This window comes from Setaria italica, chromosome II, assembly GCF_000263155.2.
Source record: "Setaria italica strain Yugu1 chromosome II, Setaria_italica_v2.0, whole genome shotgun sequence".
Lineage (NCBI taxonomy): Eukaryota > Viridiplantae > Streptophyta > Magnoliopsida > Poales > Poaceae > Setaria > Setaria italica.
The window spans coordinates 480,225-551,628 of record NC_028451.1 but is presented as its reverse complement, the minus strand read 5'-3'; the positions used below and the strand labels follow the sequence as shown (position 1 = coordinate 551,628).

General features: G+C 45.8%; 6 protein-coding genes across 6 annotated transcripts; 1 reads left to right on the top strand and 5 right to left on the bottom strand.

Moving 5' to 3' along the window:
• Window positions 1–1,652: 1,652 nt before the first annotated feature.
• LOC101777386 lies at window positions 1,653–2,789 on the bottom strand. Its single transcript, XM_004958796.1, has one exon. The coding sequence runs from the start codon at window positions 2,787–2,789 to the stop codon at window positions 1,653–1,655; it is 1,137 nt and encodes a 378-aa protein (XP_004958853.1).
• Window positions 2,790–13,901: 11,112 nt separating this feature from the next.
• LOC101776556 lies at window positions 13,902–14,576 on the bottom strand. Its single transcript, XM_012843507.1, has one exon. The coding sequence runs from the start codon at window positions 14,574–14,576 to the stop codon at window positions 13,902–13,904; it is 675 nt and encodes a 224-aa protein (XP_012698961.1).
• Window positions 14,577–19,761: 5,185 nt separating this feature from the next.
• On the top strand, window positions 19,762–23,687 carry LOC101783287 (disease resistance protein RPP13-like). Its single transcript, XM_022823859.1, has 3 exons — window positions 19,762–20,704; window positions 21,321–23,273; window positions 23,395–23,687. Exons 1-2 carry the CDS (start codon window positions 19,875–19,877, stop codon window positions 21,952–21,954), a joined length of 1,464 nt encoding a protein of 487 aa, XP_022679594.1. The 5' UTR covers window positions 19,762–19,874; the 3' UTR covers window positions 21,955–23,273; window positions 23,395–23,687.
• Window positions 23,688–36,544: 12,857 nt separating this feature from the next.
• Window positions 36,545–36,919, bottom strand: LOC101775344. The gene has a single exon (XM_012843505.1). It carries the CDS (start codon window positions 36,917–36,919, stop codon window positions 36,545–36,547), a length of 375 nt encoding a protein of 124 aa, XP_012698959.1.
• An 8,997-nt stretch (window positions 36,920–45,916) lies between these two features.
• Window positions 45,917–46,276, bottom strand: LOC105913698. Its single transcript, XM_012843504.1, has one exon. It carries the CDS (start codon window positions 46,274–46,276, stop codon window positions 45,917–45,919), a length of 360 nt encoding a protein of 119 aa, XP_012698958.1.
• A 4,421-nt stretch (window positions 46,277–50,697) lies between these two features.
• LOC111256213 (dirigent protein 11-like) lies at window positions 50,698–53,534 on the bottom strand. Its single transcript, XM_022823800.1, has 2 exons — window positions 53,189–53,534; window positions 50,698–51,157 (listed from the first exon to the last, which is right to left on the bottom strand). The coding sequence occupies exons 1-2, from the start codon at window positions 53,491–53,493 to the stop codon at window positions 50,935–50,937; spliced, it is 528 nt and encodes a 175-aa protein (XP_022679535.1). The 5' UTR covers window positions 53,494–53,534; the 3' UTR covers window positions 50,698–50,934.
• Window positions 53,535–71,404: the final 17,870 nt, after the last annotated feature.

Genomic DNA, 71,404 nt, shown 5'->3' with positions numbered 1-71,404 from the left:
GATTGTTCGGAAAAAATAGTTGCTAATTTGCTATGTCTATTTCTGGTGAGCACCCTAAGTTTGTCAAGGACTTGAAGAACCCACACTTGATTCCTCGCCTGAAGTGACCAGTGCCGCTCTTAGCACTGCAGAACAGAAAAAATAAAAATTTCAAAAACAATATATTTGTTTCTAACTAAACACAAGGAACCAACAATTTGATGCTAAAGTGCTAACTGCTTGCACAGGACAGGAAAACAGCAATCTCTTATTATCGTCAGTTCCACAAGTTAACAAACACACTAGATCGTATGAACAAAAGATGGACCCAGAAACTGCTGAACAACACGTATCCTTTTTCTTTACGACAAATCATCATCCATGCTTCTATGCTATTAAGTAGCATACCATAGCTAGCTAAGCTCGATCATACAGGTAGGTAATGGCCTTTTATGGTTACATTCCTGCAAGTTATTACCTTACTGGGAGCAGGGTTAAAGATATGCCACTAAATCAATACCTACGCGCGGTAGCCAATTGCAGCAGTGGCTATAATAAAAAGGAAATATAGGCCTATCACACTTGACAGTTCTACATGACATTAGGATAATAACAACTTTATTATAAAACAAATCACACAGTCTATTCCGAGACAGCAACCAATACATTCCCTAAATAGCAGGCTAAGAGAATTTAGTGGCTAGGCTCTAAACAACTAATAGCAGGCTAAATGAGGCTACAACGAGCTATATCGGCTAAATTGTACACTACTAGGGAATGGATCTTTCGTCCACTCCCTTAGTACCGGTCACATTTGGACCTAGTATTAATATTAGCATTAGTACCAGGTCCAAATTTGGGATCCACTGGAGGCCCTTTAGTACGGGTGGGAGCTTCACCAAGTACTAAAGGTCACCCATTAGTACTGGGTGGAGGCTCCACCCGGTACTAATGTGTCTGAAGGCCTTTAGTGCCGGGTGGAGACTCCACCCGGTACTAAAGCCATCCCCCGCGCGGTACCCGCTCCCACATGCATCCCTATCTTTCCTATCTCTCTCTCCCCCTCTCTCAGCAGAGCGCAACAGCAACAGCAGATAGCACGCGCCCGCTGCTCTCTCTCTCTCTCTCGCTCGCTCTCGCTCCTCTCCTTTCTTAACGCGGGCGGCGGGAGCAGCGGGGCGGAGACGGGCGGGCGGAGGGGCGGAGGCGAGGCGGAGGGCGGGGGCGGAGGTGGCGGGCGAGCGGAGGGGTGGTGGAGGCGGAGGGTGAGGCCAGGCGACGGGCGGGTGGAGGGGCGGCGGAGGCGGAGGGCGGGCAGTGGGAGGGGTTGGGCGGCCGGCGGGGGGAGGGGGGGAGGGAGGGAGGGCAGGGGCCGGCGGGGTTAGGGGTGTGGGGCGGGGATTCATTTTTTTTAATTTTTCAATACTCTTTAGCACCGGTTATCTCAAATCGGTACTCTAAAGGCTCCCTTTTAGTACCGAATTTCTAGTACCGGTTGCGAAACCGGTACTAAGGGGGTTCCGAACCGGTACTAATAACGTTTTCTCTAGTAGTGGGGCTATAGCCGGCTATTTAAAACCAACTGCGAATACAAGTGTACGTGCCTATAAATCCACCCTTTACAAAGGAATCACAACTGAGCAAACCTGAAGAAGAATAAGCAGGATCGGAGGTCAAGTGGTGTTACCTGGTATGTAGAAGCTGACAAAGGGAACGATGTCGTAGAAGCCACTGGCCATGGAAATCTTGGTTGCCCGCGCAGACTTGAGATCAAGACCGTAGAGCCCATCAATCATCTTCAGGAAGATGATGCCGGCGCCGTCCGCAAACGCAACCACACATGGCATGCTCCCGGGGAGGAAGGCATCAGCAGGAAGGTGCTTGTTGAGCTCGATGGATCTGCCCAACACCCATGCTCCATCCAACCCGTTAGGAGAAAGCTCCAGTGACCAGAGCCTGAGCACAGTATACTGCAGCCACAGCTCCGCGAACCCTAGCTTGCCGTCCTCCATGGCCATGAGCACGATGCGAGAGCCGTAGGCGAGCATGCGCGGCAGGCGAAGATGGTACATCTTGCGCGTGCCCAGATCGTACTTGAGGACCCTGGTCCCCCTGAGGAACACGAAGTGGATCGCGTTCCCGGCGAGAGCACCGGGAGAGGCGATGTCGAGGTCGTCGCCGGGGTGGTCGGCGCTGGTCGCGTCGCTCCACGCGCCGAACTCCGAGGAGTAGACGCTGGCGAAGATCCTCTCGGAGTCGATGCCGACGAAGACGACGCGGAAGGGACCAGCGTGGCAGTCGAGGTGGTCGCAGGCGGCGCCGGCGTCCGCGCCGCAGAGCACGGCGGCGTTCCAGTTGAGCACCTGGTGGGGCCGCTTCAGGAGGGGGAGCTGACGGAGCTGGTCGGTGGTGGGGTCCCAGACGGCGAGGGCGGACTCCTGGTCGCGGTGGGGCGCGGGGGTCCCCGGCAGCCTGTTGAGGAGGACGCGGCCGTGGCGGGCGTCGTGCGCGCGGTAGCCGCGGAGGTCGTCGCGGGCCGGGCGGAAGCCGCAGGTGGGGTTGGGGATGAATCGGGCGACGCCGCCGGTGAGGGTGAGGTTGGCGAGGACCCCCAGCACGGGGGGCGCGCCGCGGTAGCGCTCGCGGTAGCGGCGGCGGAAGCCGCGGTTGGCCATGAGGCGCGCCCAGCGCTTGCAGGTGAGCGCCGAGCGGAGGAGGCGCGCGGGGTCGTCGGCGGGGACGCGGACGAGGATGTCCTCGACGACCTCGTCGGGCAGGTGCGGCGGCACGCGGAGCGGCGGCGGCGGCATGGGAGCGTCCATGGCTTGCTTCGTTCGGGGGAAGTGAAACTGAAGTGTGGAGAGAGAGAGGAAAGCCGGGGGCGGCGAGGGAGTGGTTTAAGCCGAGTTGCCGACTGTGGACTGCAAGAAGCCAGCGGAAGTGGTCCGGGAGGATTCGCTTGAATTGAAAATCTGATGCCAAGGCAGCCGGGAGGATTCCACAAGTTTGATTGATTTTTTCCCAGAGGAATTTTGATTGTATTGGATAATCTCCTATCATAAAAGAAGGAATTATGCTACTTGTCCAACTTTGTCGATGGCTTCTTCTCCGGCGCCGGTGATGTTAGGGCGGGTGAGAGTGGTGGGTAGTGAGTGGGAAGACGATGGTAGCAGCGGCGTCATTCGCTATAGGTGGAGAGAGACGAGTGGATTGGCGGGAGCGGTACATTTTAAAAGGGTTAACGTGGAAGCGACAAGTGGTGGCAAATACGCCAACTTTTCGCTTTTGCGCGGGAAACGAGCGAAAAAGGTGGCGGTGAGGTATCTTGCCAAAGAAGAAAAATAATTTCAAAGGAAAAAAAGGTAGGTATGCCTTGTGTGGCTGCGGAGGAGGAAGGGGAAAGGCATTTGCAGGCCATGCTGGTGTTAGGCAGGGTTTTAAAATTCATTTTCGGTATTTTTTCAGTCCTATCGAAATGACCGAAATTCACAGATAAAATTTGAGTTAAAAAGGTAGATCTTTCAGTGAATAGAGCGATATTTCGGATGAACATGATTATAACATAGGATATTCATTTCAGTTCTAGATCGATCATCTAATAACTAGTCAGACCCAAAGAAAAAAAAGGAAAGAATAAAACATTTTGGTTCAATCCAAGGCAACATATAATTTGATAAAACTCCAAACATTATGGTCTAGGTAGAGTAACAAGTTGATTTCTAGTACCGTACCTCCTATCCAGTTCATAGACAGATCGAGGGTCACACTTTACACTTGTGTCGCCTGCCTGTCCTTCTCGGTTTAATTGAATATCGGATTAATCCAACCATTCACAAATTGTTGGTATATTTTTTGTACTATAGCTTGTACACATATTTTATATCAAGCCACCTATGTTAAAAAGCATAAATCTACTAATTTTCGAAATAGCAATACATTAACTATTGAGTACTCAGTTGGATTTTATGGTGGTGATTTGCTTTTTATGATTGACAAAAGTTCACATTTCATCCTTCAACTTTTCTTTTTGTCCAATTTTGACGAGCAACTCTAATATATATGGTTTAGTTTTAGTTTGGTTACTCTAACTTTCAATTTCATCTAGTTTTGACCCCTGAGCCCAAACATAGCGGTTCATGCTGATGTGGCAACAATTTGTTAAGTAGAAATGAGGGAAAATATTCAAACGAAGGGGGAAACAATTCTAAAGATATCTTTTGATACTAGAAATCCTATAAAAGTAACTAGAGCTTGTGAAACAAGTTCTACTAGATTCCAGTAAAGATTTAATAAATTCAAAATAGGAAAGGTTTAATAAAATTTCAAATAAATCCATATAGATCTTGTCAATCATTGACAAGAAATCTCTTCATCCTCATTAATGATTATGGCCATGGGATATCTGCTCTGAAAATTTCAATCAAAGACTATACTTTAAGTAAAAAAGAATCTTATGGACTTGGTTTTTGATGAGCATGAAGAGATTTCTTGCCATTGATATCATGGTCTATATGGATTTATTTAAAATTTTATAAATCCTCTTTTATTTTTTTGGATTTATTGAATATTTTATTCAAATCTCGGAGAACTTGTTTCATGAACTCTTGTTATTTGTGTGAGATTCCATGCGCCCCAAAATATGTCCAGGACTTTTCTGAATATTTTTTGGAGGTGTTTAAAATATCCTAAACCGCTTTGACTGGGCTGAGGGGTCAAAACTAGATGGAACTGAACGTTAGGGTGCCCACGGTATTGTAGCTAGAGGTCAAAATTAGTTGAAACTGAAGAGGTGATGAGTGAAATATGGACTTATTCCTTTGTGATTTGTGCTCCGATCCGCCTGTCTAAATTTCCCTCCCCCATGGCTTTCGCTAGCCAATTTCCTTTCCGCTTGGCTTTCGCTAGCCAATAAATGTTGTTGCTCTCTGGTTTGTTTGGCAGATTGTAAGCCCTGTGGCGTTTTTCTGAAATTCTGCTTGGCCAGTTGGTTGGAGTTAATCTGCCAGCTTGTATAGAGCGGTTTGTAGCAGGCAGGTGAGTGGCATGTCGAGGGAAAGAAGCGCGAGTTCACCCAACCCAAGGTCATTTCCGACGCATCATCCCTGCATGCCGTGTTGACACTTTCATTGAGATGCCCTCGCCTCCTCCTCCTCCTGCGCCGCCGCCTACTACTGCGCCTCAGTCCCTGGAGACAGCCCTGCTGCTCCCTGTCAGGGTCCAGGAGTACTCAAATCTGAAATCACTGCCATTCTCTCCCGGCAGGACTTGAACTCTGTTTGGCGAAGTCTTTCAGAGGTGCCCCGGAGTACGTGCATTTCACTTGGTGCCAAATCTTTTCGCAGTCCACACTTTCACTGCAAGCTGGTGTTCAGGAGTACAGGTACAGTAGGCTAATGCAGGGGCTCATCTCTCAGATGTTGCTCGTTCTTTTCTAATTCCTGTGCAAGGCGCTATTGTTCAAGAACAGGTATACAAGCTAACGCACCGAACTATTGAACACCATATTAACCATTACTCTCTCTCTTTTCCTATCTTCTTTTTTCAATTAAACCTTTAAAAAAGAGAGAAAAGCTCTTCACGTACAAATGTTCCGATCCTAATGTGGTGCAGGTGGCAACTGACCGAGTACAGTAAAACAAGTACTGGTGGCAACTGACCGAGTACAGTAAAACAAGTACTGCATAAGTAGCATTCCTAGCTATAAGCAAACAGAGAGTAATCAAACAGATGAAATGCGAAGAAACTAACAGATGAATTAGTTATAAGATTTCTATGCTTGGTCAGCAACTAAGCATCACACTCCTGCACAATAACCAAGCAGCAAAACATCAATGTAACCGTCGAAATGAAATGCACGCAAGAAGGGTAGCTTTGACAGTTCTGGCTGCCGCAACAAAGCTTGATATGAAGTCTGCTACATCTCATGATCCGAAATCAAAGATGGTACTAGTTCATATGTCCTGCTATTCCTGATTATTGATACATCTAATAAGGATTTCTATCCCACCCTAAAACTCATACTGCTTATCATTTGCATTTCTATCACCACCAAATCTCCCATTGCCAAATGCCAAGAAACTTCTCTGGTGGTGAGCACCCTGATGAGTTTGTCAAGAACTTGTCGAAGCACTCGCACCTGATCCCTCGCCTGTAGTGGCCAGTGCCTGCCTCAGTACTGCAGAACACAAAAACACAAGTTTCACTAGTATCAGCAGGTTGAGAAATCATTTCCTCACATCGTAAATTTGTTTCCAACCAAGCACAAATAACCAATAAGTTGCTGCAGAAGTGCTAATGATGGTCAACAAAGTACAGGCAGACAACAACAGGTTATTTTCGACAGCTCCAACAGTTAAAAACCACAGCTGATCATATTAACTCAAGCCAATTCCAGCTGATCATACTCATGACATTGGGAGAACAAATCTTATAAAATCATTATTCCCCATACCGAACATTGGCGCAACGTAACTGCATGTGTGCCTACAAATTCAGTCCTTATAGAGAAAATTGCACAACTGAGCAAAACCGTACAAGGCTAATAGTAACCAAGGGTTCAAGTGTGTGGTAGTACCTGGAGTGTAGAAGCTTGTATAAGGAACAACGTCGTAGAAGCGGTGGCCCATAACCTTGGTGCCCTTCCTGAACTTGAGATCAAAACTGTAGAGCCCATCAGTGGTCTCCAGGAAGACGACATCCACGGCGTCCGCAAAGGCAACCACATCAGGTGAGTTCCTGAGGGCACGAGGAGGGAGGCGTGTGCTGAGCTCAATGACTCTCCTTCTTGCCCATCCTCCTACATTTCCATCAGGACCAAGCTCCATTGCCCAGAGTGTGAGAGTATTCAGATTGTCCACCTCGGCGAATCCCAGCCGTCCACCGTCGTCCATGGCCATGAGCACCATGCACCAGCTGTAGAGTCTGTGTGGCAGTGGAATCACAGAGAGGCTCTCCGTCGCCAGATCGAACTTGAGTATGTGGGTGTCCTGAAGGAACACGAAGTGGAGCGCGTTGCCGGCTAGAACGCCGGGCACCGCCTCGTCGATGGGGTCGTCTTCTTGAGGTTCGCCGGGGATCAGGAGCTCACCGGACGCTGGCTGGCTCCACGCACCGGACTCGGAGGAGTAGACGTGGGCGAAGATCTCCTTGGCGTTCATGCCGATGAAGACGACGCGGAAGGGCCCGGCGCCGCAGTCGAGGTGGTCGCAGGCGTCGTCGCCGCCGCCGGCGGTGCCGGCGCAGAGCACCGCGGCGTTCCAGTTGCGCACCTCCCGGCGCCGGAGCTGGAGGAGGGGGAGGTGACGCTGCTCGTCGGTGATGGGGTCCCAGACGATGAGGGCGGAGGCGGAATCCTGGTGGCCCGTTGGTAGATCCGTCCCCGGCACCCGGTTGAGGAGGACGCGGCCATGGCGTGCGTCGTGCGCGCGGTAGCCGTCGCGGTCGGCGCGGGGCGTGCGGAAGCCGGCCGTGGGGAAGAACCGGGCGACGCCGTCGGTGCGGACGAGGTTGGCGAGGAAGCCAAGCATGGGCGCCGGCCGGTGGCGCTCGCGGTACCGGCGGCGGAAGCCGCGGTCGGCCATGAGGCGCGCCCAGCGCTTGCAGGTGAGCGCCGAGCGGAGGAGGCCCGCGGGTTCGTCGGCCGGGACGCGGAGGAGGATGTCCTCGACGATCCCGTCCGGCAGGTGCGGCAGCGCGCGCGGCGACGGCGGCGTGGGACGACACGGAGGAGCGTCCATGGCTTTGGGCTTTTGGTCGGGGAGAGCTGAAACTGAAATGTTGGAGGGAGGAACCCGTGGGGCTTTTGTGCCGGCTGGGGGGTCTGCAAGAAGCCACCGGAAGTGGTCTGGAAGGATTCACTTGAATTCAATCTCCAATCAGCTGGGAGGATTCACTTTGATTGAATTTTTGCCCCCGAGGAACTGTGGTTGAATTGAATCTACGATCAAAAGGATGAGGAATTGTGCGCATGTCAAATTTAAGCAGCGGGTTCTTCTTCGACGACGGTGACATTAGGGTGGGGTGGCGGGGGGCGGTTGGTAGTTGGCGGGAAGATGAGGTAGCAGCGGTGTCGTTTGTCTTGGGTGGCAAGATCAGACCATCGTGGGAGTAGCATATTTGAAGGGGTACGACAAGTGGCGGGAGATTCACCAACTTGCAGTTTTGCACGGGAAACGAGGGAGGATGGCGGTGGCTAGGCTGTCTTTCCAAAGAAGGAAAATAAATCAAGAGGAAACGGTAGGTGTACATCCACAAAAGAGGAAGGAGTAGATGGTAACGTCAAGCCAAATAAATCCAGAGGAAACGGTAGGTGTACATCCACAAAAGAGGAAGGAGAAGATGGTAATGTCAAGAAGATTGGCAAGAGGTGGTGCTCATAATCGAGAGGCACTTGAGGGGTTGTGGCAGTTGGCGGGAATGAGGTGAGCTTAAGGAGCTGTGGTGGTGTCATCCACCATGGTGTTGAGAGACTAGCAGATGGATGTTGTTGGCGGCACCAGCACCTTTAAACGGGATAACATGGAAGCGACAAGTGGCGATAGATCGGCCAACTTTCCAATTTGCGCGGGAAATGAGGGAGAAGGATGGCGGTGATTGGTGAGGGCATTGTGTCAAAGAAGGAAAATAAATCCAAAGGTAAAAGGTAAGTGGATGACTCTAGATGAGGAAGATACGGATGGTAGGCCATGCCGGAGATAGGCACAACAATGAGGAGGTAGCGCTGGAGACACTGCGCGGGATTGGGAGGAGCTTGAGGGGTTGCGGTGGTTGGTGGGAATGAGGTGAGCTCGAGGAGCTAAGGCAGTTGGTGGGAGTGAAAGAGAGGTCTTTGTAGTTACTCCCTCCGTCCCAAAATATAGCTACGTTTAGCTTTCAAAAGTAATATCTCTAAAAATAATTTATTTCAAATAAAAAAGGTTATATAATAGTTGGTTTCATGATAAATCTACTAGCATTATTTAGCATTATTTTTATGCTACTAGGCTCTATGATTATTTCTCTATTCGTAGTGAAAGTTGAAAATGTTTGATTTCGAAAAAATCTAAACGTATCTATATTTTGGGATAGAGGGTGAATAACTAAAATGAAAGATCCAAAATTTGATATATTTAAACCCTTCTTAATCTATCATGTAATAATTAGGTGGACCAAAAGAAAAGGACCAAAAGGAAAAAGCCTTTTACGTATTATAATAGCTGGAGTTTGTATATCTTTTCTATCTCTTGTCAGTGTTAGAAAACAAAAAAGGACCAAATTAATAATAGGCTAACTATTGATTTCTCTTAAGCCAAAATTTATGGTGCTTATAGGTGAGCATTTTGCGGACTAGGCGAACCTCGATTTTTGTTGGGCCTAAAATCAGCGCCCAAGCCTTCATAATCCCATTAACCTCGCCAGGCTGGCAAAGTCAGGCCCAAGTAAGGTTTAGCTGGGCCGCTAACTATTTTTAGTAGAAAATTAATTCATTTAATGTTTTGGGCTGGAATCCGGGTGGCCCATTTTTTTCTAGCATGGAAAACTAGCGCCAAGCCTAGCCCTAGATCTAGCTTCGGGCTGAGCCGGGCTTGTTTTGCTCAGGTCTAACTACGGTGATATGCTATTATGATTGATAAAAAAACCATATTTGATCATTCAACTTTTCAATTTGTCAAAATTTGACGCTAAACTTTCATACTATGAGTTTAGTTACCCATCTTTTCATTGCGTCTAGTTTATTCTTGAGCCCAGTTAAAACGATTTAGGATCGACGTGGCAGGAACTTTTAAATTTGATGATGAAAATAATATTTAATAATTGTAAGAAAAAAACTCAAACACCCCCAATTTTTTAAAAAAAGACCCTGAAAATATTTTGTGATACAAGGGATCCCGTAAAAGTAACTAAAGCTCGTGAAACAAGTTTCACAAGATTCACGTAAAATATGCAATAAATCTTATCGATAAAAAAGGTTTAACAAAATTCAAAATAAATACATATAGACCTTGTCATCAATGAAAAGAAATATCCTCATCCCGTGTGATGACTATGGATATATAGATACTTGTGATGAAGACGAAGAGATTTCTTGTCATTGGGTCCTTGAAGAATTATTCAAATGTTACAAATCGCTTTTATTTTTAGATTTGATATTTTATTTTAAGATTGGAGAACTTGTTCCAAGTGCTCTTTTTTTTTTGGATTCCTTGTGTCTCAGAATATCTTCAGGGTTTTCTTGAAATTCTTGGAAGTGTTTGGGTAGTTTCTCTCATTTATATATTTTTTCTCTCATCTAAATTCAAAAGCCACCTTCACGTTAGCCTTAAACCGCTTTGACTCTGCGCAGGTGCTAATCTAGATGGAATTGAAACCTCTAATATCATACTTGGGAGTAAAAATTAGACAAGCCGAAGTGTCGATGGATCAAATGTGGACTTCATCCTCTGTGATTTGTGCGTTACCTGTCTAATTTCCTTTTGGCTTGGTGTTCGTGTGGTACATTAAACCCAGTTTAAATTTCTGAAATTCCGCTCTGCTCTGCTTTACCATCTTGTAGAGCCGTGCAAGCGAACTGCCGCATTCATGATCGATACCGTGCACAACACTAATTCAGGACGCATGATGCCGTAAGCAACACCAATCTCACTGACGGCAAACGGTTGTCGCAGGAAGCACGAGAAACAAACAAGCTCTGAATCACGATCTTCATCCCTAACAAGAACATACAAGCTCTGAATTCTGAACAACGATGAGACTGAAACTGAACATTGGCAGTAGTTTGGTGTTGGTGACAAAATCTTTTTACAGTCCACACTTTCCGCTTCATTGCAAGCTATTGTTCAGAAGTATAGGCAGACTAGGCTAATGCAGGGGCTCCTCACTCTGATGTTACTCACTCCTTTCCAATTCCAGTGCAATTGATCAGAAACAGGTAAAAAGCTGACACGTCAAACCATTCAACACAATGTATTAGCTAACCCACCCATTCAACTACGTCATAGATGACAATCCGATAACCAAACAGAGTGATCAAATATATGAAATGTGGGGAAGTAACAAATGAATTACTCAAGATTTCTATTGTCAGCAACGAAGCATCAGAATAAGCATCGGAAACAGTAGCTTCACCGTGTGCTCTGGGCACACGACAAAGCCTAAAAATCACTCGGCAAAGCTTTTGCCAAGTGTACGGCACTCGGCAAAGCTGTCTTTGCCGAGTACTTTTGATTGAGCACTCGGCAAAGACTTTGCTGAGTGCTAAAACCAACACTCGGCAAAGACTTTTTGAAAAATATAAAAAAACCCACCGCCACCCGCCCGTGGCTCCCCCCGCCGCCACCACCACCAGGCCGCTACCACGCCCGCCGCTGCCACCACCACCTGTGCAAAAAAAAAAGAGGGAGAGGGAGGGAGATGCGGGGAGAGGGAGGGAGGGGAGGGAGCGGCGGCGCCGTGGGAGGGAGGGGGAGGCGGCCGGGCGTGTTTGTAAGGTTGCGAGTTTGCCGAGTGCCAGATCGGGACACTTAGCAAAGCCACATCTTTGCTGAGTGCCAGATCGGGGGCACTCGGCAAAACCTTTTTTTTTCTTTTCCTTCTTTTCCATAACGTATTTTTCTAAATTTGTTCTGATGTACTTTTAAATTCACTCAACAAGATATATTTGATTTTTCGATGAATATTATTCCAGTAATTTATGCTGTTACAACTCAAATTTAATTTATATCAATTAAGATTTTATAATTGCACTTAATAAATTAAAATTATCAAATGGATCCAAAAAATTACCAAAAATTCACATGAAACAATCTATGCTCTATATTGCCTATATAAAAAGTTTTGAAGTCAAACCACAATTCGACCGTCACTTTGACTCCAAATCTTACGAATCCTTCTCAACGCTATAATTATTCTTCTGAGATGCTTCGGTTTCTAAACATCGTACGTGACAAATTGTGCGAAATCTTCTTAATTTTTTACCACAGTCTCCACGTATGATATCATCACATCATGACAAATCTCATGATTTTCAGACTTTGTTTGCTTTATCTAGAATTTAAAAACTATTCGACCACGCGTTCGTGGTCGTGTTTCCTGAACAAAATGTTCGAAATTTCTTTTTATTTTCCAGATAAGGCCTCACACTAGACTCAATAACATGAATATCACTTTTCTACTTATCTTATTCTATTATTTGAATCACTTGCAGTTCAAATTTGACTTATACCAGAAAAATTCTTTGAAATGCAATAAATTAATTAAATATAGCAAATATATCCTCAAATATCCCAAATTTTAACATGGAATACCACATGTTGTATGTGGAGAGTAGAAAAAGTTTCAAGGTCAGAAGAGAAAAAAATGAAATTATTTGCCGAGTGCCAAATAATTACACTCGGCAAACATATTTCTTCGCCGAGTGCTAGACAATTACACTCGGCAAACATATTTCTTTGCCGAGTGTCTAGTTTTGCTGAGTGTTTTTTCTAGTTTGTCGGGTGTCGAACTTTGCCGAGTGTTTTTTTTTGCCTTGTTTGCCGAGTGCAATTATTTTACTGAGTGTTTTTTTCAGCACTCGGCAAAGTGCTTGTTTGCCGAGTGCCCGATGGATTGCACTCGGCAAACCCTCTTGCACTCGGCTTACCTACTGTTTCCGGTAGTGATGCCACACAATAACTAAGAAAAAAAATTCAATGTAACTGTAAAAATGAAATGCATACAGACAAGGTCCATTAGGCAAAGCAGTAGAGCACTTTGCCAGCATATGAATTCTGAAGCATCAGAAAGAGCAAACAGGGTAGGTTGACAAGAAAACTTTGAGTGTTCTGGATGATTAAAACTGCAACAAAGTTTAACACGCAGTCTGCTGCGTCTCATGAGCTGAAATCAAAATGATAGTTGTGCCTTGGAGCAAAAAACTCAGGTACTACTATTTCTGACTCTGTCACGATGTCTATATCTAGTTTGTCTGTAGGCAAAGTCCACAGACTAAGACCGGCGCCAACCTCGCTAATGCTAAAGAGCTAGCTGTTGCCAAGAAATCCTCTGATGAGCACCCTGAGTTTGTCAAGCACTTGTTGAAGCACCAGCACTTGTTCCCTCTCCTGAAGCGGCCAGTGCCGCTCTTAGTACTGCACAACAGAAAAAAATATCAGCATTTTGAGAAATCAATTTCCCCTCATTCAGTATCTGTTTATAACCAGCACAAATAACAAATAAGTTGCTGCTAAAGTTCTACTGGTCAGCAGGACAGGCAAACAATAATAGGAAATTATCAGCAGCTCCATCTGTTAACAACTATAATTCCTCATATTAAGAGAATTAAAGATGGATTGAGAAACTGCAGAAAAAAGCACCTAACCCTTTTTAGGATAACTGGCCATAGCTTCTATGTGCTGTCACGTAACATACTGCATACCATAGCTAAGGAATGCACAGGGTTAAAGATATGTGTGAAGCTGATAAGTGGCATGTAGAAGCTACATCATACAGGTACTACGCAGTGGCCTTTTATGGTTTCAATTGGTGCCAGTTACCTTCCTGGCCCAGACTAAACCAAGATAATTTTCAAATGTCCATAACAGGTTCAGGTGTAACGGATGAATCAATTCCGACCGCATAGCTAGCAAATTGCAACAACAGCAGCCATACAAGGAAACATGAATGTATGTGTATCACAGATTTATATGACATAGGGAAATACAACTATATAAAACCAAGCGCATATACTATTTGCGGCCGCCAACCAAAATATTTTCCGTACTGAAAATTGTTGCAACTCCCCACTCTTTATAGAGAAAAATAACGACCGAGCAAAGCTGTACAAGGATAACAAGCAGGATGCAATACCTGGTGTATAGAAGCTGACGTATGGAACGACGTCGTAGAATCCACCACTGGTCATGGGAATCTTTGCCCCTTGAGGAGCACGAAATGGAGGGCGTTCCAGGCTAGCACGCCGGGCAGGGTGGCGTCGAGCACTCGAGCTGGTCGTCTTGGAGCGGAGCGGTGGTCGCCTTCTCGCTCAACGCGCCGGAATCGGAGCAGTAGACGTGGGAGAAGATCTGCTTGGCGTCGATGCCGACGAAGACGACGCGGAACGGCCCGCGGTGGCAGTCGACGTGGTCGCAGGCGCCGGCGGCGGCGCCGCAGAGCACGGCGGCGTTCCAGCTGTGCACCTGCCGGCGTCGCTTCAGGAGAGGAAGCTGGTGCTGCTCGCCGGTGATGGGGTTCCACACGGCGAGGGCAGACGGCTCCTGGCCCTGGCCCTGGGGTGCATCGCTCGCCTCCGTCAGCCTGTTGAGGAGGACGCGGCCGTGGCGGGCGTCGTGCGCGCGGTAGCCGTGGCGTTCGTCGCGGGCCGGGCAGAAGCCGTGCGTGGGGATGAACCTGGCGACGCCGCCGGTGATGGTGAGGTTGGCGATGATCCCCAGGATGGGTGCCTTCCCGTGGCTCTGGCTGTACCGGCGGCGGAAGCCACGGTCGGCAAAGAGGCGAGCCCAGCGCTTGCAGGTGAGCGCCGAGCGGAGGAGGAGGGCGCTGTTGTCCGGCGGGACGCAGACGAAGATGTCCTCGACAATCTCGTTCGGCACATGCATTGTCGCGCGGAGCGACGGCGGCGCCATGGGAGGGGTCGGAGGAGCGTCCATGGCTTGCTTCGGTCGGGGGAAGTGAAACTGAAGTGTCGAGAGTGGAAACCCGGGGGCGGTCAAGGGAGTGGTTTTATACTTTTATGGTGACCGAGGTCTGCAAGAAGGCAGTGGAAGTGGTTGTGGCCGTGTGGGAAGATTCACTTGAATTGAATCTCCAATCAAGCCAGCCGGGAGGATTGCGTAACTTTGATTGATTTTTCTCCTACAAGACCTTTGAATGAATTGAATGTCGTAGCAGAAAAGAAGAAATTATGCTACTTGTTCGAACTTTGTCGACGTCTTCTTCTCCGGCACCGGTGATGTTACGGCGACCGGCAGTGGTGGTAGGGGACTAGGGTGTGGGCGTTGATGATGGAGGCAGCGGCACATTAGAAAGGGTTATATTAGAATGGAAAGCGATGAGTGGTAGTAGATTTGCCAACTTTTCGCTTTGCACGGGAAACGATGAAGAAGGGTGGTGTCAAGAGTGCCTTGTGAAAGAAGAAAAATTAAATCATGTAAAAAGGTAGGTGTGCGACCGTGGAGGAGGAAGGATGAATGGCACGGCATGCCGATTGATGACGCTAGGCACAATGAGGAGGAGGCCATGTGGGAGGCCATGCACATGAAGGGGGGAGGAGCTCGAGGCCGCCATAGCTATGAAAAAGACCAGCAGAGATGAGGCCGGTGGTGGTAGTGGAACCATCACATTTGAAAGGGTTAGCGCGGAAACAATAAGTGGGCAAAGGTCGATCCGCCAACTTTCCGCTTTTGTGTGGGAAATTTGGAAGAAGGGTGGCTTGCCAAATAAAAAAGATAAATCTAAAGAAAACGGTAGGTGTGCGACAACCATGGTGGTAAGAGATTAGTGATGGATGCTGATGGTGTTGTTGGGAATAAAACAGTTGAAGGGTTTGTGCGGAGACGAGTTGGCTTTCAATATGGAGATGAGGGAGGAGGGTGGCACGGGAGGGCGACTTGCCAAATAAGGGGGATAAAATCAAGACAAAAAAAGGTAGGTGTGTGACCACATAGGAGAAGAAGGGTGTATGTCATGCCATGCCGACGCCAGGCACAACGATGAGGAGGTCGCGAAGGAGGTAGTGAGCAGGATCGGAAAGGAGCCTGAGGGGCTGTGGCGATTGGTGGAAATGAGGATGCGCTCAAGGGGCTGTGGTAGTTGACAGGAATGAGGGTGCGGGATTTTTTAGTTATACTTCTTATATAAACCATATTTAACGTAAGCTATCCAATACAGATTGAAGGATTCGAAATTTGTTGTATTTAAACCCTTCTAAATCTATCATCTAATATCCTGGCAAATCCAAATAAAAAGAAAAAGAAAAAAACTTTTAGGTTCAATCCAAGGCATGCTTTTACTACTTTATATATCATCTAATATCTTGGCAGATCGTATCGACTGGTAGACTCTACATGCTTTTACTACTTTATATATGCTAGGTCCGATAGATTTTTACCCTTGCCCTTCATATTGCTAACCGTCAGGCCTTTAACGTCAGCGTGCTACCATTGAGAACCGATGCTTCAGTTGGGTTTTTTCCGTATCTCACGGAAGCATGACGACGTCATTGAGCTGATAGGGGCACATGTGATGCCTTGCTGCCGTGAGCCTGTCTGTTAAGATTAACGGGTCGAAGTTAATGCCCTCTCATCATGTTACCTTGTCTAAATTCAAATACACGGTCATGGCATTGATTAGACTTTATTATCTTAATAGGCTTGTAAGCGGTAGGCAAGAGGTATTTGGTGATTGTGCTCTAGTCTTTTATGTTGTCAGATCGAGGTTAATGCCCTCTCATTCGTGTTGCTTACATTAAATATCTATCTATTATGGTGTTTATTCCAAGAACGCCTACCCATGAGTTCGAGAGGCTTCGCCGCCGATCGGCTTAGGAATTTAATGTTTACCCTAAAAGTAACTAAAACTTATAAACAACTTTACAAGACTCAATAAGTTTAGAAAATAAAAAAGTTTCAAAAAAATTCCAAATCCATGTAGACCTTGTCATTAAATGACAAGATATGTCTTGATCCTTGTGCAGAAGATGAAGACATTTCTTGTCAATTAATGATAGGATCTATATGGATTTTTTAAATATCTAAATCCTTTTATTTTTTAATTTTTTGAATAATGTATCCGTAGGATCTAGTTATTTTTTGGAATTCCTCGTGTCCCAAAATATCTCTAGGACCTTTTCAAAATATTTGGAGGTGGTTGAGTATTTTCCCTCATTTAAATATTTTTCTCTCATTTAAATTTAAAAACCACGGCAATGTCATCCAAAAGCCGCTACTATACGGTAGTGTAGTTCAGAGTTGAGGGGATCAAAATTAAACAAGCTAAATATTTGATGGCCAAACATGAACATGTTATTCCTTTGTGATATTTTGCTTGTGATCAAGTCCCTCTACTCTGCTTTGCCAGTTGATTGGAGTTACTGGCAGGTGGGGCCAGGGGTAAAGAGAGTTGAGATCTGCTTGGCTTGGGCTTGGGAATTGGTATCAAGGGCACAGATATGAAATTGCTGATCGACATAGCTATGAAAAAGACCAAAAGAGATGAGGCCGGTGGTAGGGAACCATCACATTTGGAAGGGTTAGCGCAGAAACAATAAGGGTGTGTTTGGTTGGTTGTATCATTTGATTCATGTATGAAATGATTCAAAATAATAATGATCCTTTTGTTTGGTTGGGTGAATTGTATCAACTCATCCAGGATGAGGTCATCCCACTTAATACATTATTCTACTAATTAGGATGAACCACATGGTACAAGCAAATTGGTTGAACCACCCCATCCAGGATCATCCATACATACATCACTGGTGCATGCAACCAAACACACCCTAAGTGGGGAAAGGTCGACCCGCCAACTTTTCACTTTTGCGCGGGTAATTTGGAAGAAAGGTGTCTTGCCAAATAAGAAAAATAAATAAATCTAAAGGAAACGGTAGGTGTGCGACAACCATGGTGGCAAGAGATGGTAAATTTTGTTTACTAGAAGTATAGCTTGTATGCGCTTTTTTATATCTAGCCAGTAGCCACACACGCTAATATTAAATAAACCATAAACGTACGAATTTTCTAATAGCAATATGCTAAGTATTCATTTTGCCCTAAATGGTGGTGATATAGATCCTTTTGTGATTCATAAAATCCATAATTTGTCCTTTAACGCTTTAGTTTGTCAAATTTTGATCGACACACACTCTAATACAGTTCAGTTTGGGTATCCCAACTTTCAGTTCGACCTAGTTTTGGTCCCTAAGCCTAGTCAAAGTGGTTTTAGGGCTGGCGTGGAAGTGGGTTTTGTTGACACTGGTTTTTGACCAGAATCAACCATTGCAGGTTCTGATAGCCTGACAGCCGATAGAGGAGAGGGAAAAAGCCTGAACATGGCGCCTCATTGACCCAGACTGGCTGTTGTTACCACGATTCCAGAAGGCAATAGAAGACCAGGTAGGTCCAGTCCAAAGTGAAATCAACTCCACCAAATAAGGAAAAGCGTGGAGATTTATCTTTAGTAATTTTTAGAAATATTTGTAGTAGTTCATGTCGTATTCGACTAGAATTTTAGTCTACTCCAGGGTATAAATATAAGCCTACGAGCCTTGTAACTAAAGCTCGTAGAAAAGCTTTACGAGATTCAAATAAAGGATTCAATAAATCTAAAATAAATCCATGTAGAGCTTGTCATTAAATGACAAGATATGTCAAGATGAAGACATTTCTTGTCAATTAATGATGGGATCTATATGGATTTTTTAAATATCTAAATCCTTTTATTTTTTTTAATTTTTTGAATAATGTATCCACAAGATCTAGTTATTTTTTGAGATTCCTTGTGTCCTAAAATATCTCTAGGACTTTTTAAAATATTTGGAGGTGGTTGAGTATTTTCCCTCATTTAAATATATTTCTCTGATCTAAATTCAAAAATCACGGCAATGGCATCCAAAAGCCGCTACGGTAGTGTAGTTCGGAGTTCAGGGGATCAGAATTAAACAAACTAAATATTTGATGGGCCAAACATGAACATATTATTCCTTTGTGATATTTTGTCTCTGATCAAGTCCCTCTACTCTGCTTTGCCAGTTGATTGGAGTTATTGGCAGGTGGGGCCCAGGGGTAAAGAGAGTTGAGATCTGCTTGACTTGGGCTTGGGAATTGGTATCAAGGGCACAGATATGAGATTGCTGAACCAATGGTGTCTTTGTGCAAGTTGTCGATCAGCAACATAATCAGCAACACGCATACATGAGACGGAGGTAATATTAGTACACCCTGCATGCAGTACCTCCTGCTCTTCATCTCCCTGACAAGAACACACAAGCTCTGAATTCTGAACATCGATGAGATCGAAACTGAAAATTGCCGATACCTCTCAGGGACCGGATATATAGGGGAGCCGAGCATAGCCGGCAAATTCACAGCATCCCCTCATCATCTCCTGAACCACCGCCTGCTGCGCTCAGCAGGACTAAAACCCATTGCAAGCTAATGATCAGGAGTACAGGTAGAGTAGACTGAATTTCTTGTTACTGACCAAAATATTCCCCATACTGAACATTGGTGCAACTGCCTCTGCCCACAAATTCAGTCTTTTTAGAGAAGTCATAACTGGTAAAATCTGCACAAGGCAAGTGGTGGTACCTGGAGTGTAGAAGCGATTGCTCATAACCCTCCTGCCCTTGCTGGACTTTGGATAAAAAATGTAGAGCCCATCAGTCGTGCTCTGAAAGATGACACCCGCGATGTGTCAGCAAAGGCGACCGCATCATCAGGTGTGCGCCTGAGGGCACGAGGAAACGATCCAGCCCCCAACAGGCCTAATTTGGCGTGCTTTCCATCGCAGCCCTCAACCGCAAAACCACTCTCAAGCCTCAACTTCTAAAAGATAATGCCGTCTTGCTGTGATTACCGATTCAAGTCGTCGTCAAAAGATAATGCATGATCTCCATACCTCTTGGCTGAAGCCTCAACTTCTAAAAGATAATGCCGTCTTGCCGTGATTCCCGATTCAAGTCGTCGTCAAAAGATGCTCTCCACGATGCTTGCAATTTTTTTTTTCCTGCAGCACAGGACACGTTCAATTAATTCACAGCACATGATATGTTCCTGCCTGGTGGTGAGCATAGGATAAACCATGGCATATGCCCACCCAGGGACATGGCGTATCTGCCAACCACTTGAGCTCTATATCTCGATCTGAAATATCTCCGTGCCGTGTACTAGACTCAGCAACCCAGCATCCACCTCCGTTCATGTGCCATGGAGCAAGCCATGGTGAGCGCGGCGACCGGAGCGATGAGCTCCGTCCTCGCAAAGCTGGCAGAGCTGCTCCAGGAGAAGAACAAGCTTGCCAAGGGGGTCCGCGAGGATATCGAGCTCCTCAGGGTAGAGCTCATCATCATGAATGACCAGCTGTATGTGATGGCACACATCGAGGAGCTCGACGCCCTCGACAAGGGGTGGCGGGACAGGGTGCGGGAGCTGGCCTACGACCTCGAGGATTGCATCGATCTCTCTGTGGCCCGGTTCCATCGTGCCGGCGGCGATGCCAGCAAAGACAGGTTCTTCGGCGTCAAGAAGCTGGCACGGAAGCTCAAGAAAATCATACTGTCTCTTCAGACCGCTCACGAGGTACAAGAGCTCAAGGCTTGTGTCTTTGAGAAGTGCTATCGACAGAAGGGATACAAGCTTGATGGCCTCATCGGATCCAGGTTTGATGCTTCTCGTAATAAGGTTGACCTCCGGATGTGCGCGCTTTGGGAGGAGACGAAGAATCTCGTCGGACTCAACGGACCCATGGATGAGGTCATCCGCTTGTTGATGCCTGCAGAGGGAGAGGTGCCCTCGCAGCAAATCAGGACTTTGTCCATCGTTGGGTCTGCAGGCTTGGGCAAGACCACTCTCGCTAATCAGGTGTACCAGAAAATTCAAGGCCATTTTGAGTGCAAAGCCTTTGTATCGGTGTCTCAGAACCCTAACATTAAGGATATACTGATGAAGATTTGTTCTCAAGTTGGAGCAACTACAAGCATGGCAGATGATGAGCTCCTTCTCGTCAACAAGCTCCGAGAGCGACTCCAGTACAAAAGGTGTGTTGCTTTATTTGGACCCTATCTTCATTTATCTATAGTAATGTCTGGGCTCACCTTAAAATAATCTTAAAACTAGAAATTATCACATAATTCAGTAGGAAAAGAAAATACACACATCAACCTTTATTATGAATGGCTCTGATCTGTTGGCATGGTCGTCCTAATATACAACCTAATATACCACATATGCAACTAGGATCTGATTCACCCGCTTCATAACAAACATGCTCAGTCAACTGGCAAACCAAAAAAATAAAATAAGAAGAATATATAAGCATGTTGTTTTTGTCTAACGGACACTACAATCTTCATGAGCTTAAAAGCATGTTGTTTCAAGCCAATTTGAGACACATAAGCATCAATCTTCACGATCCTAAAAGCATGTGTTCCGACTCTCTTAAAAAGATTCATAACTTTTCTATATCTTGCAGATAGAAAAAATGATTAACATATATTTGTGTTTGTTTTACTTAGAATAGTTGTATTTTTCTCATAATGCAATTTGTTTTCATTTTGATTACTATTTCACCAGATCAAGAATGAAGCATTACATGCATAGTTTTTCCCTTACCACATATAGTTTTATAAAATTAGCATCCCATATTTGTGGCAGGTACATTGTTGTAGTGGATGATATATGGCACTCCGATCCATGGAAGATCATTGGACAAGCATTGGTCAGAACCAGCCCTGGTAGCATAATAATCATGACAACACGTCTGAAAGATGTGGCCGAGTCATGTTGTTCTTCTCACGGTGGTCGTGTTTATGATATGAGACCTCTAAAAGACAGCGACTCTAGAAGGTTGTTTCTCAAAAGAATTTTTGACTCTGAAGATGGGTGTCCTCATGAGCTGGAAAGAGCTTCTGAAGATATACTGAAAAAGTGTGATGGCATACCACTTGCCATAATTTTGATATCCAGCTTCTTGGCAGTTGATGTACCACAATCTCTTGATTACTGGAACAAGGTGAAAGAATCTATAAGTTCACCACTTCCTGGAAATAAGTCTGTTGAGACCATACAATCAGTATTATCACTCAGTTACTTTAATCTCCCACAACATCTGAGAACTTGCCTGTTGTACTTGAGTGCATTTCCAGAAGATTACATAATCGAAAGTGATTGTTTAATAGGCAAATGGATTGCAGAAGGATTTGTTAATGCAGAACCAGGAGAGAGTCTATATGAAGCAGGGCTAAGGTATTTCAATGATCTGGTAAACCGGAGCTTGATCCAACCATAGCATCAGCTGATAGATGTGGTGCTGGGCTGTAGAGTTCACGATGTCATCCTTAATTTCCTTGTATCCAAATCAGTTGGGGAGAACTTTCTTACTTTGTCGGACCCATCCGGGCTCCCAACTTCTCTCCATAGCAAGGTTCGTCGCCTATCTCTCCAGAATAACTACCAAGAGAATGTAGTTTCATGGATAAAGTCTATTAAGCCTTATGTCCGGTCAGTTGCATGCTTTGTGGACTGCAAAGAATTGTTTCCTCTTACAGAATTTCAAGTTGTACGTGTGTTAGACCTGCAACGCTGTGTGCCATTGACAAATGAGTACCTTGCAAATATAGAGGTGTTACTTCAGTTGCGGTATTTGAACATTAAAGGAACAAGTGTCAATGAGCTCCCTGCTGGAATTGGACAAGTCCAGAATTTAGAAACATTAGATATAAGATTCACTCAAGTGGAAGAATTGCCATCAACTATTGTTCTACTTGAAAAGCTGGCACGTCTTATTGTCAGTCCGAATGTCAAGTTCCCAGCTGAAGGCTTCAGCAAGATGAAAGGATTGGAACAACTAAAATGTTTCTCAATCCACAGGCAACCACTCAGCTTTCTAAAAGAGCTAGGCCAGCTTACCAACCTGAGAACCCTGGAAGCTGATTGCGATGATGTCGATTATGAAGGTAGTGGGTGGGGAATCTTCACTTCTTCACTCCAAGCACTGTGCAGCCATAAACTTCTAGATGTTAACATATCTATGGCGGATTCGCCTCCCATCCCCATGGATTCCTCGTTCCCTGGTCTGCAAAGCCTCCGGACATTTGTCATTTCGCACATCAGCAATCTCCCTATCTGGATGGGCTTACTTGTTAATCTCGAGCTGTTAGAACTCAGAACTAATTGATTCACTCAGGAGGATTTGCGAGTGCTTGGAGGCATGCCGGCTCTTGAGACTCTTACACTGTATCTTGTAGGCACAGATGCAGGTCCTTTCACCATCCGAGGACACGAATTCCAGTGCCTCAAATCATTCAAGGTGGGCCAACTCTACCAAATTCTGTTTATGCCTGGTGCTATGCCTAACCTGAAGCGCCTCGAAGTTGGACTCGCCTTCACCACGAATAGTTACAGCGATCTTGGCATCCAGCACCTCGCCAGCCTCACTAGGGTCGATGTGGATATCCATGCCTGGTGTCGCCATAGAGGAGCCGTCGAAGATCTGGAGGCCAAAACCCGGAGCTTACTTGGCGCACATCCCAATCATCCCACACTAATCTTCAATACAGACTTTCTTTTGGAAAAATGAATAATAAGCATCAGCTTCACGATGGCAAGGTAATACAATAATTGTTCCTAAGCCACGCAGTTTTCCAGATTTATTTATGTTTTTCTCTTCCTTCCTTTACATGCTCCGTTGATAGTAACTAGTTACTGTTCTTTTTGGTGAACAAAGCAGGATCCTTGTCGACCAGTCTTTCGGTTCGTCCGTCCAGTCTTGTTTATCAGTGAGGGGACATCAAGCAACCAGCATGTGTTTGGTCAATTTCATCCGTACTATTTGCAGACTTTCATTATTGATAATCCATATATGAAAGTTGTTTAGTTGCTCCACTTTTGTTGTTCTTGAATAAGAAATGACATCCATTATTTGCTCCGCCAGCCCCATCTGTTATGTTGTGCTCCATGCAGACAAACCTTTTGGGCTGCCTTCACTGTAACCAAACATTTATTTGAGAATTTAGTTGCACACCTGCTTTGTCTTTACTAGCTGCCGGAGGCGTCTTTCAAAGGCTCAACGGGCGCACTGCAGATCGGATTTGGCTGGGGGAGATCGGTGGTGGATTTGGATGGAGTCCAAATGTTGCCACATCACATCATGATCAATACATGATTTTGTGGTTCAGTCCCGGGGGTAATGCAGAGATGATTAGAGTTGACGCGTGTACCGGATTAATAGAATAGCTGGAGGTGAAAAAAGCGCGGCCTGTTCTTGATGGGCGACGCCATGCAGAGCCAGCGGTGGCTTCATCCCGAGTAAAATGCACCAGCGGTGCATGAACTTGGTAGGGAGTGTCATCCAGGACTGCAGAAAGGCAAATCTCCATGTGTGAGACTCTCAGGAAGATAATGCAGGAGATGGGCAAAGAGAACGAGCAGTAAGTTTGATGTTCCTGAAACTCTGCATGTTGTATGCTTCTTCTCGAAACTCCAAGGGCGACGCCAACCTCAGCTCCATGTATATATTGTCCTTAAAAAACCACCATGGCAAGTTCAAGCAGGTGCTCAAGGTGAGCTTACAGCTGCATGGCGGAGGCCGACGGCGAGGCAGTCCGCTGAGCTGACGCTGACGCCGGCCCAACTCCCTTTCTTCTCCTCCAGCCCAACTCCCTTTCTTCTCCTTTTTCCTCCAGCCCAACTCCCTTTCTTCTCCTCCAGCCCAGCACCAGCTCCGCAGGCCCACATTCCCTTTCTCTAGCCCGTCTTGTTGCGCTTGGCGGCGTCGCAGTGGCGACGTTCCGGATGGCCCAGTCGAGCACGACGGGCACGGCGAAGAAAGGGAGCGCGTTGCCGGGCTAGAACGCCGGAGCACCGCCTCGTCGATGGGGTCGTCTTCTTGAGGTTCGCCGGGGATCAGGAGCTCACCGGACGCTGGCTGGCTCCACGCACCGGACTCGGAGGAGTAGACGTGGGCGAAGATCTCCTTGGCGTTCATGCCGATGAAGACGACGCGGAAGGGCCCGGCGCCGCAGTCGAGGTGGTCGCAGGCGTCGTCGTCGCCGCCGGCGGTGCCGGCGCAGAGCACCGCGGCGTTCCAGTTGCGCACCTCCCGGCGCCGGAGCTGGAGGAGGGGGAGGTGACGCTGCTCGTCGGTGATGGGGTCCCAGACGACGAGGGCGGAGGCGGAATCCTGGTGGCCCGTTGGTAGATCCGTCCCCGGCACCCGGTTGAGGAGGACGCGGCCATGGCGTGCGTCGTGCGCGCGGTAGCCGTCGCGGTCGGCGCGGGGCGTGCGGAAGCCGGCCGTGGGGAAGAACCGGGCGACGCCATCGGTGCGGACGAGGTTGGCGAGGAAGCCAAGCATGGGCGCCGGCCGGTGGCGCTCGCGGTACCGGCGGCGGAAGCCGCGGTCGTCCATGAGGCGCGCCCAGCGCTTGCAGGTGAGCGCCGAGCGGAGGAGGCCCGCGGGTTCGTCGGCCGGGACGCGGAGGAGGATGTCCTCGACGATCCCGTCCGGCAGGTGCGGCAGCGCGCGCGGCGACGGCGGCGTGGGACGGCACGGAGGAGCGTCCATGGCTTTGGGCTTTTGGTCGGGAAGAGCTGAAACTGAAATGTTGGAGGGAGGAACCCGTGGGGCTTTTGTGCCGGCTGGGGGGTCTGCAAGAAGCCACCGGAAGTGGTCTGGAAGGATTCACTTGAATTCAATCTCCAATCAAGGCAGCTGGGAGGATTCACTTTGATTGAATTTTTGCCCCCGAGGAACTGTGGTTGAATTGAATCTACGATCAAAAGGATGAGGAATTGTGCGCATGTCAAATTTAAGCAACGGGTTCTTCTTCGACGACGGTGATATTAGGGTGGGGTGGCGGGGGGCGGTTGGTAGTTGGCGGGAAGATGAGGTAGCAGCGGTGTTGTTTGCCATGGGTGGCAAGATCAGACCAGCGTGGGAGTAGCATATTTGAAGGGGTACGACAAGTGGCGGGAGATTCACCAACTTGCAGCTTTGCACGGGAAACGAGGGAGGATGGCGGTGGCTAGGCTGTCTTTCCAAAGAAGGAAAATAAATCCAGAGGAAACGGCAGGTGTACATCCACAAAAGAGGAAGGAGAAGATGGTAACGTCAAGCCAAATAAATCCAGAGGAAACGGTAGGTGTACATCCACAAAAGAGGAAGGAGAAGATGGTAACGTCAAGAAGATTGGCAAGAGGCGGTGCTCATAATCGAGAGGCACTTGAGGGGTTGTGGCAGTTGGCGGGAATGAGGTGAGCTTAAGGAGCTGTGGTGGTGTCATCCACCATGGTGTTGAGAGATTAGCAGATGGATGTTGTTGGCGGCACCAGCACCTTTAAACGGGATAACATGGAAGCGACAAGTGGCGATAGATCCGCCAACTTTCCAATTTGCGTGGGAAATGATGGAGAAGGATGGCGGTGATTGGTGAGGGCGTTGTGTCAAAGAAGGACAATAAATCCAAAGGTAAAAGGTAAGTGGATGATTCGATGGTAGGCCATGCCAGAGATAGGCACAACAATGAGGAGGTAGCGCTGGAGACATTGCGCGGGATTGGGAGGAGCTTGAGGGGTTGCGGTGGTTGGTGGGAATGAGGTGAGCTCGAGGAGCTAAGGCAATTGGTGGGAGTGAAAGAGACGTCTTTGTAGTTATTCCCTCCGTCCCAAAATATAGCTACGTTTAGCTTTCAAAAGTCAAATCTTTTTTAACTTTGACCAATAATATCTCTAAAAATAATTTATTTCAAATAAAAAGGTTATATAATAGTTGGTTTCATGATAAATCTACTAGCATTATTTTTATGCTACTAGGCTCTATGATTATTTCTCTATTCGTAGTGAAAGTTGAAAATGTTTGATTTCGAAAAAATCTAAACGTATCTATATTTTGGGATACAGGGTGAATAACTAGAATGAAAGATCCAAAATTTGATATATTTAAACCCTTCTTAATCTATCATTTAATAACTAGGTGGACCAAAAGAAAAGGACCAAAAGGAAAAAAAGCCTTTTACGTTTTATCCAAAGCTGCCCATCATCTAATAAAATAGCTGGAGTTTGTATATCTTTTCTATCTCTTGTCAGTGTTAGAAAACAAAAAAGGACCAAATTTTTAAATAATAATAGGCTAACTATTGATTTCTCTTAAGCCAAAATTTATGGTGCTTATAGGTGAGCATTTTGCGGACTAGGCGAACCTCGATTTTTGTTGGGCCTAAAATCAGCGCCCAAGCCTTCATAATCCCATTAACCTCGCCAGGCTGGCAAAGTCAGGCCCAAGTAAGGTTTAGCTGGGCCGCTAACTATTTTTAGTAGAAATTAATTCATTTAATGTTTTGGGCTGGAATCCGGGTGGCCCATTTTTTTCTAGCATGGAAAACTAGCGCCAAGCTGAAGTGTCGATGGATCAAATGTGGACTTTATCCTCTGTGATTTGTGCGTTACCTGTCTAATTTCCTTTTGGCTTGGTGTTCATGTGGTACATTAAACCCAGTTTAAATTTCTGAAATTCCGCTCTGCTCTGCTTTACCACCTTGTAGAGCCGTGCAAGCGAACTGACGCATTCATGATCGATACCGTGCACAACACTAATTCAGGACGCATGATGCCGTAAGCAACACCAATCTCACTGACGGCAAACGGTTGTCGCAGGAAGCACGAGAAACAAACAAGCTCTGAATCACGATCTTCATCCCTAACAAGAACATACAAGCTCTGAATTCTGAACATCGATGAGACTGAAACTGAACATTGGCAGTAGTTTGGTGTTGGTGACAAAATCTTTTTACAGTCCACACTTTCCGCTTCATTGCATGCTATTGTTCAGAAGTATAGGCAGACTAGGCTAATGCAGGGGCTCCTCACTCTGATGTTACTCATTCCTTTCCAATTCCAGTGCAATTGATCAGAAACAGGTAAAAAGCTGACACGTCAATAACACGAATATCACTTTTCTACTTATCTTATTCTATTATTTGAATCACTTGCAGTTCAAATTTGACTTATACCAAAAAATTCTTTGAAATGCAATAAATTAATTAAATATAGCAAACATATCCACAAATATCCCTGTTGACGCCAGATTTTGACACGAGTAAAATCGGCGTTATGAGAAGAAGAGATTGGAAGATGCAGCGAGATACAAGGGCGACGATTGGAAATCGGCCGATTGGTGCTACAGTCAAGGATCGGCCAATTGATGCTACAGTCGAGGATCGGTCGATTGATCCTTGGAGTTCCGCCTCGCCCGACCCCTGAGGTTTGGGATCGGACACGCCCGACCCTCCGAGGGAGGATTTCCACCTCGCCCGACCCTGAGGCTTGGGATCGGACGCGCCCGACCCTCCAAGGGAGGATCTCCGCCTCGCCCGACCCCTGGGGTTTGGGATCGGACGCGCCCGACCCTCCAAGGGAGGATCTCCGCCTCGCCCGACCCCTGGGGTTTGGGATCGGACGCGCCCGACCCTCTAAAGGAGGATCTCCGCCTCGTCCGACCTTAGTCCCCAGGGTCGGGATAAGTCTGAGCCCTCGACGTGTGGGTCCTGATCGGTTACCCCCTTGCCAAAGAGGTGATCGGCCGATTAGGAGGTTAGAATAGTTGGGCCGATGTGGGCTTAAAAAAGATTATGAAGATGAAGAAGGAGTCAGCCCATGAAGCGCGTGAAAATAGTACGAATCGTACTTGTAAATATTCGTTTTCCGTTTAAACTTAGGGATAGAGTTCTAGTCGGATAGGAAGTCGTTTGTACGGGGCTATAAATAGCCACCCTTATGGATCTGTAATCATCATAAACTCAATACAACAAACTACTGTTTCCTCGTAGTTACTTTCAAGCAGGCGACTTCGCCAACACTTTTTCTTCTTTTTCATGAGTTCGTACGGGTTGGCGGGGCTGCATCAACTTGACCTCCGGCCGATCTTGTAAGTTTCGTTTATCGAGTAATTTCTAAGCTTTAACTTCGGGCGCATCGCTGTCGTTTCGTTTAGATTTATTCACCAGTTATCGATATTTACTAGAATTCTAGGTTTTACCTGTTGTTCTAGTTTTATCACCAGTTATCCAGCTAGGAATCGGTACTTTCAGCTTTTCTTGTGCTTTGCTGTTTAATTTACCTATTTCATGCATAGCCGATTAGATCTGTTCCTAGTGTTGCTACTGTAGCGTTGTTTAGATTACTCTAGTAGTTTCTACATAAACGCTGCCCGGTAATCGGTTGTATTATAGCCGATTTCCCTATTACTGCAAATCGGCCGATTCGCTGATAAGCTTTCTCGAGATCGAAACCTTAGCCGATCGCAATTACGTTTATTTCCTTGCCAATCAACAGGTTAGATTGGCTGGCACGCCGCGCGAACCGCACCAGGGCAATCACCCGAACAGGAGCCAAGCAGATTCTCCCGGGTCGTGTGTCCGACGCTGGGAATTCGGTCAACTGATTTCTAGCGCCAACAATCCCAAATTTTAACATGGAATACCACATGTTGTATGTGGAGAGTAGAAAAAGTTTCAAGGTCAGAAGAGAAAAAAATGAAATTATTTGCCGAGTGTCAAATAATTACACTCGGCAAACATATTTTTTCGTCGAGTGCTAGACAATTACACTCGGCAAACTTATTTCTTCGCCGAGTGCCTAGTTTTGCCGAGTGTTTTTTTTTTTCAGTTTGCCAGATGTCGAACTTTGCTGAGTGTTTTTTTGCCTCGTTTGCCGAGTGCAATTATTTTACCGAGTGTTTTTTTTCAGCACTCGGCAAAGAGCTTGTTTGCCGAGTGCCCGATGGATTGCACTTGGTAAACCCTCTTGCACTCAGCTTACCTACTGTTTCCGGTAGTGATGTCACACAATAACCAAGAAAAAAAATTCAATGTAACTGTAAAAATGAAATGCATACAGACAAGCTCCATTAGGCAAAGCAGTAGAGCACTTTGCCAGCATATGAATTCTGAAGCATCAGAAAGAGCAAGCTGGGTAGGTTGACAAGAAAACTTTGAGTGTTCTGGATGATTAAAACTGCAACAAAGTTTAACACGCAGTCTGCTGCGTCTCATGAGCTGAAATCAAAATGATAGTTGATGCCTTGAAGCAAAAAACTCAGGTACTACTATTTCTGACTCTTGTCACGATGTCTATATCTAGTTTGTCTGTAGGCAAAGTCCTCAGACTAAGACCGGCGCCAACCTCGCTAATGCTAAAGAGCTAGCTGTTGCCAAGAAATCCTCTGATGAGCACCCTGAGTTTGTCAAGCACTTGTTGAAGCACCAGCACTTGTTCCCTCTCCTGAAGCGGCCAGTGCCGCTCTTAGTACTGCACAACAGAAAAAAATATCAGCATTTTGAGAAATCAATTTCCCCTCATTCAGTATCTGTTTATAACCAGCACAAATAACAAATAAGTTGCTGCTAAAGTTCTACTGGTCAACAGGACAGGCAAACAACAATAGGAAATTATCAGCAGCTCCATCTATTAACAACTATAATTCCTCATATTAAGAGAATTAAAGATGGATTCAGAAACTGCAGAAAAAAGCACCTAACCCTTTTTAGGATAACTGGCCATAGCTTCTATGTGCTGTCACGTAACATACTACATACCATAGCTAAGGAATGCACAGGGTTAAAGATATGTGTGAAGCTGATAAGTGGCATGTAGAAGCTACATCATACAGGTACTACGCAGTGGCCTTTTATGGTTTCAATTGGTGCCAGTTACCTTCCTGGCCCAGACTAAACCAAGATAATTTTCAAATGTCCATAACAGGTTCAGGTGTAACGGATGAATCAATTCCGACCGCATAGCTAGCAAATTGCAACAACAGCAGCCATACAAGGAAACATGAATGTATGTGTATCACAGATTTATATGACATAGGGAAATACAACTATATAAAACCAAGCGCATATACTATTTGCGGCCGCCAACCAAAATATTTTCCGTACTGAAAATTGTTGCAACTCCCCACTCTTTATAGAGAAAAATAACGACCGAGCAAAGCTGTACAAGGGTAACAAGCAGGATGCAATACCTGGTGTATAGAAGCTGACGTATGGAACGACGTCGTAGAATCCACCACTGGTCATGGGAATCTTGGCGACCTGCCCAGACTTCAGATCAAGAGTGTAGAGCTGACCATTGCTCTTGATGAAGATGACGCCACATCCGCAAAGGCGACCACAAGAGGTGCCCCCCTGTGGCTGAGTGCATCAGGAGGAAGCTTTGTGACGAGGTGCTCACCACCCACCGTCCTGCGTTCTCCACAGGACCAAGCTCCACCGACCAGACCCAGAGTAGCCCAATCAGCCTGCACGCTTCGATGAACCCGAGCTCGCCGTCCTTGGTGGTCGTGAGCACGATGCGTGGACCGTAGGCCGGCCTCTCCGCCGGTAGGCGAATCATGAACATTTCTCCGGTGGTCGCATCGCATTTCAGGATCTTTGCCCCTTGAGGAGCACGAAATGGAGGGCGTTCCAGGCTAGCACGCCGGGCAGGGTGGCGTCGAGCACTCGAGCTGGTCGTCTTGGAGCGGAGCGGTGGTCGCCTTCTCCCTCAACGCGCCGGACTCGGAGGAGTAGACGTGGGAGAAGATCTGCTTGGCGTCGATGCCGACGAAGACGACGCGGAACGGCCCGCGGTGGCAGTCGACGTGGTCGCAGGCGCCGGCGGCGGTGCCGCAGAGCACGGCGGCGTTCCAACTGTGCACCTGCCGGCGACGCTTCAGGAGAGGAAGCTGGTGCTGCTCGCCGGTGATGGGGTTCCACACGGCGAGGGCAGACGGCTCCTGGCCCTGGCCCTGGGGTGCATCGCTCGCCTCTGTTAGATAATCTCGTTGTTTAGTTAGTTTAGTTTGATTTCTCATTATTTGCTTTCTGTTGCTGGACGTGTAACGGTAGGAGTAATTCTCGGCCAGGTTGTTGAAGCCGTGACCGAGATCTAGGTGAGCATGCCTCCACGCTACGTCGTGAGCGGCATGCGCGTCGTGCGGACGTTCGTGCGTGCGCCAACGCTGGTGCTGCAGTATGGCCGGGCCACGACTTGTTCGTAGCTGAATAAAAGGAAAGGAATATAACAGAAAAGGCTGCTGGTTCTTTTGGGCAGCACCAAAAACCTTCTGTTCGTGCGATCAGAAAAGAGTGCGAGAGACAGAGTTCTAGCCAACACTTGGTATCAGAGCGAAGGTTCGACCGAGGGCGGAGCAATGGCGTCCCAGTCGCCGTTGCGCCACGGTAGCGCGCCCCCGAGCCGACGACGGTCGCAGTCACCATCGTCGCGGCGCGGGTGCGGACGTGGGCATGGGCGTGCTCAGTGGGAGCTCCCCATCGTCGTACACCGCACGGTGAAAGAAGCATCGGCGTCAGTCCAATATCCGATGCTCACCAAGACCAACTACCCGGAGTGGGTAGTGATGATGAGGATCAATCTGCAGGCCCAAGGTCTCTGGGCGGCCATTGATCCGGGCGGCGTCGAGTACGGCGAGGATCGGCTGGCGTTGGTAGCGATCGCTCGCTCCGTCCCTACTGAGATGGTCAATCTCATCGGCAAGAAGGAAACAGCAAAGGAAGCGTGGGAGGCTGTCAAGGTAATTCGCATGGGCGTCGAGCGTGTGCGCGTGTCGAACGCGCAGAAGCTTCGGTGGGACTTCAACAATATCGCTTTCAAGGATGGGGAGGGCATCGATGACTTCTCCATGAGGATCTCTGGCCTCGCCGACAACCTGCGTCTCCTCGTCGACGACATCGACGATTCGGAGGTCGTGCGCAAGATACTCCAGGTTGTCCCAGACCGCTTTATGCAGGTGGCGATCTCTATCGAGACGCTGCTCGACATCGAGGACATGTCCGTCGAAGAGGTCACAGGGCGCCTCCGGGCCGTCGAGCAACGGCTCGAGGCGCGCGCGGCGGCCGCGGAGCTGGGATCCCGTCTCCTCCTCTCGTCTAGGGAGGAGGATCTCATCAGGCGGATGCGCAAGCGAGATAAAGGGGGAGTTGGCGGCAGCAACTTCAGCGGTGGCGCGGCTCCATCGCATCGTGCCATGAAACCGCCCAAGCACGGGGATGGCAACGCAAAGAAGGGCGACGGCGGAGGTAAACCCCTTGACAAAGATCAATGCAAATACTGCAAGAAAACAGGGCACTGGGCCCGGGAGTGCCGCAAGCGGCAGCGGGACATGGCGGCCAATGCGGCGCTGCTAGCGGAAGAGGCAGTTGGCGATGATGATGAACCAGCTCTTTTGATGGCGTGGGTGGCCTCGGTCGTGCCGGCATCCGAGGTGGTCGTGCAGCGCACCGTTCTTGTACATGTTGGTGGCCAAGTCTTCCTCAACGAAGAACGTGTGATGGTACAGCTGGGCGACTCCGACGTCAACCGCGACGACCACGATGTTGGCGTGTGGTACCTCGACACAGGCGCGTCGAACCACATGACTGGAGATAGCGCGTTCTTCTCCGAACTGGACCGCGACATCACCGGAACGGTGAAGTTCGGGGATGGTTCGGTTGTCGACATCGTCGGACGTGGCTCCATCATCTTTGCAGCACGGCAAGGACACCATCGCGTTCTCACGGACGTCTACTATATTCCGTGCCTCCGCAGCAACATAATTAGCTTGGGCCAGCTCGATGAGTTTGGCTGCCAGGTTATGATTGAGGATGGTGTGCTGCGCGTACGTGATCCTCAGCAGGAACTCCTCGCCAAGGTACGGAGGTCTTCAAATCGTCTGTACAAGATGAAGCTCACCATTGCACAGCCCATATCACTACTGGCAAGCTCCGAGGATGACGCCTGGCGTTGGCACGAGCGTTTCGGCCACCTTGGCTTTAACGCGCTGAGGAAGCTGGGGCGCGGCGCGATGGTTCGTGGACTTCCCAAACTCAACCATGTCGACCAGCTATGCGACGCGTGCCTCGTCGGCAAGCAACGTCGTGCACCGTTCCCCTTGGAGGCCAAGCACCGCGCAAAGGGTCGCCTTGACCTTGTCCATAGTGACTTGTGTGGACCTGTCTCACCAGCGACACACGGCGGCAGACGCTACTTTCTCCTCCTCGTCGACGACGTCAGCCGCTATATGTGGTTGGTGCTCCTGTCAACCAAGGATGAGGCAGCCAGCGCGATAAAGAAATTCCAGGCCGGCGTCGAGGTGGAGACCGGGAGAAAGCTGCGCACACTCCAGACTGACCGTGGAGGCGAATTCACGTCCGTGACGTTTGGGGAGTATTGTGCTAAAAAGGGGGTTTACAGGCAGCTCACGGCGCCGTATTCTCCGCAGCAAAACGGCGTCGTGGAGCGCAGGAATCAGACCATCATGGACATGGCGCGGTGTCTTCTCAAGGCAAAGGCGATGCCGAGTACATTCTGGGGGGAGGCGGTGTCTACTGCCGTCTTCATCTTGAATCGAGCCCCAACCAAAAGCGTTCAAGGTATGACACCCTATGAAGCCTGGTACGGTGAGAAACCCACTGTGCACTTCCTTCGTACGTTTGGGTGTATTGCACATGCCAAGGTCACACGTCCTCACGTCGGCAAGCTCGACGACCGGAGCATCAAGATGGTGTTTGTGGGCTACGAGCCGGGCTCGAAAGCCTATCGGGTGTATGACCCGGTGGGAAAACGCCTGCTCATCACCAGGGATGTGGTGTTCGATGAGGCTCATGGGTGGAATTGGGCAGAGACCGGCAGTGATGCCGCTGTTCCAGAGATGTTCACTGTTGAGTATATGGTGAACGTGCTCTCGAGTGGTGGCCAACCGGGCTCCCCTGTATCCCCAGCGGCCTCACTACCTAAAGCCCAGATCACGGAGGAGCCTAGTACACCGGTGGCGGATGCGGACGGCCCAAGGAACGTCGACACCGTGTTTACGTCTCCACCAGCGTACATCCCGTCCGGCATCGACCTGGACGACGAGGGCGCACCACGGCGGTACCGCATGGTGGACGACTACATCAATATAGCTGCGCCTAGGGAGCTCGATCCTGAGGAGCTTCTCCTCGCAGCATCAGAGAAGCCCACGTCGTTTTCTGAGGCCGACTCTGATCCGGCCTGGCGAGCGGCCATGAAGCAGGAGATTAACGCCATCGTCGACAACGGCACCTGGGAGGCAGTTGAGCTGCCAGCCGGCCATCGTCCCATAGGTCTAAAATGGGTTTTCAAGCTCAAGAAAGATGCTCAGGGCAAGGTGATCCGCCACAAGGCTCGCCTCGTGGCGAAGGGGTACGTCCAGCGTGCTGGCGTGGACTTCGACGAGGTGTTCGCGCCGGTGGCACGTCTCGACTCAGTGCGTGCCCTGGCGGCAGTCGCTGCTCACGAGGGTTGGCAGGTGCATCATCTCGACGTTAAATCAGCGTTCCTCAACGGCGACCTCGTGGAGGAGGTCTACATCACGCAGCCTCCGGGATTCGTCATCGCCGGGCGGGAGCGCCAAGTTCTCAAGCTGCACAAAGCCCTCTACGGACTCTGTCAAGCGCCACGAGCGTGGAACGCCAAGCTCGACCGCACGCTCACCGGCCTCGGGTTCACACGCTGCTCTGAGGAACATGGAGTGTACATACGCGGCACAGGACGTGAGCGTCTGCTCCTAGGCGTGTACGTGGACGACTTGATTCTCACCGGTGCCGACCCAGGTGAAGTCGAGACGTTCAAGAAGGAGATGAAGAGCTCATTTAAGATGAGCGATCTTGGGTGCCTTAGCTACTACTTGGGCATCGAAGTGAAGCAGGAACGTGGGCGCATCACATTGTGTCAAGCTGCGTACGCAGCAAAGCTACTGGAGAGAGCTGGGATGAGCGGCTGCAACAACACGCAGATGCCCATGGAGACTCGATTGAAACTGAGTAAGAAAAGCTCCAACCCGCCCGTTGATCCTACTTTATTTCGAAGTATTGTTGGAAGTCTACGCTACCTGGTACATACCCGGCCAGATATCAGTTTTGCTGTTGGGTACGTGAGTCGATTCATGGAAAAACCGACCACGGAACACTTCAGCGCCGTCAAGCACCTGCTGCGCTACATCGCGGGCACGCTCCACTACGGCATCGTCTACACCAGGGATGACAACGACCTCAAGCTCCAAGGCTTCAGTGATGTGGATATGGCGGGAGACATGGATGATCGCAAGAGCACTACCGGTGTGTTGTTCTGTCTCGGCCGTGCACCAGTAACATGGCAGTCACAGAAACAGCCCGTGGTTGCCCTCTCATCGTGTGAAGCTGAATACATCGCAGCCTCGACAGCGGCGTGCCAAGGCATCTGGTTGGGACGGCTGCTTGGCAGCTTCTACGGGCGAGCAGCCAGCGTCGCCAACATCCACATCGACAATCAATCGGCAATTCAACTCTGCAAGAATCCGGTCTTCCATGGCCGGAGCAAACACATTGACACGCGCTTCCACTACATCTGGGAGTGCGTCGAGGGTGGCCGAGTCGCCGTCCACAAGATTCACACCAACGATCAGCTGGCGGACATACTGACCAAACCACTTGGATGGGTGAGGTTTCAGCATCTACGCTCGAAGATCGGCGTCGTCGACATCGGCAACAACTAGATTAGGAGGAGTTTGTTAGATAATCTCGTTGTTTAGTTTGTTTAGTTTGATTTCTCATTATTTGCTTTCTGTTGCTGGACGTGTAACGGTAGGAGTAATTCTCAGCCAGGTTGTTGAAGCCGTGACCGAGATCTAGGTGAGCATGCCTCCACGCTGCGTCGTGAGCGGCATGCGCGTCGTGCGGACGTTCGTGCGTAGGCCAACGCTGGTGCTGCAGTATGGCCGGGCCACGACTTGTTCGTAGCTGAATAAAAGGAAAGGAATAGAACAGAAAAGGCTGCTGGTTCTTTTGGGCAGCACCAAAAACCTTCTGTTCGTGCGATCAGAAAAGAGTGCGAGAGACAGAGTTCTAGCCAACAGCCTCCGGCAGCTTGTTGAGGAGGACGCGGCCGTGGCGGGCGTCGTGCGCGCGGTAGCCGTGGTGTTCATCGTGGGCCGGGCAGAAGCCGCACGTGGGGATGAACCTGGCGACGCCGCCGGTGATGGTGAGGTTGGCGATGATCCCCAGGATGGGTGCCTTCCCGTGGCTCTGGCTGTACCGGCGGCGGAAGCCACGGTCGGCAAAGAGGCGAGCCCAGCGCTTGCAGGTGAGCGCCGAGCGGAGGAGGAGGGCGCTGTTGTCCGGCGGGACGCAGACGAAGATGTCCTCGACAATCTCGTCTGTCACATGCATTGTCGCGCGGAGCGACGGCGGCACCATGGGAGGGGTCGGAGGAGCGTCCATGGCTTGCTTCGGTCGGGGAAGTGAAACTGAAGTGTCGAGAGTGGAAACCTGGGGGCGGTCAAGGGAGTGGTTTTATATACTTTTATGGCGACCGAGGTCTGCAAGAAGGCAGTGGAAGTGGTTGTGGCAGTGTGGGAAGATTCACTTGAATTGAATCTCCAATCAAGGCAGCCGGGAGGATTCCACAACTTTGATTGATTTTTTCCCTACAGGACCTTTGAATGAATTGAATGTCGTAGCTGAAAAGAAGAAATTATGCTACTTGTTTGAACTTTGTTGACGTCTTCTTCTCCGGCACCGGTGATATTATGGCGACCAGCAGTGGTGGTGGGGGACTAGGGTGTGGGCGTCGATGATTGAGACAGCAGCATTTTAGAAAGGGTTATATTAGAATGGAAAGCCATGAGTGGTAGTAGATTTGCCAACTTTTCGCTTTGCGCGGGAAACGATGAAGAAGGGCGGTGTCAAGGGTGCCTTGCGAAAGAATAAAAATTAAATCATAAAAAGGTGGGTGTGCGACCACGGAGGAGGAAGGATGAATGGCACGGTATGCCGACAACGCTAGGCACGATGAGGATGAGGCCGCGTGGGAGGCAGTGCACATGAATGGGGGAGGAAGCTCGAGGCCGCCATAGCTATGAAAAAGACCAGCAGAGATGAGGCCGGTGGTAGGGGAACCATAACATTTGAAAGGGTTAGCGCAGAAACAATAAGTGGGGAAAGGTTGATCCGCCAACTCTCCGCTTTTGCACGGGAAATTTGGAAGAAGGGTGGCTTGCCAAATAAAAAAGATAAATCTAAAGGAAACAGTTGGTGTGCGACAAACCATGGTGGTAAGAGATTAGTGATGGATGCTGATGGTGTTGGGAATAAAACAATTGAAGGGGTTTGTGTGGAGACGAGTTGGTTTTCAATATGGAGATGAGGGAGGAGGGTGGCACGGGAGGGCGTCTTGCCAAAGAAGGGGGATAAAATCAAGACAAAAAAGGTAGGTGTGTGACCATATAGGAGAAGAAGGGTGTACGTCAGGCCATGCCGACGCCAGGCACAATGACGAGGAGGTCGCGCAGGAGGTAGGAGCAGGATCGGAAAGGAGCCCGAGGGGCTGTGGCGATTGGTGGAAATGAGGATGCGCTCAAGGGGCTGTGGTAGTTGACAGGAACGAGGGTGCGGGTTTTTTTAGTTATATTTCTTATATAAACCATGTTTAACATAAGCTGTCCAATACAGATTGAAGGATTCGAAATTTGTTGTATTTAAACCCTTCTAAATCTATCATCTAATATCCTGGCAAATCCAAATAAAAAGAAAAAGAAAAAAAAATTTAGGTTCAATCCAAGGCAGCATCATTTGATAAAATTCCTATAGCTGCAAGTAATACAATTCATCCATTCGAGAAGTGATGGTAAATTTTGATTACTAGAAGTATAGGTTGTATGCGCATTTTTATATCTAGCCAGTAGCCACACACGTTAATTTTAAAATAAACCATAAACGTACGGATTTTCTAATAGCAATATGCTAAGTATTCATTTTGCCCTAAATGGTGGTGATATCCTTTTGTGATTCATAAAATCCACAATTTTTGATTGACACTCACTCTAATACAGTTCAGTTTGGGTATCCCAACTTTCAATTCGACCTAGTCTTGGTCCCTAAGCCTAGTCAAAGTGGTTTAGGGCTGATGTGGAAGTAGGTTTTGTTGATATTGGTTTTTGACCAGAATCAACCGTTGCAGATAAGGTTCTGACAGCCGATAGAGGAGAGAGAAAGAGCCTGAAGTTGGTGCCGCGTTGACCAAGATTGGTCGCTGTTGACCATGATTCCAGATTCCAGAAGCCGATGGAAGACCGGCAGGCCCAGTCCGAAGCAAAATCAACTCCACCAAATAAGGGAAAGCATATAGATTTATCTTTAGCAGTTTTTAGAAATAGTTGTAATAGTTCATGTCATATTCGACTAGGATTTTAGTCTACTCCAGGTATAAATATAAGCCCATGAGCCTTGTAATCAATAATCATCAATCAATCAATGCAACCTTTTGGCGCCATGCTGCCAAAACTCTAGGAGTAGGCGTAGAGTAAATTTGATAAGTTCCTTCTAGTGAGCAAGGCTGCATCGGCTTCGATCTTAGGCGAGCTTATAAGTACCACCATCCGATCATTACGACCTCTATTAGAACTTTCAAAGTTAAGTCTTATATTCTGATATTGTCGTGTGGCTAGTTATCGAGTTATCTTAGATTGCAAGAACTTTCTAGGCTTTATCCAATATTCTACTTGTTTTTGATGTTGCTTAAGTTATTGAACAACTTAGATCTAGTTAGGTTGTCTTCATCGGCTCCCTTGCCGTGTTTAAACGTTCACAGTTATCAGATCGTATCGGCTGGTAGACTATGCATGCTTTTATTGCTTTATATATGTTAGGTCCGATAGATCTTTGCCCTGCTCCTCGTATTGCTAATTGTCAGGCCTTTAACGTCAGTGTGCTACCATTGAGAGCTAATGCTTCGGTCGGGTTTATACGTATCTCACGGAAGCATGATGACGTCATTGAGCCGATAGGGGTGCATGCGAGGTCTTGCTACTGTGAGCCTGTCTTTTAGGTCAAAGTTAATACCCTCTCACCATGTTACCTTATCTAAGTTCAATGACCATGTGTTACCTTGTCTAAGTTCAATTACATAGTCATGACATTGATTAGACTTTGTTACCTTAATAAGCTTGTAAGCGGTAGGCAAGAGGTCTTTGATGATTGTGCTCTAGTCTTTTAGGATAATGCCCTCTCATTCGTGTTGCCTTGTCTAAGGTTAATACACTTATCAAGACATTAATTAAGATCTATTAATGTATCTGACTTGCGTACAGTCAACGTGGGTTGGTCCTTGTTGCTATATTCTAATCTTTTAAGTTAGTAATTGTTGCCAATGCCATCTCATTCGTGTTACTTTGTCAAAGTTCAACACACTTATCAACACATTAGCTAGATTTGTTAGTTTATCTGATAAGCACGTGGTTAACAAGGGCTCCTCTTTTATGGTTGTTGTGTTACAATGCTTTTTCTTAGTCCGTCGGCTGACATAGCCGATGACACATGCCATTAATATTTTATTTATTTACACTGCATGCTTACATTAAATATCTATATGTTATGGTGTTTACAAGAACGCCTACCCACGAGTTCGAGAGGCTTCGCTGCCGATCAGCTTAGGAATTTAATATTTACCTTATCAATTTTCAGGTCAAATTGACTAGCATGCCTTGCACCACTCACGAGTTGATTTGGAGCCTGCACTGGAGTAGCAGATCTCCTAGGTCCTCCATGTTGTTCAACGCAGAAGTCTGAGGTCCGGATTGGGCGTCAACAAGTTTTCAATTTAAATGAATGGAAAATAATTTAATTGTTGGGGAAAAACTCAAACACCTCTAAAAAATCCTAAACATATTCTGGGATATAAGTAATCCCATAAGAGTAACTCAAGCTCATAGAAAAGCTTTACGAGATTCAAATAAAAGATTCAATAAATCTAAAAAACTAAAAGGTTAATAAAATTTTAAATAAATCTATATAGACCTTTTCATTAATGATAAGATATCTCTTCATCCTTTGCGATGACTGAGAATATCCAAATATTTGTGCCGATGATGAAGAGATTTCTTATCATTGATGACACGGTCTATATGGATTTATTGAAAAATTTATAAAGATTTTTTATCCTTTTATTTTTGAATACCCTAAAAAATGATAAAAATCCTAAATATGTTTTGAGAGACATGGAATCCCGCAAAGTAACTAAAGCTCACAAAAGATTCAAATTAAAATATTTAATAGATCTAAGAAATTAGAAATCTTTAATAAAATTTCAAATAAATCCACACAAATCTTGTCATTAATGACAAGATATCTCTTGATGACTATGGATATCAAGATATTTATGCTGAAGATGGAGGCTTTTCTTGTCATTAATGACATAATATATATGGATTTACTTAAAATTTTTATAAATCCTCCTTAATTTTTCAATATCATCGAAAAAAATTTGAAAAAAAATCCTAAAGATATTTCGTGATATAAGGAATCCCATAAAAGTAACTAAAACTTATAAACAAGTTTACAAGATTCAATAAGTTTAGAAAATAAAAAGTATAAAAAAATTCCAAATAAATCCATGTAGACCTTGTCATTAAATGACAAGATATGTCTTGATGCTTGTGCTGAAGCTGAAGAAATTTCTTGTCAATTAATGATAGGATCTTTATGGATTTTTTAAATATCTAAATCCTTTTATTTTTTAATTTTTTGAATAATGTATCCACAAGATCTAGTTATTTTTGTGGGATTCCTTGTGTCCCAAAATATCTCTAGGACTTTTTCAAAATACTTGGAGGTGGTTGAGTATTTTCCCTCATTTAAATGTTTTTCTCTCATTTAAATTTAAAAACCACGGCAATGTCATCCAAAAGCCGCTACGGTAGTGTAGTTCGGAGTTCAGGGGATCAAAATTAAACAAACTAAATATTTGATGGGCCAAACATGAACATATTATTCCTTTGTGATATTTTGTCTGTGATCAAGTTCCTCTACTCTGCTTTGCCAGTTGATTGGAGTTACTGGCAGGTGGGGCCAGGGGTAAAGAGAGTTGAGATCTGCTTGACTTGGGCTTGGGAATTGGTATCAAGGGCACAGATATGAGATTGCTGATCGACATGTCTAGCATAGCAGCAGTGCTAAGCTAAGGTACCAGATCGAGCAGCACACAGCTTGCCTACATTCTTCTTGAGCTTGACTGACACGGTGTCTGTCTGTGTATCTGCAATGGCACACCTGTCCTGAACCAACGGTGTCTTTGTGCAAGTTGTCGATCACAACATAATCATCAACACGCATATATGAGACGGAGGTAATAGTACACTCTGCATGCAGTGCTTCCTGCTCTTCATCTCAGACAAGAGAACACAAGCTCTGAATTCTAAACATCGATGAGATTGAAACTGAAAACTGCCAATACCTCTCAGGGACCGGATAGGGGAGCCGAGCATAGCCGGCGGATACGCAGCATCCCTTCATGCGTTCGCCATGCACGCGCCCACCCTCATCATCTCCTGAACCACCGCCTGCTGCGCTCAGCAGGACTAAAACCCATTGCCTAGTTAGCTTCGATTAATTGCTAGCTTCGTAAAAGAGCATGATGACGAGGTCAGTGTCGGTGTCGGGGAGAGGTCCGTGCCAGCTTCGTTCAGGGCGCGTTGTGGGGCGGTCCCCAACAGTAGCCCCTTCGTGGGCGAGGTCAGAGACGTCGTCGACCGATCCCGCGAAAAGTCCAAAAACGCCCTCAAAACATCACCCTGAACAGCGGCGCGGGCCGAGGCGATTTACCGTTAGATGGGAGTACAAACATCATTTTGCTTAATGACGTCTGCTTCAGAGATGTCAACTATGGTAGCTTTCTTTTCGAAGAACCGTCGCAGATAGTCGCATAAGGTCTCGCCTTCTTTTTGCTTAATTTGTCGTAAGTCGATCTTGTTGCTTGGTCTAGCCATGGAGCCTGCGAAGTTGTTGATGAAAGCCTTTGTCAAGTCTGCCCAAGAATCAATGGACTTGGGTTTGAGTGACTCGAGCCAGGTCAGAGGCGCGGGCTCCATGCATACGGGGAAATGAATGACTTTGGTGTCATTATTGCCCCCCGGCTGCTTGGACGGCTAGCGAGTAACAGTGTAGCCACTGAACTGGGTCTTGCTTACCGTCGTATTTGGTAATTCCGGTTGGCTTGAACTTTTCAGGTAATTTTGTTTTCATTACCCGATGTGTGAAAGTAGGAAAATGGTTGTAGCTGTCGACTTCTCGTTCGCGCCGACTGTTGAGAATTTCTCGCAGATCGCTGAAGTTGGACATCTCGCGGATCTTCCGAGTAGGGCGGATACTTTTAACCGAGTTGGTGCAGCTGACCTCACCAACATCCTTCTGTCGAGTAGGAGCTTTATGCTTGCTTGGACCTAGGCTGTGTTGCCGGGGTTGGTTGACTGCATCGTCGTTTCGTGGGGTGGCATTTTTATCTGCAGCCCCCCTGCTTCCGTCTTGATGCAATGTAATGCGAGGAACGGATGGGATTGGTGATTCTTTGTCGAGTAGCTTGTAAGCTTGCTCCGCGAGTTGTGCGATTAGTCCATTGCCACGCTGCACGAGTTGAGCTGTGGCTGCGTTATCCTTATCTTGAGGCATCAATGTCATTAAAAGGTTGATTGAAGCGATAGCCACGAGTGGAGTATTGTGCTCCTGAGCCTGGACTGCGTTGAAAGCCCGTTCAAGATTTGTAATAGGAATATTTGTAGCCATCGACTGTCGTTGCTTTGCTCGAGTGGCATTGCGCGCCCTTCGTTGGTTGCGCTGTTCGGAAGTTTCATTGTGAGGGGCGTCAGCTGTAGACTCATCTTCAGAGATGTAGTCGATTTGTGCCAATCGCCTAGGGGTTCTGTTCAGGCTAGTACCTGGGTTGTTGTTCTGAGTGATAACAAGTATCTCCCTGTCCGGGTAGTAGCTTCCGGAGCTTGATGTTGCAATCTCTGTATAACTTTCTTCGTGGTTGGAAGTGAGTGGAACACCTTCTTGAAATGGTAGGTTGTCTATATGGGCGACAAGGCATGAGTCGTAGTCACGGTCGAGAAGAGATGGTCGCAATCCCGGCCAGTGGACGAATCTGCCTTGGGGTGTCAAAGTTAGTACCAACCCTTGGGCTGGACCAGATAATGGTATCTCTGGTGAGTAGGATGAGTCGGAGTCAACATCTTCATGCCCGAGGTCGACTCGGGTTTGAGCAAGAAAACTTTGGTGGACTTTGGTTGCGTTGCGGAGTCCGTGTGGGAACCGCATTGAAGTCGAAACCGATTTGGATGCTAACTGTTGCCGTCGAGTCCGGAGCGAGTCCGAACCCGAGTCCTGGGGTCGGCTGAGCCCGACCCCTGAGCGGAACTCCGCCTCGCCCGACCCCGAGTCCTAGGGTCGGGAGTGCCTGATCCTTGGGAGGAGTAGTTCCGCTTCGCCCGACCCTGAGTCCTGGGGTCGGGAGTGCCTGACCCCTGAGCGAGACTCCGCCTCGCCCGACCCTGAGTCCTTGGGTCAGGAGTGCCCGACCCCTGAGGGAGACGTTGGAGTAGTCCGAGGCGAAGTCGAATTCGACGCATAGTCGAAGTCGAACTTGTTGACTTTGAAATCTTGATTTTTTCTGGTCAGGTTTTCTGGTTTCTTCTCCTGAGTGTCGACAATCTGGCGCCGGAACGGTCCCGAGCCTTCGGCGACGTAGAACCAGGATCCAAAAACGAAGGTGGCGCCAGCTTCGATGAAGAAGACAGGCCTGATAATGACTTTCGCCATTGAGTTCACGCTGAGAAACTCGACGAGCGCCCCTACCTGGCACGCCAGCTGTCGGTGTTTTAGACCGGCAACCCGCCTAGGGGTACCCTAGGTGGTTTTTTATGCGGTAAGGGTCATCGAGAATCAAGGAATCAATGGTGACGCAAGGAACACGATTTAGACAGGTTCGGGCCGCTAGATCGCGTAATACCCTACGTCCTGTGTGTTGGTTTGTATTGATCTTGGGGGTTGATGTATGACCTCATGTCTTGAGGGGGGTCCCTGCCCGGCCTTATATACATGGGAGGGCAGGGTTACAAGTCTGAGTCCTAGTCGGGTACTATTACAGAGTTCTACTCGGTGATGGCCCGAGTCGTTTTCCAAATAATACACAAGACTAGTCCGAGAAGGATACGCCTATCCTTGTTCTGATCTTGTCCGAGTACGTCCCTTAGTGAGCCGTCCAAGGCCTACTCGTGGGCCTGGGGAGTATGCCCGACACGTACAACTTCAAATTCCGTAAGAGGAAACAATTCTTTGTTGCAATCCATAAAGCATGAAAGTGACCGGACATAAGGCTTAATAGACTTTATCCATGAAACTACATTCTCTTGGTAGCTATTCCGGAGAGATAGGTGACGAACCTTGCTATGGAGAGAAGTTGGGAGCCCGAATGGGTCCAACAAAGTAAGAAAGTTCTCCTCACCTGATTTGGACACAAGGAAATTAAGGATGACATCGTGAACTCTACAGCTCTGCACCACACCTCTCAGCTCATCCCATGGTTGGATCAAGCTGCGGTTTATCAGATCATTGAAATGCCTTAGCCCTGCTTCATATAGACTCCCTCCTGGTTCTGCATTAACAAATCCTTCTGCAATCCATCTGCCTATTAAATAATCGCTTTTGATTACCCAATCTTCTGGAAATGCACTCAAGTCCAACAGGCAAGTTCTTAGATGATGTGGGAGATTAAAGTAACTGAGTGATAATACAAATTGCATGGTCTCAACAGACTTATTTTCGGGAAGTGGTGAACTTATAGATTCTTTCACCTTGTTCCAGTGATCAGCAGATTGTGGTACATCAACTGCTAAATTATTGCAAGTGGTATGCCATCACACTTTTCCAGTATATCTTCAGAAGCCCTTTCCAGCTCATGAGGACACTTATCTTCAGAGTCAAAAATTCTTTTGAAAAACAACCTTCTAAAGTCATTGTCGTCTAGAGGTCTCATATCATAAACACGACTACCGTGAGAAGAACAACATGACTCGGCCACATCTTTCAGACATGTTGTCACGGTTATTATGCTACCAGGGCTAGTTCTGACCAATGCTTGTCCAATGATCTTCCATGGATCGGAGTGCCATATATCATCCACTACAGCAATGTACCAGCCGATTTGATAAACTATATGTTGTAAGGGAAAAACTATGCATGTAACTTGATCTGGTGTAATAGTAATCAAAATGAAAACATATTGCATTATGAGAAAAATACAACTATTCTAGGTAAAACGAATACAAATATATGTTAATCATTTTTTCCATCTACAAATATATCGGAGCTGGATCCGATGAGGCCATCAAGCTTGTATCTCTTCTGTCGATCGCTCTCCTCAAAGACACGAGCCTTGAGCTCTTGTATCTAGTGAGCGATCTGAAAAGACACACTGATTTTCTTGAGCTTCCGTGCCAGCTGCTTGGGGCCGAAGAACCCGCCTTTGCTGGCATCGCCGCCGGCACAATGGAGCCGGGCCACAGAGAGATCGATGCAATCCTCGATGTCGTAGGCCAGCTCCCGCACCCTGTCCCGCCACCCCTTGTTGACGGCGTTGAGCTCCTCGATGTCTGCCATCACATACAGAAGGTCATTCATGGCCCTGAGCTCTGACCTGAGGAACTCGATATTCTTGCGGACCCTGTTGGCAAGCTTGTACTTCTCATGGAGCAGCTCCGCCAGCTTTGCGAGGACGGAGCTCATCGCTCCGGTGGCCGCGCTCACCATGGCTCGCTCCATGGCACATGAACGGAGGTGGATCGAGGGTTGTTGTGTTTAGATCGAGATAGAGACCTCAAGAGGTTGACAGATACGCCATGTCCCTCCCAATCCTATCCTCACCACCAGGCAGGAACATATCCTGTGCTGTGAATTTTTTGAATGTGTCCTGTGCTGCAGGAAAAACAAAAAAAAATGTAAAAGAGAGGAGATGGGACCCGAGGTGACAAGCGTGCAGTGCGTGACTTTAGATGCCACCCACCACCACCAGGCAAGCATCGTGGATCGATCATGCATTATCTTTTGACAACAACTTGACTCGGGAATCACAGCAACACGGCATTATCTTTTAGAAGTTGAGGCTTGAGATGTGCAACTGAACACATGCTCAGCATCACCACCCTGCCTGCTTTTCCGAGAAACAGAGCATGTGGTCACTGGTGAGACGGAGGTGGCGGTGGGTTCAAGATATTCTCCACGGAAGAGCCAAAGGAGCTTCCTCGAGAACACGACGGCTTGCCGGTACGAGAACACCTACCGTGGCCGCCCGGAGTTCAACCGGACGGATGACTTCGCCGTGCCCGTCGTGCTCGACTGAGCCATCCGGAACGTCGCCAACTGCGACGCCGCCAAGCGCAACAAGACGGGCTACATGTGCCGGAGCGCCAACAGCGACTGTGTCAACTCCACCAACGGCGTCGGGTACCGGTGCACCTGTTCCCAGGGCTACCAGGGCACAACCCCTACCTTCTCGACGATCGTAGTGGATGCAAAGGTAATTGGAGATCAGACGTCAGGGACAAACCAGAATCAATTAGAGCCAAGAGGTATGGAATGAGCTGCCAGTTCTTGCAGAGCTGCCAGCCAACTGTGACGGCTTGATCCATGATCTGCACAAAGGAGTGAAATGCCTCAGCCAAGGATTCAATGCCATATCAACAACTCTTCCAAAATAAAATGTGTCACGCATTTTTTACCATTTCAAAAAAAGAGTCTCATTTAAGTCATGCAAAAGGTCAGTCCAGTGAAATAGACAATTTTCATAGCCCATGCATATGTTCCTGACCGTTGGGGCCTGTTTCAATCAATATTATTTCTTAATAAATACTACCAGTACTAACCATAGCGCTGCCGGATGCCCATGTCCCCAGTCTGGAGGATATGCAAAATGCCCCCTGATTTGGATTGCGGCTATTAATCACGATCTGAATGCTTACAAAATGCCGCCCGATCTAGATGCGAATTAATTGCGATCCGATTATTTGAATATATAGCCCCCGATAGGAATTTTACAATGTGATTCCTAAATCGGCGCGCGCTCTGCTCCCGGTCCATCCTCCGACCCCGGTCCACAGTCGCTGTTGCCGCTGTCCGCCCCGGCAAGAAGCGGCCCTCCACCCGTGCTGGCTCAGCTGTTGGGTGAAAGCCCAACCATGGCCAGGGAAGAAGACGAAAGGGAATGGCCTTGCTTATTGCTCGACCTCTTCTAGTCAAAGTTGACGGCTTGCGATAGAGCTCGGACTCGATTGACGACTCTCTCGCCAAGCAGCGTCCACCTCACCGGCGGGAGCGCCGGCAAAGACAACGACGGCGCAGCTGCTCTACAGCTGGACGATGAGCCGACAAGGGAGAAAGAGAGAGCGCCCCCAAATAAGGACCACTTTGCAAAATTACTGGGCGCTATATGCAAATAATCGAATCACGATTATTAATTAATCGCGATCCAAATCAAAGGGCATTTTGTAAATCCCTCCTAGCCAGGGATATTGACATCCGGCGGAGCGCCCTGACGTTTGCCGTCGGGCGTCGCATCGTTCCTCACCACCGGAAAGGCTGGCTCCGCTCGCCGTGCCCCGCAACAACTGGCCGCGGATTCCACCTCCAGGTCCACCGTACCCAGAAGACCCGACGGAGTGATACCACAATGGACTTCGTCATGGCTAGACGTCGCAGAGGAAACCGAGCATACCGACTCCATCCTGGCCGGGCGTCCAGCACACTCTCCCCAGCCCGCTCACTGCTGCCATCGCGCCCAGAGTCGTCGGAGACCACAGCCTCGTGCACATGCGCCGCGCCTCCACCGCAGGTCGTCGTCTCCGTGTTTGAAGCCACAGCATGACCGGTGCCCCAGTGGCTCCTTCCGGTGCGGCGCCTTCGACACGTGGGGCATTCCGAGGCGATCCACGTTGACTTGGTCTTGACTCTTTCCGGCCCGGCGCCTTCTCACCTATATTCGCCGCGGAATACCCCGCGTGCGCAGCGTAGACCCATGGCGCGCGCGTGTCGACATCACCTCGTCGCCGTGGCCCTCGTTCTCCTCCGAGGTAATCGCCCGCGCTTTGGGCGCGTCGCCGATGGTGATCGCGGCCTCCGTCACGCCCTTGTCTAACATAGCGCGTGATCTCAGCTCAGCTCAGCGCGCGGCGGGCCTGTCTGTCTGTGCGCAAATGACATCTCTGCTCTGCACAATACGGCGAAGTGATGGTCTATTTCTTTGCGCAGGTTATCGATCAGAGCAGGATCAGCAACAAGCATGGATTGCGGTAAGAGGTCACTACCTGCTGTCAAAAACCTCAACTTTCAGGTATTACTGTACTGTGAAAAGGCGAAGTTTTGACTACTTGCAAATCAGGCTTCTCTGTAATTGGCAGACAGTGCAAGTGCTTTTCATCATGTGAGCACTGAAGCAGTACATGATCAAGATCTGTACTGTACCTGAGATTCAAGAATCAAGAGTGAAGACTAGGAACAGGGAAGCCTAATTGCGTAGATCATAAACGGCAATCACATAAATGTTGTGATTGCCAAGTCAGCAATTTTGCTGATGTGGTAACAAATTTAATGCTCATGAAACTCCCATTGAAACTGACCTAAGAATTTATGGAATCCTTTCATCTGAGAGTGCAATTTCATTTTCTCCGTATAATCGTTTGAATGGTGCTACATTTGCGCTTGGAGAATAGGGGGTCACTAAATCAAATGGGAATGGTGGCAAGCGCAGTCTATCAAATTAGCTGTACTTTCGCAAGTTCGTTCTTGTTTGCCTCTGTTCATTCGATTGATTTGGATCACAAAGTAGTACACTGTTATGGCGCAGCAGCTACCGTTGCCTTCGCCGGCGCTCCCGCGCGCCGGTGAGGTGGGCATGGAGTCATCGGGGAGGGGACCGGGATGCACGTGTTTGGCCGCGGAACGGGTCGAGCTGCACCGCCGTGGCCATCGGCCGCCGCATCGTTTCCTCGGCACCCAGTAGGCCGGCTCCGCTGGCCGTCGCAATGCAAAAGCTGGCGGCGCATTCTACCTCCAGGTATCCATCCATATCCTAAACTCCAATCGTCTCCGGTTTGCCCCATCCTCTAAACTCTCAAGACTCTGAACCCCAATCTGAAGCACGACTATACCTCTTGTGTCAATTTGCTCCATCTTCAATTCGTTTCAACCCATCTAAATTCCCGGGTTTGGGTTATGGTTGCTCAACGGAATCACAATGCATTTCCGATGCCAAAACTATGCTGCATATTCTTTATTTGTTCACTGTCAAATAACATCTGTTGCTCAGGATAAAGCCTCAGTTAATCGCAGGGTTACGAATGATTCGTTACACAAAGACAAGAAAAGTCGGTAAAGCTAGCAGTTATATTATCTGACTGAAGAGTAAAAGGAAAGTAGTAAAAGAAAAAACAATCAGGACACAGTACTGGTAGTATTTATGAACAACTAACATTGGTTGAAAGGAGCCCAATGTTAAAAAAACAAATACATGGGCTATGACTGTTGCCTATCTGACTGGACTGACCTTTTGCATGACTTTTTTTTTCTAGTAATGCTATAGAACAGACGTCCGGCGCTCCGACACATGTTGCAATAGTTAAGTATTGATGTTGCAAATATTGTTTTAATATATTTCACAGTGAATGTTGCATGAAACATAGTATTCATGTTGGGGCGGGAATTTTCTATCCCCAGAGTCGAACGACGTAGTCATTATTTACACATTGTTTTTCATGTTGCAAACATCAAACACTGATGTTGCTATAGGTAATTTTTAATGTTTCGTCGAAACGTGCAATGGAAAATTTTCCATTGGACGTTCGGGCGCTAGCAGCTCCGGTTTTTTTTTGATAGACCTTTTGCGTGACTTGAACCACTACTCTTGTTGTTCCTTTTTTAAACGGTAAAGAATCTACTACATATTTAAAATTTAGAGAGTTCTTGAGTTGTTCTTGGTACGTCCTTGATATTGCTACCTTCCAAGGATATGTGCTGCTGTATTTAATGGTGTTTCATAGCCAGCAGGTGATAGTGAAAATAAACACCGATTGACAAAGCGGGCTTTAATTTACATTTTGTCGATCATTATTGTGGCAAAGTAGAACACATTGATTGATGTAAAAAAAGTGAACACAATATCAATGACGATAATGGTCGGCTGGTCGTCTTCAATATAATTATTATACTGTATGCATATATGGAGTATTCCAAATTTAAACAACAAGAAATGGAAGCAGGAAGGACTGGCATTGAACAATCCCATGCATGTACTACTTCCATTCTCAGATATAAGACGTTTACGACGAGTAGCTTGTCCTAAACATCATATAAATACGGGAGCGTTATTGAAAGGGGATACAAGGCGAAGACCCATCATGATATTGGTAGCTATTTGGTCATGGCCCGAGAGTCCATTGCCCCGCGGAAACAGCTTCAGCTCGCATCGGGGTGTAGAATGCATGGATCTTAAGCTCGATAATGTTCTTGTCACGTAGTCGTTCTACTTCGGTCTTGTGTATGATGCCCCGCGCCAAAGTGAACTCCCCGGTCCCACCGACAATGGCCCATTGACCGAATCGTATATGAGGACCCATCACCTCCAGCGACGACCCCTTGAACCTATTTTGTAATAATAAATATTAATGTAAAAATGCATTATAACATATTGTAATGATAACGTACGTAAACACTACTAAAGCTTTAGAAATCTTACTATTACTAATTGGAGGCTACTTTTGAAGCCTCCAGGTGAAGCCACCTAGGATTCCTAGGTGGACACTCTAGAAAAACAGAGAAATTCTAGAAATTCTTACAAAAAAGCAAAACATCCGACCATCAATCGATAGATTCAAATCATCATAGCCATTGGATCTATTATGTTTTCTAAAAAATTACCCACCTATGCCATTATGAAAATAGCCTAAAGTAACCCCTAAATCTATATATAAATTACCCACCTCAAGTCATTATATAAAATAAACTAAAGTAACCCCTGATCTTTATCAAAATTACGCACTTATACCATTATAAACAATATTTAAAATAACCTCTAATTTGCAACTGAATTGCCTACCACTATTACTTAAAAAACTTAAAGTAACCCCTTAAATTTGCATCTATATTACCCACACATGTCATTATTAAAAATAACATGAGGTGACCCTACGTTTGAATCAAATATTTTTAATTAAAAATACACAACAATACATGATTCTAAATCACTATATCTTGCACTATTGGTATATGATATAATAATTAAGATCTATACGCATGATGTGTGTCACCACTTATAAAGATATAGAGTGATGAGAATATAGATTTCTATGTTAAAATTGTATCTCAAACTTAGGGTTCATTAAACAAATTCAAGTGCATACCTACAATGCAAAGTGAAAAGTTAAAAATTATAAATGTGGATGAAAATATTATAGAGTAATTACTAACTAAAATCTATCACAATTGGATGAAGATATTAAGTATATATCTATATAAGTATTGTGTTCGAATATTTAACAAACGAGAGGTAGCTTATGGTAATAGTTTTGTAGCAATGTAGTCTCATTTTTTCCATTGGAGACTCCGCATTAGTTCCCACGAGACAAGCTAGAAAAAAGAGATAAAGTCTCATAAAAATTAAAAACATCAAACACCAATCGTGTAATCTCTAATAATTATAGCCATTGATCTATTATATTTTCTAAAAAGTTACCCACCACTATCATTGTGAAAATATTCAAAAATGAGCTCTAAACCTATATATCTAAATTACCGAGCTCAGCTATTATAAAAAAATAATCTAAAGTAACCCCATAATCTTCATCTAATTTACTAATACACATCATTATAAAGCATAACTTAAAATATCATTCTAAAATTTTATCTATGTTACCCACGTATATCGTTATTAAAAATAACCTAAAATAAACACCTAAATCTTAATCTAATTATCTTCATGTGCATCATACAGAAACGTCAAAAAGTAAACTAATATATGATTCTAAATTACTTATTTATATCATTGTTAATATAAAAAAATACTAAGTTAAGTATATACACATGATGAGTGCCACCATTTAGACCATTTATACATGTATGTGAGGAATCGATGAAAAATATTGATTTGTATGCTAAACATAATGTATGGAGGATTGGAGGTGTGATACAAAATGGAAAAAGTATGAATATGGATGAAAAAGTGCATAGAGTAATTATTAATTAAAAATCAATCACAACTGGACAAAGATAAGTACATATCTATATAAGTATCATGTTAAAGTATTGAAAAAATAAGGGAGTAGTAGGTAAACAATTTTAATTATTAGCTAAGAGTTTCATTTCTAAATAATTTTAAAATATAATAAATTCTAAAAATATTAGCCCGTGCGGGAGCACGGGTTGATAGACTAGTTAAGAAACAATTTGCGTACCAAGCTTGTGAGTGTTGTATATGATTACGGTGGAGGAGGAGGGGTACCAAGCTTGCATAGATATTATTTAGGTAAGGGATTCGATTACAGTGTCAATTGATTACAAACTACCGCAACCAAACATACGTAATGGGATTCGTTACCTTCCGTAATCAAATTACATTGCATTTGAGCTAACCAAACACCACCTAAAGCTTTAGAAAGAAACAAAATGTTTGCATACCTGGCGTTGGCATCCTCAAATACAATGCTGAAGGAAGAGCGCCAGTTTTTGGCTTTCATGCCAGACTGGATATGTAGCCCCTGTGCACGAGCAACCACCTTGGCACCCTGGCCACGCTTGTCATATATGAGCCAATCATTTACCAGGGTCGTGCCCAATATGTTGGGACGTTTCGAAGCTAGTATCTCGAATTGGTTTTGGTCGGCTCCCGAATGGGCGTGGTGCAAGTACAAGTGGAAGAAAAGCTCTTTTTCCTGGGGTGGGTTGCGAAGCGCACCGAATTTGGAGTAAGGGGGGTTAGTCATGGCTAACACCAAAAAAGATAGATCGTTGGTACTAACAAAAGAGTAGGTCTCTGCTTTGAGAGAACTTGGAGTGGTAACCATGTATTTATAGCTGGGTGCGGTGCTAAGTCCTGAGACTGCCGGATGCACCACATGCTTCCTACGCTCAATGCGGACATAGTAAGAAAATTCAGTTATTAGCCGCTCATTCTTTTTTTTTTGAAACAGGCTGACATTTTTATGAAAGCTTATCTTTGACCATAAATGAACGACTAGCTATTCAACTTACGGATCAAAATAGTATACATCTTATGACGCTTAAAGATAGTTTTAATATTGATTAATAAGTACTCGATCCATTCATGTCAAGATCTAAAAGTATAAATGAATAACTTTGTAAGTGTTGATTAACTTCATGGTTCGAGGATACTAGATACCCTACGAAGTTTGGACTAACTACTTCAGATCCAGATCTATGACTAAATAAATAACTTTCCCAAGTGGTGATCAAGGTCACCTTTTCTAATCAATACTCCATCCATCCCAAATATAAAATGTGCATCCATTTCACTTTTTGCAATACTTTAGTCTATGGAGCAATGTATAGGACATTACACCAATTTTTGTTAGATAGTGGAAACAATTCCGGCTTCAAACACCTCAAATGAGAGGCATCATACTGCCAATATTACAAGCATCCTCAAAGTTTAACACACAGTGTGTTTAACATTATTGACCAATTCACAAAAAGCAAGGCCATCCATGGGACGCGAAGAAATGCATAGCTCTAGACTCCATAAGTTGGCATGTCTTGACAAAACTGTTCCCTCTGGTCATCAATATGCTGCAATAGAGCCCAGAACCATAGCCAGTGTGTCCCCCCTAAAAGAACCTGCAAAAAAGTTTTTTGGTTTGCAATAGTTAAACTCGGTATTATTTCTAATTTGTTGTTATACATACTCCCTACCTCTGAAGAGCTTATTTTGTTTTATTAGGATAAGCCTTTCACCAATAATTATTACTCTAAGTTGACGTCATTAATTAAATTCGTTTACAAAAAAATATATATTTCTTTCTTCTGGCTAAATACATTTTTATCACATAAAGTGTAATACTATTAGAGTATTTCTTGGTCAAACTCATGTCCTAATTAAACAAAATACGCCTCATATATAGTTTCAAATAGAGGGAGTATGTGACCTGGCTATTCTCTCTCTCTCTCTCTCATTAGTAGCATATTGATTAACAACATATGATTAATGTTACAAAACTTATCATAAAAAATAATTTAATAATATATAACACATCCTACTTATAATGATATATCTAGTTAAAGTGTTGTATTGGAGACCACATCCATGTGCTTATGGGGTTATATTAATTAAGGTTTTAAGGAAGTATCTATTTATTAAAATTTGACCTTGATCCCAAGTTAGTCAATACTTGTGAAAGTCATGATTATTTGTATTTGTAGACCTTGATCTAAATTTCGCAGTGTTATATATGGATCTTGGTATGAAGTTAGTCATCACTTTTGAAAATTATTTATTCATAGTTATCGATCTTGATCTGGAACACTTAGTTTAAACTAAAGTATATTTTTAATCATCATCACATATATTTCAAAGCTGTTCTGTAAGTGGACGCTACACAAAATGATTAACAGTGGCCTCAACATCGTTGGCTCAAAAGTCCAAACCACTAGCAATTCAACTTACGGATCGACATATTATATATCGTATGATGGTTAAAAATATTTTTAATATGGACTAAGTACTTCACTCAGGTCAAGATCTAAACCTATAAATCAATAAATTTTGAAGTATTGACTACCCTCAAGGTTTGAGGCCACTAGATACCCTTGTGGAGTTTGGACTAACTACTTCAGATCCAGATCTGTGACTAAATAAATAACTTTCCCAAGTGGTGATCAAGTTCACTTTCTAATCAACACTCCCTCCATCCCAAATATAAGATGTGCATCCATTTCACTTTTGTAATCCTTTAGTCTATGGAGTAATATATAGGACATTACACCAAGTTTTGTTAGATAATGGAAACAATTCCAGCTTCAAACACCTCAAATGAGAGGCATCAGACCGCCAATATTACAAGCACGCCCAAAGTTTAACACACACCATGTTTAACATTATTGACCACTTTGCAAAAAGCAAGGCCATCCATGGGACGCGAAGAAATGCATAGCTCTAGAACTCCAGAAGTTGGCATGTCTTGACAAAACCGTTCCCTCCGGTCATCAGTATGCTGCAATAGAGCCCAGAACCATAGCTAGTGTGTCTTCCTAAAAGAACCTGCAAAAATATTTTTTGGTCTGCAATAGTTAAACACGGTAGCATTTCTAATTCAACAATTAAGATTCAAAATTTCTAATTCTAAGTGTTGCTCCCCTCCCATATTTGATTGAAGCTCCGCCACTGCTTTGAATTGTATATGATTCATGCTTTGTTTGCCTGTGTTTGATGCTACATGCATGCTCTGTTTCCCTGGTGTATACTTGTGTGAAAGCACTGGCACTTTATGGATTCCTGAGAGTGCAATTTCAATGCCTCCATTTAATCGTGTTTCATAGTTTGCGGGTGCTAAATGACATTGGTTAAACGCAAATCTGCTTCAAGATGCTAAATTTCCATGTAGAAAATATTGTTGTAACATAAAAAAACTTAATGCACGACAAGAAAGGATCGAAGTGTATTCTTTCTCCATAATTATTACATCTCTTATTAGATCATTATATGATAGGTCATTGTAACCAAAAAATTAGGCAGCTTTGAACCCTTCACCAACAAAGTAAGAAAATTCAGTAATTAGCCGCTCATTCTTGTTTTTTGAAACAGACTGGCATTTTTTTTTGAAAATTTATCTTTAACCAGAAAATGAACAACTAGCTATGCAACTTACGGATCGATATAGTATACATCTTATGACGGTTAAAGATAATTTTAATATTGACTAAGTACTTCCATTCATGTCAAGATCTAAAACTATAAATGAATAACTTTGTAAGTGTTGACTAACTTCATGGTTCGAGGATACTAGATACCTTTAGGGATCTTGGAGTAATTACTTCAGATACAGATCTATATGACTAAATAAATGACTTTCTCGAGTGTTGATCAAGGTCACCTTTTCTAATCAATACTCCATCCATCCCAAATATAAGATACACATCCATGTTAAGATTCAAACCTTCTTGGAGTGCTCTCTCACATTTCTGATTCAAACCAGCAACTAGCCTCATGTAATGTAGATTTGGTTATAAGAAAATAATACTTAAAGTGCGCTGCCACATTTCTGATTTTCTAACTACATAGAAATTTAGAATTTTGTAAATCTTGCTATTTTTCAAGCATTTGTGGTGCTGTACTAGTACTGCAGTTTGACACTTTGATGGTACATCATGCACGCGCTGTTTCCCTGTGTTTGATGCTACATGATGCATGCTCTCTTTTCCTATGTGAAATCATCAGGACTATGGATTCCTTTCAGTTCTTATGAGAATGCAATTTCAGTGTCTTCGTTTAATTGTGTTTCATAGTTAGCAGGTTCTAAACGACACTAATTAAATGCATTTATGCTGCAAGATGCTAAATTTCCATGTAGTAAAGATTGCTTTAACTAAAAAAAATCTTAAAATGCACCACATGCGGCTTCTATGTGTTTGACAAAAAAAAAAAGAACAAAGTGTAATCTTTCTCCAGAATTATTACCGGCCATATTCAATCAAGAAAGTCCTGGCCTTCTTAAGAGGGTCTTTGCAGGACCATGTCTCCAAATGTGGTGAGCATCCATTAGATCTTTTGAAGGCAAACAGCTAGATTTGCACATTTTAGGAAAATGGCTACGCCTGCTGAAGAATTTGTTGTTTATCATCAGTATCAACGCTCTTCACAAGACGAGGTTCCAGAAATAAGAGTCCAAGATGTTATGTATGGAAACGCTAAGCCTCATGGAACATTTGAGTTCCTCGTATGGAGGTCTATTGAAATACCCCCATGCTACAGCTACGTCTATACTTGTGAGATTCGAGAGCTAAAACCTACAGCCAGTCAGCCACCAAGAGGAAGCGCTCTATGAAAAATGGAGTCCCAAGTTGCTTGTTAATTTAGTCATTCTTAGGTTTTGATAGGGTGCCACTAGTGCATCTACAGCATGTCAGCATATAGCAGAATGCATTGGGATTCTCTGAAGCTCCTGCCATATCCGAATTAAAACGGAGCTAAAACATATATTCTATGAGCTAAACAAGATTCAAGGGTCTAGTCGTGAATAAGATTTCCGGGGGGTAGCAGAGAAGATTGGCAAGACACATGGAATAGTGCTCACCATTAGGTCAAAGCCTAGGGTTAGATCTGTAAAACTTTCAGGTAGGACTTGGGTGTAGAGATTTTAAGGTCTTTAGGGTCTGTCTGCAAAAGAACCAAGACACAGGGAACCTTGGACTATTTATAGATTTCTTCAGGGGCTTCATCGAAAAAAGTGTTGTGGCTTTCTTGTTCCTCCTCTCACGCGTGGGCAGCTCCGGCTGGCGGTCCTTGCCAGCGCTACAAGCGGCTGGGGCTCTAGCGGGCGGCATAGGAGGTGGAGGGGATTGAGGGGATGATTGGGGTACGCTCACCGGTGACGAGATGGTCGTAGACGTGACGTGGTCGGAGTTTTGCCAGTGGAAGAAAAAGGCGGCGGCTCGAGCCTTCATGTGGAGGTGCTCCTGGTGAGCGGTGGCGGGGATGCCTGGCAGTTCGGTGGAGCTCGTGGTGCCAGCGGTTTGCTCCGGCGGGTGACAGAGCTAGCGAATCTGGGAAGTGGGTGGTGGCGCCCGGCTCGGCCGGCGAACGAAGGATGGCGACGCTGTGCGAGGATGGGCGATGACGCTCCTACGTGTGTGGCAAGGGCTCAGGCCGCGCCATTTATAGGCACGCGGGGCGGCATAGGAGGCGCAGACGCCAAGGCCCGTGGTGGCGCGGCCGTGCTCGGCCTATGGCCACAAGCGCTGGTGGCCGATGGGCCTGGCCAGGTCAGTAGACGTGGGTCGGGCCCACGGGCTCAGCCCGATAGAGAAGAAAAGATTATTTTCAGAAATAATTCTGTGTGTAAAGATAAATTCAGAAAATTCTAGATAAATCATTTAACTCATGAAAAATACTTTGAAAATCTCAAAAATTCTAGGAAAATTCCTAGTGATAGTTGGGACAGGATCAATCTAAATAAAATACTTGGAGCTCATGAAAAGGATTATAGAGCCTTCCAAAAATTGGATTTAGCTCTAGGAAAACCGAGAATAAATTTCAGGAAATTCTGAAAAAATTCTCAGAAGAACCTAATCGTTATCTAGATAAGTTTTTTTTAAAACATTTACACTCATGAAACACCAAAATGCATCGGCATGAATGTATATACAGAGAACACTTTATTTAATTCAGAAAACAACCAATTGTTTTTCATATACTAAATTTCCTGTAAAGAAAAAATAAATGATGGAAAATTTTTAAAATTATGAGAAAATCATTGTTTATTTATTCTTTTTAATGACGTCATGAAATTCCTGTGCGACAAGCGTGCGTCCCCCATGGCCTCCGTTCCCTTTGTTCTGCTGAACCTGAACTGCATGCCCGCACGTGCCATCCCCTGTCCGCGGCACGGCAGATCTGCCCCCACGGCGTTGGCGTCGTGGGGTTCTTCGTCGTGGGGTCGGCGTCGTCGTTCGCTGCGGTGCCGCTGGAGGGTTCCGTTTGGGGTTTTCCGTCCAGGCGGCGGTGGACAGCTTCCGAATTCCGATGCGAAGATGCCATTGAGACTTGATTGTGCCTCTGAGAAAGCGAGCTTTTGTGTGCCCGTGTTCTCTCCACTCCATGAACGGAAGAGCAACAACTGACGGTGTGACGGATAAGCTGCCGCCCCTAACAGAAGCCTTGAATCAAATAGCATCACTGCATCAGACACTGACACCTCCAGGAATGGTGAGGACTGGATGAGCTGCAGAGATAGAAACTGCTCTGCAAAAATGGCTAGTGTCACAGGCATGCATGTTCGCTGGTGGCGACGGCGGTGCCGACGAAGACGGAGGGCCGGCCGACGCGCGCTGTTCTAGTGAGCACGCACCCGACGTCGGCGGCGTGCTGAAACCAGTCATGCAAGTCACCAAAGATGACCACGAGGCTCTGTTGCCAAAACCACCTGCAGGGCTGCTATCCGGGGAAAAAACCAATGACAAATTATTCACTAAATCTCATGAAAATATTGTTCTTCGATTATTACTAGAACTCAACTCGTAGCGTTAACTCAAGGGGCTTTGAAAGACGCCTCCAGCAGTTAGTAAAGACAAAGCAGGTGTGCAACTAAATTCTCAAATAAATGTCTTCATAAGTTGGTTACAATGAAGACAGATGGGGCTGGCGCAGCAAATAATGGATGTCATTTCTTATTCAAGAACAACAAAAGAGGAGCAACTTCCATATATAGATTATGAATAATGAAAGTCTGCAAATAGTACAGATGAAATTGAACACTCGTCATGACCGAACACATGTTGGTGTCTCGATGTCTCCTGACTGATAAACAAGACTGGACGGACGAAACGATAGACTGGTCGACAAGGATCCTGCTTTGTTCACCAAAAAGAACAGTAACTAGTTACCATCAACGGAGCATGTAAAGGAAGGAAGAGAAAAATTTAAATAAATCTAGAAAACCGCGTGGCTTAGGAAAAATTATTGTATTACCTTGCTATCGTGAAGCTACTGCTTATTATTCATTTTTCTCATAAAGGATGTATTGAAGATTAGTGTGGGACGATTAGGCTAACTATTGATTTCTCCTAAGCCAAGATTTATGGTGCTTGAGGTGAGCATTTTGGGGACTAGGGGAACCTCGATTTTTGTTGGGATAATCCCATTAACCTCGCCAGGCTGGCAAAGTCAGGCCCAAGTCAGGTTTAGCTGGGCCGCTAACTATTTTTAGTAGAAAATTAATTCATTTTAATGTTTTGGGCTGGGATCCGGGTGGCCCAATTTTTTCTAGCATGGAAAACTAGCGCCAAGCCCAGCCCTAAATGAGCTTCGGGCTGGGATGGGCCGGGCTTGTTTTGCTCAGGTCTATATGTATTGATAAAAAATCCATATTTGGTCATTCAACTTTTCAATTTGTCAAAATTTGATGCTAAACTTTCATACTATGAGTTTAGTTACCCATCTTTTCATTGCGTCTAGTTTATTCTTGAGCCCAGTTAAAACGATTTAGGATCGACGTGGCAGGAACTTTTAAATTTGAGTGAAGAAGTGAAGATCCCTCACCCACTACCTTCATAAGTAAGAATGCCGTAGCAAACAGCTCCCAGGGTTCTCAGGTTGGTAAGCTGGCCTAGCTCTTTTAGAAAGCTGAGTGGTTGCCCGTGGATCGCGAAACATGCTAGTTGTTCCAATCCTTTCATCTTGCTGAAGCCTTCTGCTGGGAACTTGACATTCGGAGTAACGATAAGACGTGTCAGCTTTTCAAATCGAACAATAGTTGACGGCAATTTTTTCACTTCAGTTGATCTTATATCTAATGTTTCTAAATTGTGGACTTGTCCAATTCCAGCAAGGAGCTCACTGACACATGTTCCTCTAATGTTCAAATACCGCAACTGAAGTAACACCTCTATATTTGCAAGGTGCACATTTGTCAATGACTCACGGTCTTCCAGGTCTAACACACGTGCAACTTGAAATTCCTAAGAGGAAACAATTCTTTGTTGATGTCCAGAAAGCATGAAAGTGACTGGACATAAGGCTTAATAGACTTTATTCATGAAACTACATTCTCTTGGTAGCTTTTCTGGAGAGATCGGGAATGAACCTTGCTATGGAGAGAAGTTCGGAGCCCGGATGGGTCTCAACAGACTTATTTCCAGGAAGTGGTGAACTTATAGATTCTTTCACCTTGTTCCAGTGATCAGCAGATTGTGGTACATCAACTGCCAACAAGCTGGATATAGAAATTATTGCAAGTCGTATGCCATCCCACTTTTCCAGTATATCTTCAGAAGCTCTTTCCAGCTCATGAGGACACTTATCTTCAGAGTCAAAAATTCTTTTGAAAGACAACCTTCTAGAGTCGTTGTCGTCTAGAGGCCTCATAGCATAAACACGACCACCGTGAGAAGAACAACATGACTCGGCCACATCTTTCAGACGTGTTGTCATGATTATTATGCTATCAGGGCTAGTTCCGACCAATGCTTGTCCAATGATCTTCCATGGATCGGAGTGCCATATATCATCGACTACAGCAATGTACCTGCCATAATATGTGATTCTGATTTGATAAACTATATGTTGTAAGGGAAAAACTATGCATGTAATACTTCATTCTTGATCTGGTGAAATAGTAATCAAAATGAAAACATATTGCATTATGAGAAAAATACAACTATTCTAGGTAAAACGAACACAAATATATGTTAATCATTTTTTCCATCTGCAAGATACAGAAAAGTTATGAATCTTTTATGGAGAGTCGGAACACATGCTTTTAAGATCTTGAAGATTGATGCTTATGTATCTCAAATTGGCTTGAAACAACATGCTTTTAAGCTCATGAAGATTGTAGTCCGTTAGATAAAAACAACATGCTTATATTTTCTTCTTATTTTATATTTTTGGTTTGCCAATTGACTGAGCATGTTCGTTATGAAACGGGTGAATCAGATCCTAGTAGCATATGTGGTATATTAGGTTGTATATTAGGACGACCATGCCAACACATCAGAGCCATTCATAATAAAGGTTGATGTGTGTATTTTCTTTTCCTACTGAATTATGTGATAATTTCTTGTTTTAAGATTATTGTGGCTGGGTGCTTCTACTAGGTGAGCCCAGACATCACTATAGATAAAGGAAGATAGGGACATATAGGGTCGAAATAAAGCAACACACTTTTGTACTGGAGTCGATCTCGGAGCTTGTTGATGAGAAGGAGCTCATCATCCGCCATGCTTGGGGTTGCTCCAACTTGAGAACAAATCTTCATCAGTATATCCTTAATGTGAGGGTTCTGAGACACCGATAGCTTTGCACTCAAAATGGCCTTGAACTTTGTGGTACACCTGTTTGGCAAGAGTGGTCATCTTGCCCAAGCCTGCACACCCAACGATGGGCAAAGTGCTGACTTGCTGCGAGGGCACCTCTCCCTCTCCACGCATCAACAAGCGGATGACCTCATCCATGGGTCCGTTGAGTCCGACGAGATTCTTCATCTCTCCTCCCAAAGCGCGCACATCCGGAGGTCAACCTTATCATGAGAAGCATCGGAGCTGGATCCGATGAGGCCATCAAGCTTGTATCTCTTCTATCGATCGCTCTCCTCAATGACACGAGCCTTGAGCTCTTGTATCTGGTGAGCGATCTGAAGAGACACTCTGATCTTCTTGAGCTTCCGTGCCAGCTTCTTGGTGCCGAAGAACCCGCTTTTGCTGGCATCACCGCCGGCATGACGGAACCAGGCCACAGAGAGATCGATGCAATCCTAGACGTTGTAGGCTAGCTCCAGCACCCTGTCCCGCCACCCCTTGTTGAGGGCGTCGAGCTCCTCGATGTCTGCCATCACATACAGCAGGTCATTCATGATGCTGAGCTCTGACCTGAGGAACTCGATATCCTTGCAAACCCCCTTGGCAAGCTTTTGTTGGATGCCCAAGAGGGCCTGGCCCAATCTGAACCACTGGCCTATTAAGCAAGTATTATAAATGCTAATCACTGGCCACAAGTTTTTTAACCCTAATCACCTTTCCCACCTGCAGCCGTACGCACCAAGAGCTGGTGCGCTGCCGCCGCTGCTGTCACATGCACCTGTTCGGTGGTGCGCTGTTGCAGTCCTCCCTCCCAGATCAAAGGTTGATCGCAGGGATCTCCGAGTACGTGCCATGGATTGCTAGCATACTCCGGTTCGTCATCCCATCCTGTACGTGTAGACTGCCATAGAGGTGTCGCTCGGTTGCACACTTCGTCAGATTATATGACTACTTCCTCGACGTCAATCGGATCAACCACTCGCGCTTCATTAAGACTTCCACTGCGACACGTGATGAGCGAAAGTATAATCTATCATCATCTACTTGCACAGTGATCCTATTTACGCAATTATATTTTTGTGTGCTAGCAAGTAGCATACCGCATTTCCTAACAATAGTACCAGAGCTGTGCTTGTATTGTTTTTGATCTAGATTAAAATTTTGCATGGTTGGTTGTAGATCAGATCGTTTTGGCGAATAGCATTACACGCGAATTGGATTAATTTACTCCATTCTTGCTTCCTCATTATGCGACTGGCTAACTTGCCATCTTTACAACAGTGCGCGAGCGTCGCGCGGTTGACCACAAGGTTGTGAGTTCGTGTAGTGAAGCAGTCGATACACGGTGTGAACAGCTATGTCGGCTAGAGCGAAAAATCTATTCTATCCATTACCAGCTGATGGGACCAGATCGTGTATTTTTTTTAAAAAAAGGGGGACGTGTTGCATCGTTTGTAGAAACGCCTAACTCGTTCTTGCAGAGAATGATGTGATGGTATGGCCTCAAAATCATGTGATGATCTGTGTGTAATAAATTCGTGTGGTCTGCGTGTCACAAATTATTACAATCAGGTTGAGGCTGTTCCTATTCGACCTGCGTGCCACTCCTGTGATGTAATTTTTTATTTTATTTTAGCTACTAGCGTGTATTAGCTGAATTAGATTATGTAATTCTTCGACACGAGCAAAGCGACTCGGTGACCGTTGTACCTTGGAGAAGGCGCCCAAGATGCAACGTCTCAGCGTAGGCATGCACATTGGCGATCGTCAACATGTGCTGATTTTTGTTGGACGAAGAAAGGCCATACTATCACAATAATTTGATTATCTGTGAAGATTATTATTATGCACTACGTGTGATGAGCATGATAAATCCCTCATGAAAAATTAAGATTTTATACCCTTCCAATAGCTACACCATTGGGGTCTTGTTAGTAGGTAATGGGTCTGCCAAAGCAGGGTGTCATCTTCTACCTTGATCTATTAGGTGGTGTCGGACACCACAACATAGTGTTGGTTTGCTTGACAGAGCTATCAAGTTGGACTTGGGCTTTAGGGCATAAGTGTTGGGAGCCGAGACATATGATGTCTCCCAACAAACAAGAGTCGATCGCATTGGATGCGATTGGCAAGTGTTGCCTACCTTGTTCACTATGATGCTAGCGGTGATGCCAAAGCTCACTAGTATCACAGGGAACATTGGATCTTTTCCTACTATGCAACGTCAGGGGACATTTGCACAACATAGAAGGAATTCTTTCATTAAAAGTGTTAACAAAAGAAGTGCTAACCGTTGCATATCTTACTATTGTAGAAAATGTCAAGTGCATCAAACTTTAATCTGTGGTCGATCCTGGATAGAGATAAGCTGAATGGAAAAAACTTTGTTGATTGGAATCAGAACTTGAGAATTGTTCCCACACAAGAGAAAAAAGAGTGTGTTCTCGATACGCCTTATCCAGAAGAGCCTCAGAATGTCATGCACACCACTAGTGCATATCATGCTTATGTGAAGCATATTGATGATGCAGTGGATGTGCAGTGCCTGATGCTTGCTTTTGAGAGGCATACTGATGTGCAGTGCCTGAAGCATACTCTGAGCTACAGAAGCAATTTGAGAACACTAACCTGTACAATATTATCGTGGGGTTACGTGGTATGTTCAAAAACAACCAGGCCAGGGTTGACAGGTTTAATACCTCAAAGGTCATGTTTGGTTGCAAGCTTGCTGAAGGTGCTCCAATCAGCCCTCATGTGATTAAGATGATTGGGTACATTGAGAGCTTGCAGATACTGGGTTTTCTCCTCGTTGACGATCTCACCATTGATGTGATACTGCAGTCCCTACCTGCAAGCTTTGAGCCGTTCATCCTAAACTATCACATTAATGGTTGGAAGAAATCACTGACTGAGTTGCATGGGATGCTTAAGATGGTAGAGGCGAGTCTTAGGAAGACTTCTGGTCATGTGATGACAGTCCAGAAGGGTAGGAAGCATAAGCGCCTAGCAAAGGCTAAGAAACCTGTCGAAAGTGAAACTTCCAGGCAGGCGTCCAAGGCCAAAGAAAAACAAAAGAAAGCGGGTGCCTCCCCTGACCCTGACGATGCTTGTTTTCACTATGGTGCTAAGAGGCATTGGTTGAGGAATTGCAAGAAGTACTTGGAAGATAAAAGGAAGAAAGTAAGTGCGACCTCCACTCAAGGTATTAATGTTATTGAAATTAATCTTGCTACGCGTGCAATGATTCACACTTGCAAATCGTTGCAGGGGCTGAAAATAATTACACGCTTTGCGAGAGACGAAGTGGATTTGTGCATCGGGAATGGAGCAAAGGTTGTTACGTTGGCCGTCAGCACTTATCCATTGTCATTGCCTTCTGGATTAGTGCTAGAACTCAATAATTGTTATGTTGTTCCTGCATTGAATAAGAACATTATTTCCTCCTCATGTTTATAGGATGATGATTATGAATTCATAATAAAGAACAAGTGTTGTTCCATTTTTATGAATGGCATGTACTATGGGAGATGTCCCACTGTGAATGGGCTTTATGTTCTTGATTTAGAAGATGCAGAAATTAATAACATTAGTACTAAGAGAACTCGCGTAGATAACTCAAATCCTACTTACTTGTGGCATTTTCGTTTAAGACATATAGGCGAGAAACACATAGAGAGGCTCCATAAAGATGGTCTTCTCAATCCTTTCGATTTTGAATCGATTGAGACATGCAAGTCGTGTCTACTTGGAAAAATGACTAAAACTCCCTTTGTTGGATAAAGTGAGAGAGCAAGCGAGTTATTAGGCCTAGTACATACAGATGTATGCGGTCCAATGAACTCGGTCGCAAGAGGTGGTTTTCAGTACTTTATTACCTTTACTGATGACTTGAGTAGATATGGCTATAACTATTTGATGAGGAATAAGATAGAATCCTTTGAAAAGTTTAAAGAATTCCAAAATGAAGTACAAAATCATACCGGCAAGATAATTAAATTCCTACGATTGCATCGTGATGGAGAATATTTGACCCATGAGTTTAGCGATCATCCGAAGAATTGTGGAATTGTTCCACAACTGACTCTGCTAGGAACACCATAGTAGAACGGTGTGTCCGAGCAGAGGAACCAAACCTTGTTGGGCATGGTGAGGTCTATGATGAGTCAAGTTGATCTTCCATTGTATTTTTGGGGCTATGCACTAGAGACTGCTCCATTCACACTAAACCGTGTACCATCTAAATCTGTGGAGAAGACGCCATATGAGATATGGACTGGGAAGCATCCTAGTTTGTCGTTCTTGAATATTTGGGGCTGCGAAGTCTACATAAAGCATTTGACTCCCACTAAACTCGAGCTCAGATCTGATAAATATGTCTTTGTGGAGTATCCTAGGGAAACCAAAGGATACTATTTTTATAACCGTCAAGAACAAAGTGTTTGTTGCTCGAAATGCTGTCTTTCTTGAGAAAGAGTTTCTCTCAAAAGAAATTAGTGGGAGCATGGTGCAACTTGAAGAAGTTCAAGAAACACAAGAAAATATTTCAGTTCCCTATTGATGAGGTGCAACATGATGAATCAGTGATGGTCGTTGACCAACATGATGAACCTCAACCACGACGATCAACACGGGCACGTTGTGCACCTGATAAGTACATGCTACTTATTACAGGGCAGCAGGACATCCTATTGTTGGACAATGAGGAGCCTAAAACATACATAGAAGCATTGATGGGACCGGAGTCTGAGAGATGTCTTGATGCCATGCAATTTGAGATGGAGTCCATGAGAGAGAATTAGGTTTGGAACCTAGTCTATCCACCTGATGGCATGAGAGCCATTGAGTGTAAATGGATTTTCAAGAAAAAGATAGACGCTAATGGAAAGGTTCACATCTATAAGGCACGACCGGTACTAAAAGGTTTTCGTCAAATTCATGGTGTTGACTATGACAAGACATTTTCGCTCGTTGCCATGCTAATGTCTATTCGGATCCTTCTAGCAATTGCCGCATATTATGACTATGAGATTTTGCAAATGGACGTCAAAACGGCTTTCCTTAATTGAAACCTAAGTGAGGATGTGTACATAACACAGCCTGAAGGTTTTGTCGACCAGCAAAATGCTTAAAAAGTGTGTAGACTTAGGAAGTCTATATACGCTTAAACCAAGCATCCCGGAGCTGGAATCTTCATTTTGTTGAGGTAGTCAAATCGTTTGGCTTCTCTAAGAATAAAGAAGAGGCATGTGTTTACAAGAAAGCTAGTGGGAGCACAAACGTGTTTCTAATCTTGTATGTGGATGACATACTATTAATTGGGAATGACATTCCGCTTATGGAGGATGTCAAGACCTCATTGAGAAAGAGTTTCTCTATGAAGGACCTTGGAGAAGCAGCCTACATAGTGGGTATAAGGATCTATAGAGATAGGTCTAAATGCTTAATTGGATTGAGCCAGAGCATGTACCTTGACAAGGTGTTGAATAGGTTCAACATGAATGATTCCAAGAAAAGATTCATACTTATGTCACCCGGTGTAACCTTGAGCAAGACTCAGTGTGCGTCGTCACCTGATGAGCAAGAAAGGATGAGTCAGGTGCCATATGCTTTAGCTATTGGCTCGATCATGTATGCCATATTGTGCATGCGCCCAGACATTTCTTATGCTCTAAGTGTTACGAGCAGGTACCAATCCAACCCGGGTGATGGTCACTGGGTTGTAGTAAAAAATATCCTTAAGTACTTCCGAAGAAATAAGGATATGTTCCTAGTCTATGGAGGTTCGGAGGAGCTCATTGTAAATGGTTACACCGATGCTAGCTTCCAAACTGACCAGGATGATAGCAAATCTCAATCGGGATATGTCTTCTGCCTCAATGGTGGGGGCAGTGAGCTAGAAAAGTTCCAAGCAAGAGACAATTGCAGATTCGACAATAGAAGCCAAGTATATTGCAGCTTCAAAAGTTGCAAAGGAAGTTGTATGGATCAGAAAATTTATTTCTGAGTTGGGCATGGTCCGTAGTTGCTCCAGTTTGATAGACCTCTATTGTGACAATAGTGGTGCTATCGCACAGGCAAAGGAGCCTAGGTCACACTAGAAGTCCAAACACATAGTACGGCGATATCACCTGATTTGAGAAATCATCAATTGAGGTGATGTGAAGATATGCAAGGTGCACATTGACCTGAACATTGCAGATCCATTGACTAAGCCACTCCCACAAGCAAAGCATGACATGCATACGAAGTCAATGGGCATGAGATGCTGGCATATTTGACTAGCACTAGTGGGAGGCTTATGATGATATATTCCATAAAGGTAGTCATAAGATGATGACATCATGTCAACGTTTGTAATATGCATTTTCAGTGATATGTGGGTCTGTGATGTAGAGATAAGCTGGTACATGTGTTGGGTGGATGATCTTGTTTCACTGGTCATGGCAATATGGGATATTGCACCAACAGTGTAGGCACGTGTTAGGAACACGGTGCCAGACAGACCCACTACGAGGCACCGCGAGTACACTACTATCATTGAGTATCGTAACGACGCGCATATTATGTCCTTTGATCTGACATTGGTGCAGTGTTCCAGATTGTGGAGCATTGCATTTTGGGGTTGCTAAACGCTATTCCGTAACTGGGTAGTTATAAAAGCAGCTTTTGGATGTGGTTGAAGCAAGTCGCAGGGTGTATCGAGTCCAAAGGAATCTGCCCCTCCTGTTTCAGGGAGAGACTCCTCTAGGCCCTCTCGATGTGATGAACTGGAAGCGCATGGCCATGCCTTGACTAAAGGTTAGTCGATCAAACAAAGGTTCTTCACTGAGCGAGAAATGGCTAAGAATAAGGATAGCAATTCACTTGCCTTATACTTGGCTAGGTGTGGTGTGGAGGAAGGGTATAACATTGACGAGTGTCAAGGTTACGCAAGATACAATCTTCGTGGACCTCCGGGAATTAGTACGCCTTGCTAGAGGCCAATGCTAACTATTGATCAAAAATAGTTTCCGAGTCATGTCTATTGGTTGCATGAACCTAAGGGGTCACACACTTAAGGGATTTGAACACATGGATACTTGTATAATTAACTCTTGTGCAAGTGGGAGACTATTGGATGCCCAAGAGGGCCTGACCCAATCTGAACTGCTGGCCCATTTAGCAAGTATTATAAATGCTAATCACCGGCCACAAGTTTTTTTAACCCTAATCACCTTTCCCACCTGCCGCCGCACGCACCAGGAGCTGGTGCGCCGCCGCCGCCGCTGTCACACGCACCTGTCCGTGGTGCCTTGTTGCAGTCCTCTCTCCCGGATCAAAGGTTGATCGCGGGGATCTCCGAGTAGGTGCCGTGGAGTGCTAGCACGCTTGGTTCGTCATCCCATCTCGTACGTGTGGACTGCCGTAGAGGTGTCGCTCGGTTGCGCACTTTGTTAGATTGTACAACTACTTCCTCGACGTCGATCGGATCGACCACTCGCGCTTCATTAAGACTTCTACTGCAATGCGCGACGAGCGAATGTATAATCTATGATCATCTACTCGCAAGTGATCCTATTTACACAGTTCTATTTTATGTGCTAGCGAGTAGCATACCGCATTTCCTAATAGTTTGTACTTCTCATGGAGCAGCTCCGCCAACTTTGCGAGGACGGAGCTCATCGCTCCAGTCGCCGCACTCACTACGGCTTGCTCCATGGCTTATGAGTGTGGATGGTGGAGGGTTGTTCTATGTTGATAGAGATCTAGACCTCAGGAGATTGCAGATGGAGTAGTGTCCAGTACGGCATGGAGATAATTCACTCGTATACCGAATGTGGCACTGCTGCTCCTAGGGTCCAAGCAAATAAATGGTAAGGACGGCGTGGTGTAACTGCGAAGGAACCGGATGGAGCAGGATAGGGCAGGCGAGACCCCATGAGTCGTCAAGTCGTCGTCGTCCTTGGATCGGAGGAGGCCTGTAGATGAAGATGAATTATTGGTGCCATGGCCCAGTGAGCAGAAAAAATAATTTGCATCGCATGCATGGGCACTTTATTGCCTCGGCAGAAAAAAAATCGCTTGCATTTTCTTGGGACATTTTCGATGACATCCCGCGGTGGCATGGAGTAGTAGTACACTACTAACACGTTCTCACGTACGCGTACTCAACACTATTTAGCTTACTATATTTTTTTTTCATTTTTTGGCAACCAATTTTTTGTAGATGACCTTTTTTTTGTTAAATGAGTAGATGACCTTGACTAACAAGATAAAGCTATCGAATAAACAGCTGTATCTTTCTCGGCTAGCTGCTAGCTAGACAATGAAGGGAGAAGAAAAGTCAAAGATGCTGAAACATGCTTCGATTTGTGATGCACTTCCCCTCTTCCATGGCTTGACGAACGACCAAATAGGCGCCAGTGCCCACTATTTCTTTTCTAATTGTATAAGCTAGCACCAAATAGGCGCATATATATTAGGCCTTCTCCAATGGTTAGAGTCAACTAATAGCTCCGATCAGCTCAGCAATTTAATGTTTACCTTGTCAATTTTCAGGTCAAATTGACTGGCACGCCTTGCACCTTCGTGAGCCGATTTGGAGCCTGCATTGGAGTTAAGCAAATCTCTCAGGTCCTCCGTGTTGTTCATGCAGAAGCCTGAAGTCCAGATTTTGCGTCAAGATGCTCTTGGAACGCCCGATGGGACAAACAATCAAAAAACATCAGTAGTGCTCATCGTTGCCTCAACTTTGACCAAATGACTGGCGAACCTATTGACATTCAAGCTGATTTGAAGACCCCCAAGGATTTTACTGTTTTTGAGATTACTCTGGATAAGAAGTTAAGAAGTTGAAACCGCCATGGATCAATTTGTGGCAGCATGTCT

Excerpts from the sequence above, each read along its gene's own strand:
- LOC111256213 (XM_022823800.1), bottom strand. The coding sequence starts at position 53,493 with ATGACTAACCCCCCTTACTCCAAATTCGGTGCGCTTCGCAACCCACCC. Across the intron at positions 51,158-53,188 it reads TTTGAGGATGCCAACGCCAG|GTTCAAGGGGTCGTCGCTGG; the intron begins GTATGCAAACAT and ends ATTACAAAATAG.
- LOC101775344 (XM_012843505.1), bottom strand. The coding sequence starts at position 36,919 with ATGGACGCTCCTCCGACCCCTCCCATGGTGCCGCCGTCGCTCCGCGCG.
- LOC101783287 (XM_022823859.1), top strand. The coding sequence starts at position 19,875 with ATGGAGCAAGCCATGGTGAGCGCGGCGACCGGAGCGATGAGCTCCGTC. Across the intron at positions 20,705-21,320 it reads GAGCGACTCCAGTACAAAAG|GTACATTGTTGTAGTGGATG; the intron begins GTGTGTTGCTTT and ends TATTTGTGGCAG.
- LOC101777386 (XM_004958796.1), bottom strand. The coding sequence starts at position 2,789 with ATGCCGCCGCCGCCGCTCCGCGTGCCGCCGCACCTGCCCGACGAGGTC.
- LOC101776556 (XM_012843507.1), bottom strand. The coding sequence starts at position 14,576 with ATGGCGCCGCCGTCGCTCCGCGCGACAATGCATGTGCCGAACGAGATT.
- LOC105913698 (XM_012843504.1), bottom strand. The coding sequence starts at position 46,276 with ATGGTGAGCGCGGCCACCGGAGCGATGAGCTCCGTCCTCGCAAAGCTG.